The sequence below is a fragment of the Carassius carassius genome, chromosome 46, assembly GCF_963082965.1.
Source record: "Carassius carassius chromosome 46, fCarCar2.1, whole genome shotgun sequence".
NCBI classification, from domain to species: Eukaryota; Metazoa; Chordata; class Actinopteri; order Cypriniformes; family Cyprinidae; genus Carassius; species Carassius carassius.
Genome location: NC_081800.1, coordinates 19,204,083 through 19,265,030, shown reverse-complemented (window position 1 = coordinate 19,265,030; position 60,948 = coordinate 19,204,083). Strand labels below are relative to the sequence as shown.

The window sequence follows — 60,948 nt, the reverse complement described above, 5'->3', positions numbered from 1 at the left end:
AACATGGCATGTGATTGTGGAACAGCATCTGAACTACAGAAAAACACAGAGGAGTGAAGAATGGATATTCTTTTTCTTGACAGGAGAGACAAACACCAACAGCCAAAGAAGAACCAATGAGACCTGCCTCCATCACACATGCCCTTCCTCTCCTGCCAACCTGTCTTCCTCCATCCTCTACCTGTCCGCTCGGTGTCATACTGTGGATCTGCTAGCAGACGTGCATTACTGGCATCATGCCAGCTGCGTTGAAGTCATCTCAGGATGGGAGCATGACAGATTCAGGCGAGCTGGAGCAGGCGGCAACCCCCTGCTTTGGAAAAGTGCCCCGTGACCTGCTCCAAAACTTTCCTCACACTAAGCGTGTGGGCAGCTACCTGGTGGGCAAAATGATCAACAAGGGCTCATTCGCCAAGGTTATGCTAGGCATGCACATCAGCACAGGAGAGAAGGTAACAGGCACACACCCAGTCTCTTACACACAGACGCCTGTCAATCAAAGGCGCACTAAGGGTGTCAGTCATCGGTGCGCTGAAGGGTTGTCATCCATTTTTCATGTTGTCTTGCTCTCTCAGCTTTCATAGCAATTCCGTCTTGGCTAATCTCTGACTTGCACTGCAGTAATAATCCATCCACGCTAACACACTCAAACTGTTAGAGACATTTATTAATACAAAAGGCACTTTATTTTGGGGGAGGAGGGGTGATCATGAATTGTGCGTTATGTGGCTGTGGATGTTTTGATGTTGACTCAGTAGTGTTTCATTACTCATTTTGTTTGTCTTTAGACTTCACTGGTGAGTTAATGTTCTTAATGTTTATAATAGACAATGATTTGTAATGGTGCTTTAGATTGCCATTATTTCAGTGATTTGCTTTTAGGGCCTGCAGAAATAGTACTTTACAGTTATTTGCTGTACAATGTTTCATATGCGCTTACATCAGCATTATTAGAAGATGAGTGAAGAGCATTTTGTCATGGTATTTTAGTTAAATCAGGTAAATGTAATTTCATATGACTATATTTTGTGTATGAATTACTTTTTATTTTATTTTTTACATATACATTTAATAATTTATTTATAAATGTTTTAGTGTTTATTTATGAATACATTATATTGCCAGTATCAATCAAGAGTATCTGTTATGAAATGCCCCCCAAAATCATGTATATGTGTGGGATGACTTAGCTATAGTTTGGGGATACATTTTGGATTTAATATAATATAATTTATATTGGATTTAATACATAATGTATATAAATTAATACAATTAATATTATTATTAAATAAAATAAATATAATTTTCACTTCTTGTTTTTTTTTTTTTTCCAGTATCTCTTATGTCAGTATCAATATAGAATATCTAATAGATGCCTAAAAATATTTTGGGGAAACTGGAAAACTTCTGGGTTCCTCATGATGCAGACAAACAGAGAGAGAAAGAGAGAGAGAGAGAGAGAGAGAGAGAGAGAGAGAGAGAGAGAGAGAGAGAGTTTTAGCTCAACCTGTCCTCCTCTTCTCACTAAGGTGACCTGAGCTTTCATGGGTCAGTAATTGTGGCCGCTGTGTGTGTGTGTGTGTGTGTGTTACCAGCTCTTATACACATCACTGAACCCTTCCTGACCACTCTGTTTTCCTGGTTTCCATGGGTTGCTATGATGACACATAAGCACACATCACCCCAACTCTATCCTAGAATTTGAGTTGGAGAGATGGACTTTGAGCTATAGTTTTGTGCCATGCTACTGCTCTGCCATTAAACACAGCAAACTAAACAACATCAGTTTTAATATAATGCATAAATACTATGGATGTTTTCTTTGGACAAAAATGTCCCATAGAAAAAAAAAATAAAATGTAAAAAAAATCTCCTAGACAGCAGTGACATTAATATAGATTGATTAAATAGAGAAAATGGAGTCATGAACTAGGACTCCAGTAATCTCATGTGCCACCTTTTGTCAAAAATCATCTTGTTTGTCTCTGTATTTATTTTTCCCCAGGAAAGTTTAGGAGAAACAGCTGTGGAAAAGTTAAAGGAAACATAACAGAAATTAACAGAAACATATGAGACAAAGTTGATACTTCAATGAAGCATAATGACTCTCTGTTTCTGTCATTGTCAGGTGGCGATCAAGGTGATAGATAAGAAAAAGGCTCGTCAGGATTCATACATTTTAAAAAACATGAAGCGCGAACCCCGGATTCACCAGTTGATCCACCACCCGAACATCGTCTTGCTGCTGGAGACGCTGGAGACGGAGAACTGCTACTACATGGCCATGGAGCTTTGTGGAGGAGGAGACCTTATGGATCGAATCTGTGAACGCAAACGGTTGGAGGAGAGAGAGGTTCGCAGATACACCCGTCAGATACTGTCTGCAGTGGAACACCTGCATCGACACGGGATAGTTCACAGGTAATGAATGGAAATTCTTGCATAGTGACATGATTGGACCCACAAAAATTAAGTTTTGAGATCATATGGTTTGGTAAGGGATGTAGGGATAGTGGGGTTGAATGAGAATAAAAAGAGAAAGGAAAACACTGAGAGTGCTAAGCTGTATAGATTAGTTATAAGAGCCTTAAAATAATGAAGTGCATTGTCATAGAATGTATAAATAAATTTATATAAATTTATTTGTAGGCTGTCAACCTTTGCTAGTGTTCTGGAAGAATGAGTTGATTTGAGACCTGAATGAAGTGTTTTGGTAGTTGTAGTGCATTTTGAATGTGAAATGAACTGCTTTGCCAAGCTGAAAGTTGGTTAGGAGAACTGTGTAAAGAGTTTTGCAAAATTGACCTAAGTATTGAGAAATGTGTCCTAGCGTCTGTAAAAAACTGTAATACAATTAATTGTTAATAATAAAGATGATAATAAACATTATTTGTCCAGTTCAAATTAAATGTGATTAATTTGTTAAAATTTTTAATTTTGGAATTTTAGATTATTATAATTCTACATGATTTATATATATACATATAACATCACATTTTGTTTTTTAGGGGGTAGGTTTAGAGTTTGTCCGTAGTAGTATAATTAGATTAATGTATGAATATAAAAAAATGATATAATATAAAAATGATAGAAGTTTAAGGTGTGTTCTCATTTATTCAAGTAAATATGTGTGTGTGTGTGTGTGTGTGTGTGTGTGTGTGTGTGTGTAGTACTTTAGTCTGACAGTGAAGCCTAATTGAGGCAACAGTGGGAATGTCATTAGCTTCTGATGACATCATCAGCCAGAGCCACTATGGATAACACATCATTCACTGACTTCTTTACTAATGGAGTCCCAGGATAAAGCTTCATAATGCTGAGGTCTGTCACACACAATCCACTCAGTAAAGGGCCTTTATTCGAGTATGTCAAGGATCAAAAGATGTTCATCAGCCTACACATACATACACACACACTTGACTACCCGCGGGGTTAGTCAGCATATACAGTCCCTATGGTAATGAAGGGAGTGTGTGGGTTCATGTCCATTTCAGTTCAAAAGTTCACCCACTTCAAATGACATTAATCAACCCAAATCAAACTATTTTATCAATTGGCTCCTCAAACACTCACTTTATGCCTTTGAGTCTGTCTCTGCTGACCTCTCTCTACAATACACATTAATAATACCCCAAAAACCCAGTCAAGCTGCTGGACAGCAGTCCAGTTTTCCCCTTAAACACGTCATGTCTGTCAGAGAACTTTAATATGGTCATATTTGAAGTAGTTTTTCAACTTTTCTTTGTACTTTGGACATTTTAGGGACAGCGTCTGTGTGTTTGAGTTGAGGAACATTAGGACGCCCATTGGGCATTGAGATGTCAGCCTTGTCAGTAAAAATGGAGAGAAATGAAAATAACTTTGATGGCTATGATATTTTTATAGGCTTTTCATACAATTTCATATTAAATGTGAGGTGCTTGCGGTCGTCAAAGTGAGTGTGAGTGTTTATTATGAAGTGGAAAGAAAGGGAGAAGGCGGGAGTAAGATAAAAGGAAAAAGAGCGGGGAGAGTGTAAAAGTAAAACTTTGCAGAGTGACTGAACTTCCAGGACCACCAAGCAGTGATATCACCAACAATAACTCTCGAAGCTCTGTTCTTTAATACAAATCCCCTTTTAATTCACATTTTTCATTACATTTTGTGTGCTGCTAGAGGTTGTTGGCTGGTCATGATTTCCCTGCACAGGGAGGGAGGTGATCTGAGTTGGACCCATACAGGTGTTTGTATATACAGTATGTATAGTATATATGAACAGTGGGGTCCCAAAGTCTGAGACCACTAGTAAAAATGCTTTTTTTTTTTTTTGCATTATTTTCTAGTTTAATACGTTATATTACCATAATTAAAAGTTGGTGTGAAAGTTGGTGCAAAGAGCATCTTGTGCTTCTGTGGAAAGCAGCGTTGTTATTGTTAAGTAAAGCAACTAAAGACTGTTTTCAGTAATCTAAATACAGATTAAATAAAATATAAATATTAGATGAAAAATGTAAAACACCTAATTGAAAATTAAAAATGTTGCCTTTGCAACTAACTGCAATAACTTTAAGTACTAAAATTACTAAAACTGAAATTTAAACAAAAATAAAGCTATAAGCTATATAGCACATATAAGCACATAATCTAAAATTAAAATGAAAACTAAAAATTAACATTTATGCATTTAGCAGACATTTCTATCCAAAGCTAATTACCTTGGAGGAGCATGAGCAGATTTTGAAGGTGGTATCAGAATTTTGGTCCCCAATGTGCGTTTTTTTTTTTAAACTAACCTCTTTCACTTTTTTTTCTTTTTTCTAGGGACTTGAAGATTGAGAACTTACTACTGGATGAGCTCAACAACATAAAGATAGTAGGTGAGTGTGTCTCGCCATTTGACCCTTTTTACATAGTGTAAATGTACATAATTTATTCTGAGGAAAGTTTTTGTCAGAGCTCTCCTACTGTGATACATGAATAGTTTGACCTTTGAGAATAACCAACTTTTATGGTTGCAGTAGTGTACACAAATGCAAGCACACAAGGAAGCACATCTCATTCACAGTTGGTCATCTTGCAAATGCTTTTATCCAAAGAAATGCTCATAATTGCTGTAATGAGATGGAATGAGTCAGTTCCATAGCTCTCTGTCTCCTTCATCCTTGTATTCATGTATTTCATGTGGGACTTCTGAAATCTGTATGATTTATATATTATTCTTAAATGCCTAATTTCCAAAATGTCTAAGGAATAAAAAATAACCTGATATAAAGTAAATTAAGTAATCTGCATGTAGTCTACTAGTTAAAGTTTCTGCATCAGAAACTAAAGACATTTGTATGTGCTTGTATGTTCATGCAAGTATTATACACTAACGTATGAGTGTGTTTGTGTGCAGACTTTGGACTGAGTAACACTCTGAAGGCAGACTCTCTCTCTCTGGAGCTGCTGAACACTCAATGTGGCAGTCCTGCTTACGCGGCTCCTGAACTGCTGGCCCACAAGAAGTACGGCCCTAAAGTGGATGTGTGGTCAGTGTGAGTACATAAAGTACATTTATATGTATGTAGTTTACATCAACTTGTGGAAGAGGTTTTTATTGAACATGGGTGTAATGCTTTTTAATGCTGGCTATTGACAGTTTGTGTGTGTTTTTCTGTGTGTATGTGTAGGGGTGTGAGTATGTTTGCCATGTTGACTGGCAATCTACCGTTTACAGTGGAGCCCTTCAATATCAAGCAGCTTCATCAGAAAATGGTGAATGGAGAAATCAGTCCGATACCATCGGACATCAGCAAAGGTAAAGTATGCACACACTTTCCATTATTGATATATATATAAATATAATTTTTTTTAAAGAATTTTAGACTTTTATAAGACTTTTACAAGAATGCAATAAATGGATCAATATTCACAGGAAAGACTAGAATTGTATTTTATATATAATTCTAAATACAATATAAAATATTTAAAATATATTATATGTTTTATATAATAATCTATTTATATATATTATATAATATATAATTAGATATTTTAAATAAATAGTTTTTACTGTATTTTTGATTAAATAAATGCCACCTTGTTGAGTAGTGAGGATAAGAAGCTTAAAACATTAAAAACATTACAAAATCTTACTGACCCAACACATATTCATTCAACTGATTCTGAAGATTTATTCCTAAAGGGTTCTACATCGAGATGAGATACAGAGAGAGAGAATGAGAAAAGAGAACAAGAGATAAAAGGTGTTGAGTGCAGCTGGATCTGATCCAGCACATTAATATTAATTATCATAAATATTAATAAAAGACTATATTCACCAGTTGCAAAAATAGATGCACTACAAACTTGATGATGCAAAATGTCTGCTAGTGGAACAGAACCTGGCCAGGTTTTCCCGATTCAGTTTCAGATTACCTTAGATCATTGCGTAGTTTGTACATTACGTATTGTGAATTACTGCCAGTTTCAATGAACCAGTGCATACATTGTTTATTAAAAAGAAGTGAAGGAAGTATTCAATGGAGCAGATGCAAGTGCATACAGCTACAGTATAGTAGCTGAACAGTAAATAGACATTTACTAATGTCACTCTGGATAATATCTGGTAAATCAACACCAATGCAAAAATGTGTTCCATATTATAGTGAATTAAATTGAAATATCATTGAGCATAATAATTCATATAATAAATAAACTAATATTATTAATAGACATAAGTAAACATACATTTTAACAGCTACATTAACTGGTGCTATTCAAGTCAAATAATATAATTTAACATCACCGAATCGACATAAAAATATTAATCTATACCAAAAATTGAGGAGTCTTCCCCAGGTTGAGAAGGTAAACAGGGGAGCAAAGTGCTTCTTAAATCTGATCTGTCCTTCTGTAAGAGAAACCTGGAGAAGTTCAGTCTGGGTCGGAAACACACATACACTCACTCTTCTAACAAATCAGTGTTGAGATCTTGTGTAAGGTTAAAACAGAGTTTTGAGACTCATTTAGCAGTGTCAAGATGTCAATGTTCTCATTCTTCATTTCTCTCTAGCGGCTGTACAGTTTGTCTTGTCTCTGCTGGAGCCAGAACCAGCAAAAAGGCCAACAGTAAAAACAGCAATGCAGGATAAATGGTTGAATGAGGGATATGCCAAGAGACCCCTCCATACTGTCACTCATAAAAACAGGTACATGTAAAATGAAATCTAATGGTAAAGCTACCCAAAGGAATAGACATAGAGATGGACAAAAATACACAAACATCTTGAAAAATCAATTCAGCATTTTCTGATATCTGTATTTGTGTGTTTTTGTTGCATTTTAGGCTGCGTCCTGAGGATCTGAATTCTGCTGTGTTAAAATACATGACTGAATCTCTAGGTTACGGTCTTTCTGATATCATCCACACGGTCACCAGTAACAAGCCATCAACCACTTTGGCTTGCTACCATCTCCTGCTGAAAAAACTCACCAGGCATCAGAAAGTAGTGAGGACCATGAAGGTAAAATCATACATGCTTTGATATATGTCTACATTTTTTATGTTTTTGAAAGAATACTCTTATGCTCACCAAGGTTGCATTTTTTTTAATCAAAATTACAGTGAAAACTGTTATACTGTCAAATATTATTACAATTGGAAATAATTGTTTTGTGTTTTAAAATATTTTAAAATGTTATTTATTTCTGTAATGGCAAAGCTGTTTTTTTATGAATCCAGTCTTCAGTGGAAACTGATACATTCTTTTATTCAGGATTTTTTGATGAATAGAAAATTTAAAAAACATTATAAATGTTTTTCCTGTCACTTTTGATCAATTTAATGTATCTGCTGAATATAAGGATTAATAAAAACATTAAAAATAACTTTTACTGACCCCAAACTTTAAAACAGCAGTGTATAGCAGTATAACATTGGATATAGGTCAGTATTACAGTTTCGTTTTTTATACCTCTTTTTACATTCACATTTCATTAGATGTGATTTAACAGTAATTTTAATCTTTAAAATAGTAATAATTAATATTAATAATGTTAAATGTAATCTTTATCAAATCTCAAAATACATACAATATAATGTTGTGTTGCCTTAATTTACTTGTAGCATTTAAAATGCTAAATTTTAGTTTTAGCGTTTATTTTTACTTTATTGAATTTATTGGTTTATTGACCATAACATGAAAAGTGTATTTATCAGTATTTCTTTTGTCCTAATCAGGAGAAAACTGATCCCAATTCATGCTATGATGCAATGTTCGGCTAATTGTTAGGTTTTGGATCACAGCTAACATGTTAATGACTGTCCTCAGAGAGAAGAGAACAGCGAATGGAATCTTCTGAATAAGGGCTTGTTGAGAAGGACATGCAATGCAAGTGCAAAGAGTCAGCAGCAGGTGAACCGTCCAGCTATACTTCTATATCCAAGAATCCCATCTTGTGTCTAAAACGATCATAGTCACACAAAACATTTAACAACCTATTCCTTCGCTAGTCTCCTCAGAGTGACACAGCCAATGAGAGGAGCACAAGGCAGTCCAGTAAGACCCAGCAGAGCCAATCACAGGACAGAGACACCCAGAGTGCCACAAAAAGGACAGCAGAGAGCATAAGACCAAAGCAGTCAAGCCTAGTGGACAGAGAAGATTCTCCTTCACTTCTGCCTGTGGATACAGCTAATGAGATCACCATGCTGGTCAAGACACATGATGGGCTGATTCCTAAGGGTAATATTAATTTCTTATCACTAATAGAGTGCTTCAAGGATGGCGTATTTTGTAGGCCAACCGGATAACAATTAACATACTTTTATCTGAATTTTGAAGCCTAAATATAATCATTAGAAGTAAAAAGCTAAAGTTAGGCTATAAACGTCAACATCTAGAAGTTGGAAAGTTTTGTTTGCATCGTTTGAAACAGTGTGATTATAATGACAGCAAGGCTGTGAAAGTGGAGTATTGAGTAGATGAGTTTACCTGTTCTGCATGATGCCAATGTCCCCAACAACCTCTGTAGTACCATTTAGCAACCTTTTTTAAGACATATAAAAACTTAGTAATAAATTATGAGTGGGGTTGACATTGATGTATTTTATAGAATAAAAAATAGATAAAATCCTTTCTTGCAGCTATCATGTTCTTGCTAGAGCAGGGAAAATAACCAACCAGCACATTCATAGAGAGGTTTTTTTTTTCCTCCACTGATGTTGACTGGACAGAGCAAAGGAATCATTGTGAAGCTCATTCGGAATTGTTAAGTGCAGCTACCCCAGCCAGAACTTCTAAACACATACTGGATAAGAATGTCCTGCTCAAAGCTGCAAGATCCAACAAAAAATAGTTCAAGTTCAAGATGCACTGAATCCAGTAAAACATTATTAATGCTTGCATAGTGTAATAAAGGAACAGAGTATTTCCTGTTTAAGGAAATTCTTTTTCGGAATAAAATGTGATTTTTACCTACTAGCCTGTTGCTCAGTTCATTGTAATTCATAGATCGAATAGGTCCCATGGAGTATATTACATTGTGCCTTGTCACTTGAACCTGGGCAAAGTGAGTGCCAGTCACAGAGCCAGTCACAATTAACAAAGCTTTTTGATGGTTTAAAGCATGTTATCATCCAATCATCATCAACATTTAAACAGTCTAATAGTAGTACATTAATCTCTAACATGTCCCACACTGTCCTGCAAAATCACATCTACAGTCTTGTAACAGAGCAATAACCAAGTGGTCACCCTATTTTAGACCCACTTAATTTAGAAATTCATACAATGCATAATCAGCTGACAGAATTTGTATTTGTGTATATTTCAGTCTTAACTTTTGGTGAGAAGGAGAAGCTTTGTGTTTCACCGCCTAAGTGTTCCTGCAGAGAGGGAAGTGGCACCAAACTCTGTGATTCCGCCACTTTTGATGCCACTGTAACCATAGAAACTTCCAGAGACTCCCAGACAATGAAAACATCAATCAAACCACATGATCTGAGACCGGCTTACTCTGACAAATATCAAGTGCTAGAATACGAACATCAGCCTGATGACAAGTTAGAAAAGTTGCAGACATTCTACTCCGAGAGAGGGGCATCTCCCAGAATGGGACAGCGCTTTAAGGATTTATTACTAGCCATTGAGGAGAAAACCTACAATGCTCGCCACCTCAGCGCCATGGAAACCACAACACAAACCTCCCCTTTACCTCGACTGCGTCACACTAGAACGCTGAAGGAAGCCACACCTAGAAAAGTCACCTGGGTCGGTCTTAGGCACCACACAACACCTGGCACTGGCTCCTCGCCTTTCTTAGTAAATGGGTCCAAACCTCCATTGTTTCCATCTCAGAGACAACAAGCTCTCGTCATTAAAAACCTGAGACATGCAAAGGAGAAGAGGAACACAGGAACGGGAGGAGGAGGAGGGATTGGTGTCCCCAGTAATACCTCGAAAAGAAACTCTGTTCAGTTGCGAACAGCTATACAGCGCAGAGTCACGGACCTCAGCTTACCAATGCTTCCGTCTGCTTTACAAAACAAATCTGACATAAAGACAAAAATACTCAGAATGGATTTCAGGTGACATTTCAGGGATTTGAGGCCTTCTCAAAGGGAATATGCTGGGTTCAGTACAAGTCATGCTCAGTCGACAGCATTTGTGGCATACTGTTGTTTACTACAAAACAAATCATTTTGATCCATGCATCCCTTGTTTAAGGCAAGACACTACAGGAAAAACCATTGTTTTTTTCATGCACATATATTCTAAAGATTTTTACAGAGGAGTTTTGTTCATATATCATCCATCTGGTTTATATACATTTTTATTCCTTAAAATATGGTAAAAATATTTTTTGTTTTATAGAGTCATAAAGGTTTTTACAAAGGGGATTTTGGATATCTTAACTCTAATATATCAATAAAGTGGAATTTTGAACTTGACTTTATCTAATGTTCAGATTTGACATGTATGCAAATTTGGGCATATTTGACTAGACAGTGTTTCATTTGCATATTTTAAAAACATAAAATTTCAGAAAACTTATAATACAAAACAGTTGTCTTAATGTACTGTGATTAATCAACTGGTGAATGGTGGGGCACCATTGAGTCGGATTTGTAAGCCAAGGGTCACTGGTTTGATTTCTCAGTACCAGCAGAAATTGTTGGTGGGGGAGTGAAAAGACAGTGCTCTCTTCATCCCTCAATACCCACAACTGAGTTGCCCTGGAGCAAGGCACCAAAACCCCATTTGCTGCCAAGGTGCCGCGGCAAAATGGCTGTGATCGCGGTGTGTGTACGCGCTTACTTGGATGGGTTAAATGCAGAGCACAAATTCTGAGTATGGTTTACCATACTTGGCAATCACATCACTCACTTTCACTTTCAGTCTTCGCCTTATTCACCTTTAGTGCTTTACCTTGAATTCACTTCCACTTTATGTGCCTCACTTTCATATTTTTTGCGAGATAATCAGTATTATGCCAGTTGCTGAAAATAAGCTATCTGCTTCAGGAAGAATGAGATACGTTATCTTATTAAAATCAACATATTGTCTTACCATTACCTCCCCTCTTGCCCCCCATCCTCCCTTTTTCTAGCATAATCCCCTGGTCCCAGGACAATTTGACTACTCTTGAGTTTCTTAATTGTCTGGTTGGGATTTGACTGATGTCCATTGTAGGTTTTAAGCTGCTATCATGTTTCTCGCTTTATGAATGAACGCATCTGAATAGCATCACTCAGCTATGCCAGTCGGTGCCAAAGGATGAGGATCCAGCTTATGAGGAAAATGGCTAATATAACTGAACTATTATATTGGCTTTTTGTTTGAAGCTTACAATACAATAAACTATTGTTCAGGAATGAGGAAATGTAGTTTTGGTACAAACTTTGTTTTCTTTTTTTAACAACTTATCTTAAAAATAACTTGACAGGCTACTCAATACTGGACTGCTCACATAATTGTAGACATCTAATTAGGCTTATTTAAGGGTGTGTGTGTGTATGTTAAATGAGCAACTGTGATGTGGCTGCTCCCCAATGGCCAGAAGGGTTTTGAATAATGGACATGTAAAGGAATCTTTCCCTCTTTTCAAATGGCGAGGAGCTCATGAATTATGAACACTTTGTTTTGGTACATGATGGTGCTGAGGGGGGTTTGGACTGTGTGTGTGCGTGCAGATATGTTTGCTGGAGAGAGATTGGTCTGTGAGTGTGGCATGTCTGCACCTCAACTCAGATTTGCAACCACATAGTTTCCGAAGACACTTAAATATCCTCAGATTACATAATCAGTCTTTTTTCAACAGTTATTATGAATTTTATTGCATTAGATATAACAACATAAAAGAACCAAGTGGCATCTGCAAACAATTGCAGTTCTGTACATTTTCAGCAGCCATTACTCCATTCTTCAGTAGCACATGATCCTTCAGAAATCAATCTAATATGCTGATTTTCTGCTCAAGATCCTTCTAATTTCTGATCATCAATGTTGAAAATGCTTGCACTCTTTTGTGACATTACAATTGTCATTACTGTCACTTTTGACCTCAAATACACCATTGACATCATGTCTGGACATTACCAGGGTGCTATCATTACCTCCAATATAATCCCATCTGTCTCTGCTTCAATTAAACACACCATAGAGAAAAATAACTAATATTTACCACCTCAGTGACTTAATTTGACGCTACAGGGGTATGTTACTCTACCGAGCAACCCAGTGATGAAGAGGCACGTCACCTCAGTTCCATGGGAATGAATATGTTATACATTTAGACCAAGATCACATCAATGTTTGCTTTTGTCCAGGAAAAAAGTAGTTGGACAGAAAATACTATGTCTCACTTTATATCCTTGAATAGATTTATGAATCTCTAAACTCTTTTTATGTTATGACTTTAAATCTGTGATATTTTAATAAGAAATGCCTATGTATTACACCCTTGAAAACAACCATGACAGCCAAGAATAGAATATAGACCCTTCCCAAATTGCAGTTTAGTTTAAAACGGTCTCTAGTCTTGCTCACCCTGCAAACTGAATTTGAGCACCAAACATTCTACGGAGAGAGTTACATTTGCATTTTATTTATTTATCATATGATTTTATCCAAAGTGACTTGCATTGCATTCAAAGTATAAATATTTTTTAATTAGTTCATGCATTTTCTGGGAATCGAACTACGAGTGCCATGCTGTACAATTTGAGCTTCAAGAATGTTAACAATTTGTTTAATGGCCTGTGTCAGGGTGACCAGGCACCTGTGAAGCCCAGTCTTTCCAGAAAACAAGCCCAAACTTGCCTAACACCAAATATAATAAATCATTAGTTAGTCCTTAATGAATTATAGACTCTATTTATGTTTGTGCTTAGTGGTCTGACTAGTGATTTCTATCGTGTGTGTGTGTGTATATGATGATAAATAATTATATTCACCATATCCACTTGACTTTTCAGGCTTGCATATCAAGATTTAAATAATTATGTGAGACAAAATATTTCATAATGTAGATTTAAATGCCTCAATGAATGTCTACCCTGTGGGGGAAAAAAACAGCATTTGCTGGTTAGATATATTCTGAAGCACGGCTGCTGGTTTGAGCTGGTTTAAGAAGGCCCTTAGCTGGTTTAAGATGGTCATGTGCTGGTGCTAAGCTACACCTGCTCAGCACCAGCAACTCAAACCAGCTAAAGACCATTTTAAACAGGCTCTAATCACAGCACACTGTCGCGACCAAATGGTACGAGAATTTTGAAGCCCCACGTGTTTTGGTGAACTGAAGGGTCGCGTATGCGGCGTTTGTGTAGGCCTAGTTATTAGCCTCGAGTTTATCGTTAGGCTACTGCTGTACTCGTTGTTAATCCCGTTTTGAATGAAACATGCGTGCTTCAGTATGGAATTACTGAATTTTTTTTGTATGCAATACATCCCTTGTATTACTAAATATGTAAATAATATTTTACCTTCGATTCTCAGTCTGTAAAGATGAGCTCTCAGGATATGGAAGCATATGGGTAGCAATATTCAATTTGGAATGTAATATGCAAAATGACAATGCAATATGTAAAATGGCAATGCATTTCTGTATTTACATTTACATTTTCCAATACATTTGTGCAACGTTTGGTGCAAAATGAAAATGAAAATTAAATTACATATTTTTCATTTGCCATTACATACACCAGTTTTAATATGTAAAATGAATACTAATTTTCAGCTCCGCCCACAAGTGTGAATGAAATATTGAAGCCATAAGCCAAAAGCCATGAATTTTGAAGCCCCACGTGTTTTGGTGAACTGAAGGGTCGCGTATGCGGCGTTTGTGTAGGCCTAGTTATTAGCCTCGAGTTTATCGTTAGGCTACTGCTGTACTCGTTGTTAATCCCGTTTTGAATGAAACATGCGTGCTTCAGTATGGAATTACATTTGGTTCAATAAAAATGAATGTAACTTTATAAAACTGAACGTAACTTTTTCAGAAACTATCAAAAATATGCCATTACAAAAGAAGAAAAACAATGAAAATGAAAAAAATGAACTCAGTCGCACAAATTTAACAGGCTCTTCAAATATGCTTCATTCTTTGTTAATTTTCTTCAAAGATTCGTTTTCACTAATCGTGGATTCTGAATGCATCGCCACAGATTTCATCTATGCTTCGTAGTTTTTCGTTTGGTGTTTTGGCACAAGCCTCTCGTGGGGGCGGGCTTAACAGTGAACTAATCTGATTGATAGTGAGCTTTTGATGGACAGGTGCTCTCTGACCGGGAAGTACAGACGTCACTCAGTGGCGCGCATATTGGAAAGCTCTCGCGGTGATTAAATCTGGTCTCTACCGCAAAATTTATTTTTCACAGACAAAGTGAAAGGAATTTCTTTTAAAGAATATACAAAGATTTAAATCTGACATTGATCTTACAAGCTCTTTTTGTTCGAGTTCTGAAGAAACTGGACACTTATTTTGGTCATGTCACTACACTCAGAAACTTTGGGATGATATTGGTGTGTTTGTCAAGTGTAAGATTTTGCCAGGCTTCTCAGTACATATGAAAAACATTCTATTTGGGTATTATGATATCAGTTTTGTTATTAATTAAAAAAAAAATCTTAAATTTCAAATGCAAATCCTCCAACTGTAAACCTGTCTTCTCTATTTTCCTAAAAGAAATGGAAAACAATTTGAATGCAATCTCAGTATCTACTAATATAAGGACTGTTAGAATTTGCTCTGCCTTTGATCTCCTTGTGTAATTTTGTTTAGATTTTGGCCCTCTTTAGTTCTATTTTATTCTTTATTTATTTATTTTTTGTGGTTGATATTATGTGATGTATGTTTTTTTTGTATGCAATACATCCCTTGTATTACTAAATATGTAAATAATATTTGACCTTCGATTCTCAGTCTGTAAAGATGAGCTCTCAGGATATGGAAGCATATGGGTAGCAATATTCAATTTGGAATGTAATATGCAAAATGACAATGCAATATGTAAAATGGCAATGCATTTCTGTATTTACATTTACATTTTCCAATACATTTGTGCAACGTTTGGTGCAAAATGAAAATGAAAATTAAATTACATATTTTTCATTTGCCATTACATACACCAGTTTTAATATGTAAAATGAATACTAATTTTCAGCTCCGCCCACAAGTGTGAATGAAATATTGAAGCCATAAACCGAAATGATCAAAACGTACACGGACCAACTGTCTTGTCCATGTTCTCTCACTTGAATCCTCTTCTTGAGATTTGAGTCTCAAGCCCCGCCTTGTTCACGCAGTGATTGACATGGCGGGAGGGGGCGGACACGTGATCGGCTCGGAATGCATTTTCAATGTGCACATTGAATTTTGCTACATTCATTGTGGGACATTGAATGAAAATGCAATCGTAAGTGTCTTGACTGTGAGTGTTAATGCATTTAAGAAAAATAGCATTTAAATGATAATTTTGCAACAGTTCTGTAATACATTTTCATTTTAATTTTGCAACTTATAAAGCATTAAAATTAGTTTTCATTTTACATATTAAAACTGGTGTATGAAATGGCAAATGAAATTTATGTAATTTAATTTTCATTTTCATTTTGCACCAAACGTTGCACAAATGTATTGGAAAATGTAAATGTAAATACAGAAATGCATTGTAATTTTACATATTGCATTGTCATTTTGCATATTACATCCCAAATTGAATATTGCTACCCATATGCTTCCATATCAGGAGAGACGAAGCGGCGTCATCTTCCTCCTCCGCTTGTCTTTCAAGGCAGCTTGAAGTAAGCTTTTGTTACTGAACTAATCAATAAAAGTTTTTCATGTTACAGTGTGCTACAGTTTGTTGCGGGTTATTATTGTCATTCAGTAATACAAGCATACTTCAAGCTGCCTTGAAGGACAAGAGCTCATCTTTACAGACTGAGACGATCGAAGGTCAAATATTATTTACATATTTAGTAATACAAATCACCGCAGAGCTTTCCAATATGCGCGCCACTGAGTTTTTTTTTTCAACAAACTCATATACAAACAATATGGCTTACATTCTTTTCAACATTCCACAGGAGCAGGTGCAACAACAACAAAAAAACAAAACACACAAAAAAAAAAAAAAAAAAAAAAAAAAACTAAAATAAATAAAATGAATTAAAATAAATAATAAAATAAAATTACAGCTAGGGCTTTGATCGCAAAGTATATTTTTCAATTAAATTAAGAAGTTTCATTGCTTGTTTACTTTTCATTATGTTAAGGGCTTTGGTGAAAGAAAGAAACTCGTTATGAAATACATAAAACCTAGGTTTCACCTTCATATATTTACATTTGTGAATGTAAAATTTTGCAAGAATAATTATATTATTTACCAGGAAGTCCCATTCATTATTGTCCAATACAACTCCATAAACAATGTCATTCTGAGAAAAAGGTTCAGTACGGATCTTTGTGTGCAGCCAGTCATGGATATCAGTCCAGAGACCTTCAGAGTGCATACATTGAAAAAATAAATGAACAGAAGTTTCAATATCATCACAGAATACACAATTGTTCGTTTCAAAACCACACCTCTGTCGTAATAATTCACCAGATGGATACACACCATTTAAAATCTTGAAATGGATTTCTTTCGCTTTTGGATTTATGGGAAATTTTAAGTATTTAGAGCGTAATGAATATATAGTATCTTTGGTGAAGATGTGTTTAATTGAGTTTCGAAAAGACAATAAAGGGTGTGTAATATCATCAAGCATCTTTCTAATCATTTTATTCGGAATTTTCATACTCTTGAAATCACAATTTCCAACTAATAGATGTGGAAGATTAGGGGAAATTTGAGTTGAGTTCAAAACAATCTCTTGAATAAAATTTAATGTAGGAATGGGAATGGCTCTCATTATGGAAGCGAAGGAATTGCGATCAACTAAAAAATCATATTTAAGACAAAAATTTTCGTATGTCATCACACTCCCATTTCCATCAGTCAAATGAATCAAGGACCAAATACCTTTATCCATCCAGTCCTTTTTATATAATGATTTGTTTTTAACTGTAATGTATCTGTTGTTCCAAATCGGCGTGTTATGCGGGGTGAAATTATGGTTGTACAAAAGTTTCCAATATAAAAGGACTTGCTGATAAAATAGGGATAATTTGAACATTAATAAAACATTAATAAAAATGAAGCATATTTGAAGAGCCTGTTAAATTTGTGCGACTGAGTTCATTTTTTTCATTTCCATTGTGTTTTTCTTCTTTTGTAATGGCATATTTTGATAGTTTCTGAAAAAGTTTCGTTCATTTTTATTGAACCAAATGTAATTCCATACTTCTGGGTCAAACAGGAGTGACACCACACGGGGCTGTCAGTAACTCTCATAAAACTTAGAGCTGCATAAAAATCTGCAAGCATATTGCACTTGGGGGTAAATATGTTTTCAAGATTTCTGTGTAACCTGAAGTGCTTCAGAGGATGGACTATCAGCACCTCGCCCTGACTCGCCTTTCCCAGGAAATAACGGCTATACACCGGCCTTCTCCGGTTTCTAATGACGTGCATGCATTATTGAGCGCGCTCTCCCGGTTCCTCACGCACAAAACGGACTACGCTCACGGACGCGGCAATTGTTTAATCCACGCAACCTCCGATTAACTGTTAGTTTAGGACCAGGACCATCCCTCCAAAGTGTCCTAACCCTTAAAAAAAAAACGATTGTAACAACACTGCAGCATGGGTGTTAAAGCAATTAAATAATACAATATCGTAGACTAATAATAACTGACACTCTCAGTCTGAACTGCATCACATTAATTTTGACCGAAATAGCTTATTGAATGTCACAACTCACTTAAATAAGATCAGTGCTTTCTGCTAACACTTTTGTAACAAATATACAATTATGCATATAGCTCCTCCTAAAAGCATAAATGTAAATAACCCAGGTTCATGAAACTTAAAAAAAAAAAATCAAAGAGCTGCTCTGATTGAAGCGTCTCTCAGAGTGGCTGAGTTCACTGTAAATGAAGCAAACTCCATCTCTGTGTGCGCTAATAGTTTAACGTGCATTTGGAAGCACTATGCAGGCTAGGTTCCTTTTATTTACTCATTCACATAATTTCCAACATTTCTGTGAACAGGTTTACAGCATTTCATAATTCTGCCAAAATAAAAAACTTGAATTTGAAATGTTAAAAGATCAATGGTTTGAATGTTTGAAAGAATTTACATACAAACGTGTATCATTATATAGTATGCCATAGTTTTATTTACAGTAGCCTTTTGTGATTTAAACTTATTTATAAAAAAGACAAACACTTTATGTTTTAAGGCAATAAAAAATAACAATAAATAAATAATAACTATTATTTTGTTTCATTTGATTGGGTTCCTAAAAACATTGAATAATGTGAATAATGTGGACTGAGAGAAAAGTAAATTGCGGCTTTAAATTCCAGCTACAAAAGTTAATCATATCGCAGTCCAAACAACAACATAACAAAAGTTGTACAGCCCTAAATAAAACTCCCCAAATTTTCAAAAATAAAAAAGCTTTAAAAAGACTAAATATTTTATGTTAACTTGCATGAAAAAATATATATATATAAAAAAAAAAATTGGGGAACCCCTGAATGAGGCAAAAGCGTGCAATATCCAGAGTTCTCTCAAAACTCAATTTCACGTCACCCACCGAGATACAACTTTTTATATTCAGAGAAACATGTGCGTTAACTAAACAAAAATAACCAAAATATGCAATGCCAATACCATGATATTACCTTCCACAATAAGGGATAAGTCCACGAAAACAAAACATTGGTGGTGCACTATTCAGTACCTGAGACACAGATGATGCACTGTGCCTCTGAGTGAAATCCAGCCTGTCCTGAGACTGGGGTGTCAAAATCTGCAATAGGACAAAATTATACTGTGGATACACTTACATTTAATGGGGCAGCACAAGAAGATAATGTTACAACATGGCTCGATTTTGTTTTACAATATGCAGAGGTTGAGTGTTTTTATCTCACTTTAGATTAATAAAAGTTATATTTGCTTGTTCTCTAACGCATCACACAAATGCAGTTACACAGTGATAAGAGTCCTTCTGCAACCAAAAATGTCACATTTAAGAGGGATGTCTAGTTTAAAAACAATAACCGGAACAAAATAAGTCAAGTAGCCTCCTCGGATATTCTGTGCACTAATAACTTAAAATGTGCAGATTTGAGTATGCGTCTTGAGTTTGACCCTCAGAGGAACTACCATCAGACTCTATGCAAAAAAATATGATTAAAAAATTACAAAGTTCTACGGCATACAAAGAAAAAAGCGCCACCTGCTGACTAAAATCTTTTTAATCAAATCTTCCAGGAGTTACCTCAGGAATGAGTGTCATTACCATTCTTTAACAAAGAAAATATTGCAAAAGTGTACTGGACAGTAATTAGATATTGACATAATAACAAATAAAGAATTTACTTGAGATATAACAGTTGTAATTTGTAGTAGGCGATGTAAATTCTTTATCCGTGTTATTTTTCTCGATTCATGTAAAACGGGTATTTGAAGGTTAAGAAACATGTATCATCATATTATGGAGATTTATAAAAAAGCAAGATGAACAACAATACAATGTTATAGCCTAACAACATCGCTAAGCTGTACAAGTTTAAACATCAATCGATTGTTTTCACTGACCGACTCTTCTCAGAGAAACAGAATCTATGGAGGCATGAGGTTTCCAGAATGAGTGTGTAAGTGTAAAACACATACACGGTTATTTACATACAGTACATATGCACATACACATACACTCATCCATATATTCACACATACATTCAACTCACACACTTTGGACAACCAGGGAAAAAAAATGTAAAATCCTCTTTCCTCAGTCCACCACACAGAAATGAAGATATGTACAAAGGAAAAAGAGAGAAGAAAAAAAAGACTAAATGATGGAATGAGCTTTACGTAGGCCAAGACATCTGCGGTTCACAGGTTTAACAGACATGTTGGTGACACACAGACTAGTGCTTTTATCGTGTTTATAGAACGGAGCGAGGTTTGACTCGCTCACTCTAAGTGCACCCTCTCCTGGACAGGGCTTGAAGCGCACTCTTCATTCAAGCACAAACTCAATAAAAGCCGACTGACTGGTGAAGCAAACAAAAAGAAAACTGAAAATAAAATAAAAAACACTGAAAATCGGCACGAAGACACACCATCACCAATGTAAAAAGGAAACAAAAACAAATATCCCAGTTGCAGTAGTAATACAAATTTTGTTGTTTAAATGAGGTTTTAGTTTGAGCTGTGTGTTATAGATCACTAGTTGTGGTTGTTTAAATTTGTCTCATGTCATTTTTAAAATGTGTATAGCTGTAGAGGTCAGTAAAAACATCATAGATTTAAATAAGCATCTAACATCCCTGTCCCCTCATGCATATGTTTCATATTAACTAAAAACTAGACGTTTCCCACAGTCCGCTTATATTGTCCATCATAGAAACATAATTAAATTAATGCTTCTAATTAAAAAAAAGAAAGAAAGAATTGTTTTTTCCCCAAATTGAGCAATTGAGGCCAAAATTAAATGTTAATAAAATCTTCAAATCAAATAAGATTAAGACATTCATCACATCCTATGTGTTCATTATGTGGTTTGTGTGTGACTCATCTGAGAGAGCATGTAAGTGAGATTAACCGTTCAAGGCTCCTAGTATCTTGGCTGGAAAGCATATTTCCTTAGGAAACAAGCAAAATCCCCAACTTCACGGATACCAGGCAACCAAACAGCCTCAGCTTGGCACGAGCAACACAATATAGCTCTTTCTAGGAGGAACGGGCTATGTTACACAGCTGCAAGTTGAGGCACTGTAGGTCCTGGACTCAGTGGGCCCTGTTTTTCTGAGCTATTGAGTCACATAGTGTAAATACGTGTCCAAGCTCAATATGTCCTATGGCATAGCTCCACCTCTGGGCACAGTGGGCCCTGTGTTGCAGCTCTGCCTCAGGGCTCTGTGAGCCCCATGGCACAGCTCCACCTCAGGGATCAGTGGGCATTGGGCTGAAGCTCCATTCATTTGTTGATTGAGCAGCATCCTCAGAATAAGGCGGCGCATTTGGTCAGTACAATTTGGTTTCCTGTTGTTAGTTGTGTCTCCTTGGTGATTGGTAAGAGTCGACTAGCTGAAGAACATGCAGAGATAGCTTAAACCTCAGCAGCCTTCAGGCCGATTTTCTCCTCGTCCTGTCAGTCCGAATTGGGCTTCTTTAGTGAGAAAGCGTATATGTTAAAATGATCACTCAGCTGCTTCACCTGCACAGGGAGACAGAAGAAAAAAATGACTATAATGAGAAATATTTTAATGTAGCTGTGCATAAAAACATAACAGTTACAAAAGATAATTCCATAAAATGTATTATATATTATAATGTTTAATAAAGTTTCATAAGTTGTTAATAATACTCATATTTACTATTATAATAATTTATAATCAATGAATTGTATAAGTTGTTATAATATTGATATAATTTTAATAAATTATATTAAATGGTTACAGGACATGGTTACAGTTGATTATAGAAATTATAAAAAAAGTGTTTGTGTGTGTGTGTTTGTATATGTATGTATATATATATATATATATATATATATATATATATATATATATATATATATATATATAGATATAGATGTATATATATATATATAGATAGATATAGATAGATATATACACATACACACACACATTTATACACAAGTACTTTTTCATTATTATTATTATAACAAGTAATTTAATATAAAACCATTTTATTTAATATTATTACTACAATAATTATTACTACTACTCAATTATATTGTATAATAATATATAGTTATTATTATAATTATAACAATTAAATATTTAACATTTGCCATAATAAGTCATTTCTAAAAGTTCAAATAATAAAATATTCTTTATGACTAATTAAGTAATAAGCAGTGTGTGTGTCTTTACTCACAACTGATACTCCATAGTGTATGTGAGTGAGGATGACTATGGCAGTCCATATGTAAAGGACAGTAATTTCAGCGTGCTGTACAACCCCAGATATCACTAGCAACACCACAGCTGTCATCGGCAACAACAACAGACTCAGTGGCTTACATCGAGTATTACTCATCTGGCATACAATGAGCTTGCACTGAGACAGAGAGAGAGAGAGAGAGAGAGAGAGAGAGAGAGAGAGAGAGAGAAAGAGAGCATGTCAGGATCAGAAATGTGACAAGATGTTTCAAATGGAACTGAAAGGCATCCATTGTCACAGCTGCTCAACTTGTTTATCTATAGCAGAGAGAGAGGACTGAGTACACTCACAGTAACATTGGAGAAGGCTGTTCCCACCATGAGATAAAAGATTCTGGGTTGCTTCTCGATGATGTCTGTAGGAGAGAGACTGATCCACAGTGTAGACAACACAAACAGGAAGACGGGAGAGAAAAACGGCAACAAGGCCTCATACACCGAACTGTGCTTCAGGGTGCTTTTACGGTATGCCCTAAAAAAACATACAGACAGAAAACGTGAGAACAAATATCCCTGTTCCAAAGCATACATTATTCAATAGAACATCAGTAAGCTACAAAGTATGAGCCATTTTTATGTAGTACAAGAAACAAGAGGCCTGAAATGAAACTTACTTAAAGACATTGTAGAGGCTCATTGGCAATGTTACAACAAATAAACAACCTGTAAAAAAACAAGTAACGAATGAGGATATCAGATCATCCTTTAATTAGTAAGTTTAGCCTAATAGCAAATGAAAACAGCATTTGAAGTATAAACTGTAAGAGAGTTCACTCACCAACTATCATAACAGTGAAGAGATCTCTGTACTGAACAATCCCAATAACAGGTTTGTACCATGTTTCCACACCAACCACCGCTGTTATTATGTACACCACAGAGATAGTCTGGTATGGAGAAAGTAAAAAGACTTTCATACAAACTGTAATATTTATTTCCATCCAAGAATCACTGAAGTTTCAATGTACTGTGTGTGATGTGTACAAAAAGCGAAATTATACCTTCAAGATGTATTAATTTCACATGTTTTATATACACTACAGCTCAAACACTGGGTACTTATACTTAATACTTATAACTAATAATATTATTCTGCTAGGAATAATTGTTTACAAAATGACAGTAAAATAATGATACAAAAAATTGGCTACTGAAATTCAGCTTTACCATGACATGAATAACTTAATAAATAAATAAATTAATAATAATAATAAAAATAATATTATATATATATATATACACACACACACACACTTCTCTCTCTCTCTCTCTCTCTCTCATAAGCCTAAGAGACTTTTTCAAAAACATATGATCTTACTGACCACAAACTTCTGAAAAGTATATATTTTAATTTAATTTTAATTTTTTAATTTTTAATTTTAATTGTATATTTTAAGTCCTTATATATATATATATATATATATATATATATATATATATATATATATATATATATATATATATATATATATATAGTTTATGCTTCATTTTAATATTTTGTAAAAAACATTTTCTTTTCACAAATTTTTCTTTAGCTCATTGTCATAAATTACCACTTGACTGATGTCGTAGCCCCAGGGTAGGAACAAAACCCCAGTGTTGTACTTCTCCCAGTGAGACAGTATGAAGGAAAACAGGACAACCCATAACAGATAATACAGCGTCACCACTCCGACCCCTGTCTCACCCCGTCCGAAGACAGAGTACACTGTAGCAACGAAGAACACACATGCCCAGCTGTCCAGGCCGTGGTCGAACAGCTCACCCAGTGGAGTGCTGGAGTTTGTTCTCCGAGCCTGTTTGCCATCCACACCATCTGTATGTACACACACAATATATTTGAAACCTATATGTACTAGGCATTACACCATTTCCAATTTTGCTACCACATACACAATGTTTCAGATGTCCTATGGATCCTAGACCTAATATTCACAGCTCTTCCTTTACTAAACTATAGTGTTAAGAAGCAAGCATCTGCAAATTCGATGCATGTTCATATTTTCATGTACAAATTTGTATTTTTTTGGCTGTATTACTGTCAAATGTCCCTATTGGTCAAAGTGCTCATCAGCAGAGTTATTAATGTATACGGCACACATCAGGTGGTTTATAAATGTACACAGATGGGACCAAAAATATGATTTGTGCCAAAATATAAGATTGTGTATTAGGCATCAGAATTTATATTCAGGGGTGCACATAATTTTTTCAGCCTGGTTCTCATAAGAGAACCTGGAGATTTGGTTTGGTCCTCACACTGCATATAGTGTGATCCATTAAATATAACTATAAAAAATGAATTAATAATAGGTATAATATTATTGCACTTTATTTAGTTTTTTTTTTACATAAAATAATAGTAAATAAACTAAATAATAGTGTGTGATAATATTATTAAAAATAAAAGGCAGTCCTAGTATTAAATATAGTAAACTTAAAAATAAAATGCTAATATTTACTACTACTTTCTTTGTTTGCCTCTTTAAGAAGAATTGCTTTATGTAATCTACAATTCTAAGTCGCTTTGGATAAAAGAGTCTAAAAATAAATAAATTAAAAGCATTTTCATCATCATATTCAAACTTAAAATTAGAAGGCTTTTATCTTGGCGGGTTGCCGGCAAGTAAGTATACGCGCTTCCAGATTTAGCACTGCTGCTGATTAAAGAGCCTCAGTGGATGAATGTCACAGTTTTGCATTGTACTTTGAAAACGGCATGGCATAGCCAAGATTTATGCTTTCAGGTTGAAAATAAAAACTTATATAGTACAGTTTGTGATCTAAAATGGTAATTGTGTATTAACAGCTGTCAACCATGTCGGTACGCAAATGTGCTGTCAGAACATATTTATATAACGCATTTTTTATTTTGGTCGAGCATGCGGACCTGCGGACCACTTATGTGCACCCATGTTTATATTAAACAATATTACTGAAATGCATTAATATTTAGCTTTTTTTTTTATTAAAGGTGTTCGATAGCATATTGGTGTTTGCTGTGTTCATGAGATTTGTAAATGTTCTGAACAACAACAAGCAAAAATGTTCCTTAAACACAAATAAATTGATTCAGAAACATTAGCCACTAGCTGACAGAAGACTGATCAAAAAGACACACTTACCTAAGGTATAGGCCAGAAAGTTGAACAGACCAGCAGCTATCCACACCCAACTTGGCACATGTGTACGGCCTTCCCCTGTGCCACACAACACCCACGAAACAATCAATCCCATTTGTAAACAGATACAAGTCCAAAAAAACAAAAACCGCATTAAAACAACAAATTGCTATGAATTATACCCTTAAAAATACCGAACTTCTTTAGTTAATTTATAAAGAATGAATTTAACTTTCAATAAAACGTATCAGTGGAAAACACTGATTTTAAAAATGTTTTTGTTTTCCATTACTAAATGAAACCAACACTTTTTGAAAGCAAAACATATTTGTTTTGTGACTTCTTTTAATTATTCACTCTACCACTGAATGTACAGTGTGTTATGCATATGTGAGAGAGCTGGCAATGTGCACAGGTGTGGCTGTGTATTAACAGATGGCTAGTTGATAATTGAGGGAATGATGAGCTGGAAGTGAGACCTTGATCTTTGTCATATGAAAAAAAGAAAACATACAACCTTTTCCTTATCTTTGCACATAATCAATAATTGGTTATAGTTGCTATTCCAAACGAATTAAGGTCCCTAAGCTTTGAGAAAGCGAGCATTACCCACAATACCCTCTCACTAGCATATCAAATCCATACCAATCATACACACATACCACAGTTTATTGACCTCACCTGAGGCATAAAAGTCAAAGTCGAAAAAGGACAACAAGATGAAGGTGAGTACCAGGAACATGAACCCTGTAAATGTGATGAGGTTTGGGGCAAGCCATGTGGGCAAGATCTGAAAAACAGTGAGAAAGAGGGGAATTAGCAAGTTGCAAATGGTCTGATCTCCCTCGCAGGTAATCAGATCCAGACAGAACATTAATTACTGTTGTATATATGTGATTCAATGAAAGCCAAACAAAGCATTATGGTAATCTATTTATGTGAAATACCACCATACATTCATGGATTCAAAATATTTTCATATAGATTGACAGACAAGAAACAAATCTTCATAAACGCGTCTTTATAACACAAAATAATAAGCAATAAACTATTTAATAGTGTATTTTAATATACAATATAAACAAAAATAAAATGCTGTACTAAAATGTATAACTACAAGATAATTGTAAATAGAAATATATTACAATTTGATAAAACTGTATAATTAATCTAATATATAATTTTTTTAATAATAAAACACTTTCGTTTTCCATATTTGAAAGGAACTTTTCAATTTGCTTGTCTTAATGTCAGTCTTGAGTTTAAATGCATCAAATAGTACATTTAAATAACACAAATGAATATTCATCTATAATAAAAGTGTCGTTATTATTATTAAATCTCATATGAGAGACTGAATGCCCTTGTGTATTCTGGGTAACATTACGATTCTGAACGTTCTCACCTTCACCAATGAGTTCCAGAAGGGGTGCATGACGTAGATTGAGAGGGGGTTGGAGTCAACCGCACTGTACTATAAAGAAGAGATGACGAGAAATGCAGAATAAGACAACACATACTAATAACACTCAGTTCCAGAAGTGTGAATGTCGAATAAAGAGTTGACAAAAGAGTGTTTCTGCGGTGTCAAATAATATGGCACACTGTGTCTACAAACTTCAATGTAATGTAACTCAATGTAATAATGTCCATCGAAAATGAAACGGTACACGACTACAGCACACAATAGTAGGATTCAGGGGTGAAGGTCACTTTTCAACTGCTCCCACAGCATGTGTTTATTGTTTGGGCTCACATTTGAATCTTAGGAAGAAGTCAGCAATGTCAGCAAATGAACATACACAAAACCACAAATTAATATACACAAAATGCTGAAATGAAATAGTTATTTTATAAGTATAACTAAGTTAAATTTATAAGTTAACTTTTTTTTTATGGTTTTGGTAAACTATAAACACACTGCGGGTCATCATGAGGGGGTAGTCATGTATGTTCAATGCCCCCTAAAATATGTGCAAATATGGAGAGCAAGAATAGCAAATACAAACTCAGCAGCCTTTATAACAGTCCAAAACACTGGGAGTAAATAAATACACCTTATCAGGCCAACAGGACATTCAACCAGGAGGCACACAGGGTCAGAGCAACATTCATTCACAAGTTCTGTCAAATAACCACTGAGACATACACACAACTCTGCGTCACACCCAGGAATTCAACCTCTCGAGCCCTCTAGTCCCACACCCTTTTAAGCAAACTATCCTCTTCAGAGATGCTTAACATGAATGCTTTGTGACAAATACTAATAGAGACTGATTGATTTAATTGGTATTTTATGTGAAGGAGTGGATGCCGCATTGCCATTTCCTTCATATTGATATTAATTATATTATTACATTATATCTTGTTTGACTATTAATCAAGTTATGGCAAGAGTGAAATGTGTAACCTTATGTGCGCTTATAAGATTTTAAAGAATCCTGCTTTATGCTGTACTTCTACTCTCTAAGATGATGACTTCATAGTGTATGTGTGTAACGAACCTTACTGATAAAATTCTAGCTAGGGCTAGGCGGCCTTGAAGTTCTGATATGTTTTCTGTGTATGTGTGTTACTATCTGTCTGTACAGGGAGAAGCTCAGACAGTCCCAGGACAAACGTTCAACTGCCAATGTCCAGCGTCTCAGATATACGTCTTTGGAGAGATGTATTGTGTCTGACCTCGGATCACTTGTCACCAAAATAGTTGTGAGAAGATATGTTTGAATCGTTTATGTTCATATGTGGAAACTGTCTAAGTTTATCTAATATAATATGCATTAAGAATATGCAAACCTAAAAATAAAAAATGACATTATATATATATATATATTTCAATTACAATTTAAACAACTGTTCACAATTTTTTTTTCCAAAATGTTATTTATTCATGTGATTGTAAAGCTGGATTTTCAACATCATTACTGCAGTCTTCAGTGCCTCATCATCACATGATAATATGTGGATTTGGTGCTCAAGGAATATTTCTTCTTTTTATGCATTATCATCATTGAAAACAGTTGTGCTGCCTAATATATTTTTGTGGAAACCATGATACATTTTTTTCAGGATTGGGTTAGAACAGTAATTTTAGAGAACAACCTTCTTTGCATTTCAATCTTCAATCAGGTGTTTCTTCTTCTATAAACTATATCAGAGGTCTCTGACACTACACCACTATGTACAGTAACACATGAATATTAAATGAACACAGCGAAAAATTAAAGTGAAAGCGCGGTGAGTGAGGGACTCACATGCAAATTATGTCCGAACCACAGATCCTTGTTAGACGCGGAACCAGGAGCCCATGCCTTTAATTCAAACCGATTTACAAGCTAACCGACAACATAAAGCATGTAGATCAGCTAAACAAAGCTGGATAATGTATTTGTGTTGTGTTTGCTGGTAGAACAACATAATGTTGTCACATAATGTTTAGAACTGAAGATCTACTTTCACTGGCGGTTTCAAGTCACTGTGGCACACCAGTTTCACCGGTTAATACCACTAATATGTCTTTAAAAATCTTCGAATTGGATGTATATGCACAAATAACTAAACTGTGTATTAATTCATCCCGAAATTTCGAGGGAAGAATAGACTATTTCTCTTTAAAAGGTCACAATAAACAGCCGTTGTCCTTTCTAGAGAGCGGCACACACCGGCAGACCTCATGCTTCATGATAGCATTAACAGCACGACTCAACTAACCAACACCCTAAAGTCCTACACATTGTGCAGAATAACAGCGGTCTCACCTTATATTTATCAAAACCTGAGAGTTGCTCTTGGGTGACATAGTGGTAGAGAGCCATGATGACCGCAGCACGGCTCTGAGACGAACCGAAATTCACCCGTGTCGGCTCACAGTTTCCGCAGTGCCGCGCGTGTGCGGTGGCGTTGCAGTGGCGTGACGCTTGAAACTCCGCCCACAATCCAACGTCATGTTTCATAATAAAAGCCGACGTGGAACTTGCATCAAAACGTCAGAAACACTCTAGTCTAAGTCTATATTTAGTTTTATTCAGTTATGCTACGTTTTTTCTACTCAGTATAGTGTTTTACTATATATATTTACACAGCTCAGTAAACGTGTATTTATGTATGAATGCATGCATTTATGTATGTATGTATTCATTTACATTTTAAACTCTTCTACAGACCACCTTCTCTTTCCTAAGTATAAAAACCTCGGGACTAGTCTACATAAAACGGGAACAAATGTTGCACTATATAGACTAAATTTTCTCAGTATTACATAAACGATTATATTATATTATATACGTGAGCTATTTCTCATTGTAGGTAATTTAAAATTATTTTTCCTTAAAGCATATACATTAATGGTATGGATAAATACCTTTTTAATTGTTTTATATTAGGCTCGCTCATGTTCACTATGCTGTTATGTCACTATCTATCCAAAAGGGGGCACTACAAATACACGAATCTAAAAAAAAAAAAAAAAAAAAATCATTAACACCTCTGTACAGTAGAAAGGTTACGACTAACATACACATAACTCATGTAGGCTATGTTTCTATGTAAAACTAAATAAACGTATCGTATATTTATACGATGTCCCGGTATACACCCAACAGCGAAGATAAGGTATCTTTCCTGGTGCTGCATTACAGTAGATAAGTACATCTCATATCCATACTTTGCTTTGTTTGGTTTGGCCCTACCTCGTCATAATATGTAAGAGTGATCATATAAGCAGCTATCACAAAGGCTTAACCTAAAATTAAAATTTAGATAAATAAAAGAAGCAGAGAATAACCGACATTTCCTTCTGACAAAATATTTTTTTATTTTATAATTTTTTTTAGCACATACCTTTATATCTTGTTTCATGGAATTATAGGTAATTAAAGTCACGGGACTCAAAACTACTAATTTTCCTTACAACTGTTTATTCTTTACTTTTCTGGTTACGGGCAGCTCAGAAATGAAACCTGAAACATCATTTTTGGAAAACATATCTTCAAATCACAGCAATAGGGGACTACAATGACATGGATTTGCATTTATTAACATGCCAAAAAACAATTCACAAACCTAATCTCTGATTAAGGTGCTTGGCCCCCACAACTGTTGTATGCAGATATTAAACACAGATCATGTTACATTTAAGACAGCTATGAGAAACAGGTCACATTCATTAGGTGTCTAACAAAAAAAAAAAAAATTCTGCACACATTCTATTATACATGAAATATGATAAAAAATAATAATAAATCATAAAATGTTTACGATATGTTGCAGAAATATATATATTTAAAATGTAACAATGTAAAGTTAATCAAGGATCTAAAACGTAAAAACTGGATCTTGCTGGAATTGTATCTCCTGCACTATACATCATTAATTCTGTAAAATATAAAAGTCTTTAACTAATAGTGGAGACTTTTTATGTTTGTTTGTTTTTTTACACTGATTTTGAGGAAAATTTTGTAGAATGGATTTTTACATGGTAAAATGTTCTGAAGGCAAAATCAATTTAGCTAAATTATTTAATAAACAACCACAAAATGGACAGGGAATACTTAGCAATGTGTGTATGATGGGCATTCCAATTCTGAAGAAATCTGTCCATGCAGCCCTGAAGTGTCATGGTTTCAGTGAATAAATTGAATCTGTTTCCCTTTAAGCAAGAGAATCACCTTTACCACGTGATGGGGGGTGTTCATGTGGACGGGGCTTGTTTTGACCGTGAATGTGCCGGAGGTTTTTCTGTGAGGGTCGAGCAAAGCAGGATGTCAAAGACCGTGAGCTGCAGTCACAGGCTCCATCCTGGCAAAGAGATGGGAAAGAGTCAGGAGATATGCTCAGCTCAGCGTCATAACAAATCATATGGCATTAAGACAAAGATTCTGCAAAATAGTAAAAATGTAGATTTTGACTTTTTCTAGTTGCATTTAGTAAAAATGAGTTCCAATTGTTTGTATGTGATTTGTACTGTTCGTATATCTGATTGTATGTGTGCCATATATTATGTATTATGTATATGTATCTTTGTAAATTACAAATAGTCATGTGAACAACCAGTCTGACTCTATATGAATCTATACATAACATACCCACAAAATAACTTTATTGAAGGAATCAGATGTGAACATAATAACAGCTCTGAATGATTTACTGACCGAGCAAATCCGATTCAGACAGCAAACTCACAAGTGAGTTTGAGGCTATTTTGTGAATGTTTTTGACTGACTTACTAAAAGAGAAGACTGAATCATAAGAATCGTTTTTTTTACCAGAGTGACTAGATTTCAAATTATTGTCTCACATTTTTATTTTTGCATTTGCAACCAGTCACAGTTTGGAACCTTAATACAGTATATTACTCTCATAACACCAAACCTTCAATTTAGTTTCTTCATATTTTTGAATGGATTCAACTTTGCTACTAACCTCCAAGCCCTTGTTCTTGCTGATTGAACCTCTGTTGATTTGGCGCTGAGTTTGGGTCTGGCTCTGGCTCTCCTCTTTTGGGCTTTGTTTCATAAATCTACGGTTCACAATCTTGTTGATGCTGTCATTTCTGACTAGCGGCACCGCTGGTATACGAGACGGGGGGTGCTCAGATTTCTTTGAACCTATCAGACCGATGTGATCTTTACGAGCTGCTGGTGCTTTCTCCATCTCCGGGTTGGTCTTCTCTCCTCGACCACACACATTGCGCAGAAACTCATGGACCAGACCGTACTTGTGAACGCCTGCATTTTTACGACCGCCAGGTTTTACACTGGCCTGCACTGATACTGAACTCGGCCTGCTAGATGTCGAAGCACGTTGCGGCAGAACCCACAAACCACTTTCCTTCGCTCCATAATCCAGCCTGGGGGAGGCGCTCAGAGATGAGGAGGATGTAGTGAAAGAGGAAGAGGGGGATGTGGAAGAGGAAGACTTTGTAGAAAACGGAGAAGATGCGGAATGTCTGCGTTGTATTTTCGGTGAGTTGGTGTGAGGCTGAATCCGATCTGCTTGACCAGGTACCCTTTCCAGTGACACTGACATCTGCGGGGTTCTTGCAGATACAAATGAGGTCACTCGGGGCGACCAGTGCTTTGCAGCATAAAGACTTCGAGGACCATTGGTTTGTAGCCCAACTGTGCTTGCCTGTGGTTGGGATTGAGTTTGCGTTCCTATACTCACAACACTCACCATATTGCTCCCAAAATCCTTTGCTCTTTTCCTCTCCAGAGGGCTGGATTGGGAGGTCTGCAGCACACTGGCTGTAATTTCCTTCATGTCATCACTCAGGTTGGCTGAGACGTCCAAGTTATTGAAAGCCAAGCATGAAGGCGACGCCATACTGGAGGTCTGAAGACCAGAAGAGGATATGGAACTGGTGACCACCATCGAATCTCTCTCCAACAAACTCTGGCAGTCAAATGGCAGGCTACCCAGCCAGTTTTCATAAGCAGTGACCCAGTCTTGGTTTACAAGGCCACAGGCAATGGCATTGAAATGTTGTTGCTGGCTCTCCTCATGCTCTTCCTCTTCAGCTGCTATCAGAGAGCTCATTTGGATCCTTTTTGCTGATGGTGGGCTGTAATATATACGAATGCTGGATCTCTCTGGAGCAGTGTGGCTTCTCTGGGTCAGCTCCTGGTTTAGGTTCAGACCGGGGAGATTGGGAGGCATGATAGGAGAGTCCCAAGTCTTGCAGGGGTCTTCTCTGTCCAGAAGGGCAGCTTCTCGACTGAGATACTTCCAGTTCTTGTTGGGTTTTGCAATGCCAGTTTTAAAAGGCATCCTGTTGAAAAAGCAAACTCTGTTAAGGAATTCAGTCAGATAGCTTGAGTTCAAACTACGTGCAAACAAATGTATCAAGCTGACCTCTCTATTTTTCCATCTTTTTTCATCATCTTGCATCTGGGGGACTGAAAATGCACGAGAAAGATTAATGTTTGTGCATGAATAAGTAAATGTGTAATATTAAATAACATATATTAAATAACAACACATACTTCAAAACATGTTTACATCAAGAATGAAATGAAACAACGTAGGAATTTAGGATAAAAAGAAATAAGAAAAGAAATAAGACTGAATCTTAGACTGAACGGTATTGAGACAGGGAATCCTTCCATATTAGTTACGGATGAGCAATTTAAGATACACTGTAATCAAATGTAAAAGCCTGTCTTATTTAGAAAGTGTGTCAGAGAGATAGGTAGGGATTACAAAAAAGAAAACAGCAAGAAAACCCTTGGACCGAAAAAGAATAAAAAAAAAACTTAGCATCTATGAAAATGAACAGGACTTTTTGTTTAAATGGAAAAACGAAACTGCTGTCAACCTGGAAGACAACAATACCATTTAAAGATTCATTATGCATTAGTTCCTCTGAATATTGCTTCTTTATTCCTCTCTCGCCTCCTTTCCCTCGACACTGCACAATGTTACCCCCCATTAACTGTAAAGGAAAATAAATTCCTTATTTGAACTTCAACTGAGACTCGATAAGTCTTTCTGTGGTCACTGTGGTTTGGCTAAGACCTTTTTATAGTCAGAAGCTGTGATTGAAGCTGATGTCTTGCACTCCGCCTGCTGTCCTGCAATCCCAAAAAGGGATTAGCCTCAATTCAGTTGCCACGCACAGGACTTTCTCATATCTCTAGTAGGAATGTAAAACAAAATTATTTTAATAATGATAGCTCAGATTTCAGATAGCAGAGAGCATGAACTACTTTTCAAAAGTATGGAGTCTGTAAGATATTTAAATGTTTTTGAAAGAGGTCTTTTATGTTCACCAACACTGTATTTATTTGATTATTTACAATAATAATAAAAAAAAGTTTTCTATCTGAATATTTTTTTGAATGTAATTTATTCCTGTGATGGCAAAGCTGAATTTTCAGCAGCCATTACGCCAGTCTTCAGTCACATGATCCTTCAGAAATCATTTGAATACGCTGATTTGAACTTTTTATTATTATTATTATTATTATTATTATTATTATCACAGTTGAAAATGGTTGTGCTGCATAATATTTGTTTGTGGAAAAATGCTGAATACATTTTTTCATTTATTTTAAATAAATTTACTGACAACAAACTTTTGAGCGGTCACACAAAACTGCCAAAAAAAACCCTAAAAAGGGGAAATAGGTAAATATAAAAATGAACATAATTAAAAATAATAATAATACGGTCCAATTCAAACACTAGTTACCACGTTAGATATCATGAACTAACTTCTATATAGACTAAATAGCAACTCTGAATAGACCTGCAGTTTTCTGTTTTGCTTAGCTGTCTTCGACTCTTCGCACTCTAGACGTGCGTGGTTGAGGTGTTCTAGCAGTTCCTGCCACTCAGAGCTCCAATTGCTTTCACAGACCTTCAGCTGTCTTGTCAGGTCCATCACTGCAGTGTAGGACTCTGCTAACAGGTGCTGAAGCTTCACAATGTGGTCCTTCTGTAAAGCCACATTCAGGTCTGATGGACCCTTTGCTCCTGCCATCCCAGGTGAACTGTCCAGCTATAAACAAACACAAACAGCTTTGGATGACATTTCTGCTTCATAAAGCTTTTTTAATTTCCTCCATAAGTCCCTACAGGCACAAGAATGAAGAAAGAAGAGGAGATGACATGAGAACCAGGCAACAGGTTCACTGATACTCTCTGAAGGGAATTTAAACTGATCTACTGTTCTCACCCTGCTTATGAGGCCCTTGAGCTCTGCACACTCCGCAGCCCATGCTGCTTTGGCGTTTGCAAACTGCTGGTTGACAAACTGGGCTGCACTGTGCTGCTCCCATAGTTCAGAGAACAGATCTGACAGTGCAGTCCTGAGGTCTGAAAGCAGGGCACTGCTCACCTGAGAGAGGAGCACACATTGATGAATGTACACTTGGCAATAGGAACTGAACCATCCTAACTTCAAATAAGCAACAGGTCAAGGAACAATGCTATTGGTCAACTATGCTCAAAGAGCAGGCATGTTCAGCTATAGTATATAATGAAAAAGGCATATTTTTGAGTTACATTCTTTCAAGCTGAATTTATTGCAGAATGAAAACTTTTTGGTAGTCATGTTGAAACACTTATTTTTACCACAGTAATCATCATTCTTTTTCATACCTGACTGTTGCACTTCTCTTGAAGATTATACTTGCATGCTTTTGACTTTGTGTCCTTTAGTAGGTGAAGATCATTCTGACAATACATCTGGAATAAAAAAAAAAAAAAAAACAAGCATATTTTATTTAAGTATATTAGTTAAATAAACTTTAAACCATTTTAACATTTATTGTGTGAAATTATTTATATTATTATTTCAACAAAACATGTCATACTGAAGAATTTTGCCACTAATAAAGTTTGTTTTAAATTAAGTGAAATAAGCAATCACTTAAACAAGCAATCTGTTAAAAAATATAGAATAAGAGAAAAAGCATTTAAGAATGATATAAATACAGAATATTTCATTGTGCATCATTTTCAAGCTTACTCTCATTTTCTTAGATTATCTCTCTCTCTATGAATATAATAGCTCAAATTATGCAAGGTTTGAAAGATATTATGTAACTGTGCCTATTTTCCACTACCGAACATTATTTACACAATATATGATAGGAAAGATTGGAAAGATGCATGTATACATATCATTTAACATTGTTAGTGGGCAAATTAAATAAAATTAAAAGTGTGTTTTAGGAATTCAAAGGGCTCAAAAAGGGCACAAAGTTGACAAAACACCCAACTACACTATATATACGTACATATATGCTTTTGCAGTCATTCTTATTTTGCATTCAATGTACTCATTTACATTAATTTATTTATAGGTTCTTGCTTTCTCCGAGAATAGAATTCATGACCTTGCCGTTGCTAGTGCTATGTTTGAACAACAGGAAAGCATAGAGTATACAGTATATAAAAATTATTATTTAGAAAATTGCCACCATCTTCATTGATAAAGATGTGTGACAGCAGTAGCAAATGTTGTTGCCCAATTTACCTCAAACAGGTTCTTTCCATCAGCTGTGGGTCTCTCTCCCTGCCTCCACTGCTGGATAAACCATTGGAGCTGCAGAGTGAGCAGCACTAAGCTGTCCTGGTTACACCCATTTCCAACATTTCCTTCACATGGACATTCTTGTCTTGCTTGATTCTTTGCGTCCTCTTTTATTTCACATAAATCTTTGTCAGAATGTAGCATATTCTTCTCAGTAAAAGGCCCACGGCACTCTGAAGTGGAGTTTGAGAGCACCTCCAACTTTTCTACAAGAGCACGCAGTTGGGCTTGTAACACCTCTAGTCCATTGGTCAAGGGACTCAACATTGGGTCCAAAAGCCATTGATGTGTTTTGCACTGAGGATCTACTGCAGTTTTGCTTAGGCAAGGTGCACCAGTATGAGTCTTATGTGTACATGTAGGTGAGAGGCCATTTTTTGCTGGGGTTGTTAGGAGCTGGATAGTCGATCTGACAAGCAGTGCCTGGTCATGGATGGCAAGAAGACTGTCTAGATCTTTCACAGCAAATGTGCAGTCTGACGTACTTTGAGCTTGTCTGTCTTCCTCTTTAGTCTCTTCAGAAAGCTCCTGTTCTCCACCAATTGGCCCTTCTCTGTGCATATGACTGATAGGAGAGTTCTCCACATGATCTTCCTCTACATGCATCTGGTTCTCCTGCATATTATTGTGGGTAGTCACTGCATCTGCATTATCTGTCCCATCCAGCCCTCTATGCATTTCCACCTGTTCTCTAGTTTGGAGAGGCAATGCCAACCCTTCACTGCCCCCCTTCATCATCTCCTCTTCTTCCAGGCTTCCTCCTCCTCTTTCACGTTGTTCACTCATCTCTGCCCGCAACCCACGGTTCTCCACCTCTAGTTCCACTATTCGACGACTCAGCAACATGGCTTCCTCCTCCACCAGCCGCAAGTGAACTTTGACCTCTGCTTCTCGGGTGTGGGCAGAGTTAGTGGCGCCCGCTGCAGCCTGGGTTTCATCCACCTCACCATAAAGCAGACGGTATTTGGCGAGCTCCTCCCGCATCGCCTCGCTCTCCAGGGCCATCTTTGTTAGCTTCTTGCACATGAGCGCAGACTCCTCTTTGGCAAAGTGGAGCTGGCATTTCAAATCAGCGCTATCATCCTGCAGAGGTGTGTTAAAATAGTTGGCATATATCAAAAACTTAAACTTAAACCACAGCAAGGCTACTATGGCTTTGATCACCATGGCTAACAGGGTCACATGCCACTAAAAAGTGAATTGGGAATGCATTTTAAAATTCAGAATTTGAACTGAGGTAGCAAACAGGATGCAGAATTGTAATGTGACTGTAGGGAAGTTCACTGAAATTCAGAGAAATTCATTCAAGTGTAATTTTAACTAGAAAAGATTGTTTAGACAAACTTTGGACTATGTATGACAAACCATCGTTTAAAAGTTTTTAATAAAAACAAATGATAGAATGTTTTATTTAATGTTTTTTTATATCACTCCATTTCCCAGTGTTGAATTTCTTTGAATTACAATTTTGTATATTCCACTTTCTGTCATTCCATATCAACTTTCCATGGTGTGGACAATTCAACTGAAATTCTAAAGCATGAATTGAAAATACATATTCGTAATTCTGAGTTTTGCACAACTTTGAAGGCTAATATTGGATCTCTTGAAGGACTAGCACCAGAACAGCACTAACCTTCACAAATTAATTAGACTATTGTAACTCCCAACTCACCTGTGGTGAGAGCTTCTTTTCGTTCTTGTTGGATGTTGATCTCGAACTTCGTCTCTTTAGAGAATTCTGTGGATGCACCATCTCCATAATTAGTCTAAAGACATTTCAGCAGCTTATACAACACAGCGTACTATGTATAGGTTTGTTGATGCAATTTGTCCCCTAAGATAATGTCCTCCTATGGGCATAAATGTTCATTTGAGTTATATTAATCAGAGTTGCTATTTTCCATCATACCGCTGTCCAATGCATTCCAATACCCAATGAAATGTGTGACTGTAAGGAAAGCATGCACCTAATAAACACACTCAATCATGTTTGTGTAGTGAGATGGCAAGAACTCCAAGTCCATTTCTACACCAAACATCCATACTGCTCCAAGTATGTCAAAAATGCCGGCTAGAGTCAGTCTATCTGTCTGCTGCTTTGTCTGGGAGGCTCAATTCCTTAAAAGTACAAAGAGCACATGAGGAGCATGTAGACTTCACATTATCTTCTTTAAATGTACAAAAAACAACAACTCATAGAGTCAATCCAAACCGAGACTGAAGTGTCATAACTTAAGCATAAAACCAAAAAAATGCCTTTAACAGTGCTCTTCATAATATATCTTGATGTTTTGAAATTATAAATCAGTCATTTTTCTTGTGGATCAAGACTGCAAAAAGTCTTTTGATTCTAATAGTTGACTAAAAAGTCTTTGTATGGAGATCATCATGTTTCAGGTAGTGTCAGGCTCACATGAGGCCTTGATAATCTGGTTGTAGCTGATTTGTTCTGCTGGTCAGGATCAGGAATTGGCAGCAGCTGTCTGAGCTGAGCTGCTGGGATCCACTTCTAAGCACTGAATCCTGGATTAAACTGTATGCGTGCCGTTATTAAAGGCCTACAGGCTTTCATTGCCAATAAAATGTGTTTTTGGTGCATTATGTTGTTATAATGGTGACGGCCTATATTTTTTTTATATTGTGAGAAGATGAAAGCAAAAAGCATGCCTTCTTGTTAGTATTTTTAGCATGTATGTAGTTATTGAACATCATAAGACTCAAGATTTGGACAAGGATCTCCCTCTCAGGTGTATTTTCTAAATGGTTTCTTTCTCACTCGCTCTTCAACCTTTCAGTTGCCCCATTTTTCTCTCTTCTCCCCCTCACTGCATCCACGAGTGAGAATGACAGCAGCTGCAGTTTGAATTCAGACTGTTAGTTCATTCTATGCCCTACCCAAGCAGTCAGTTGTCGATTACAACAACTACATACGGTTGGGGTAAAGGTCAGATTGTAATCCTAACGGCATCATGAAACTAAGGAGTCTAAGCAACAAACTAGTACTGCTTTAAAGTGATATAGGGCATTAAGGATATATATATGCATATATTACCGTTTAAAAGTTTAGGGTTAAAAATATTAATAAAAAATATTAGATCAACTATTGTTGACTTTATTTTTAAATTACATTTTAATATATATTAAAATAGAACAGTTATTTGAAATTGTAATAATATTTCACAATACTACTGTTTTATGATTCAGTAAATGCAGCCTTGGTGAGCAAATGAGACTTCGATCAAAAACATTACAATAGTTAAACTTTTGTTTAGTTTATGTGTGTGTGTGTGTGTATATATATATATATATATATATATATATATATATATATATATATATATATATATATATATATGCTTTGTGGTCATACAACCTGTGATTTGTCCATTTCAGCCTGCAGGACCTGCTTTGCCACTTCCAGATCCTGCAGCCGTTCACGTAACTCCTCATTTTCCCATTCCAGCCGTGAATTTTTCTTTTGAATGGCCTCAAGTTCACTGTGTAGGCGAAGGGACACGCTTTTTGCCACCTAGGAACAAAATATTCATTTAGAGTCAAGTAAATAAACTGCAAACCATTTGTCCATTGGAACTATCCACAAAAAATGTTGATGTTAATAAGATAATTATCTCATGTTATTTCATTCTGATGGGAAATACTATTAAAAACAAGAAGCTCTATTTAAAGAAAATAATGTTATACGTAGCATTGCAAAATGAGGATTAAATTACCATGTTTCAGCTGTGGTTTGTGACATTGAGAATGTAAGGAAGTAAGGTGGTTAGTTAATTGTATGGGTTTCAATATGGGTCAACTCTCCTATGATCTCCCTCCTTTGCAATCCTTTGCAAAGCACTCATCCTCTTGTTGCTCAAGGGGTTGCTAACAATTGTGGACAATGTCAAGGGAAAACGGTTAGAAAGCATGTGATTATACCACAGCATTCAGCGCATGACTCTGTGCTTTTCTTTTTTTATAGCACAGGGCGATTATTATCAGTGAGTTCCAGGAGCAACGCCACAAACTCATATTTCTCTGTGAAAAAAATTAATGATGGAAATCTGGAGTAGAGCGGAGATTGAAAAGGATGCTTTTAGATATCAGATTGCAGGACACTCCCATGGGGGTTGTTGAAGACTGAATAACTTGACAGAGTGCTAGTGAGGACTCTGAGCAGCGATGGACACACACTGGCCTAGTTTGTGAAAGGAGGGTATCTATTTCTCTCACATGCCTTTAAAATAGACTGGTCATGGACATGCCCACAACACACACCAGCAGCTGTGCTTGGACACTTCCCCTCTCGGATACTGTGGCTATATAGTCCTTGACATATATAACATACACATGCAAATGCACAAAGACTTTCATGCTACCTTGACTTCACACTGTGTTTCTACGAAATAAATTTTCACACTTAATTCAGCAAAGACAAAACGTTCAGAAGAAACCTGAGGAATTTACTTTGCATAGTCTGGAAGCAGATTTCAAAACCCATTTTATATGGGTTACCCTGCTGTGTAGATTTTTAATTCGTAACATTCCTACAGAAAGCTCTGTCACTGATTGGCTGAGAAGTTCAAACCAAAAAATGCTTATGCTGTGAGTGGCCCACCATAAACTGAGCTACACCAATTATCTGCCAAAGAGAAAACTGAGGGTTTTCCTCCTCATTTTACTATTGGGTCATTACCAAAAATAAAACCACTCCCTATGTCAAACTATAAAACAAAATGTTATTTCAAGCTCTCACTAAACCCTTAGTACCATGATTTGGGTCACAAACCACAGTGGAAGGATTACACAATCCATCTGAGTGCATGCTGATTCATAAAAACAGAGTTTTGACTCATTTAGTGACTTACTATTCAACAATTGATTGGCACTAAGCACAAGCCTAGGCAATTTAGATAAACATCCTGTCCTGATGAATGCCATGGATGGCATCCAAAACACTAACAGTGGTTTTCCTGTACACACACCACTGTAGCTTAACTGAACCCAAATCATGAGGGAAACATCAATTTAATTACACCCTGAATGTCAGTGATTGCTCTTTATGCATGTGACCTGATACAAGGACTTTCTCACAGAAACACACTCAACACCAGCAAATTATGACTGTTAGCAGCTCATCCTCACCCTAATATCATGCTCAAGTGTCCTGATAAGCTCCCCGTCCACTTGTCCCGTCTGGGCTACACGCAGGCTGCGTCTCTCTGCTTTCCTAAGTCGGTACTGCAGGATGCGACAGGCCTTGTTGGCCTGTTCCAGCTGCTGTCGGAGTTCCTGCAGCTGGTAAACATCCTCCTCCATGTACATGTCCCTCATCTCCAGCATCTCTGAGCGGAGCTCCTCCATTTCATCCTAAGAATGCAGTCAAAGATGGTGTACGTAAACATCAACTTCATAGAACTTCACTGTAACTGTCTAAAAAAGAAACGTTTTGGACGTTTTTGATTGGAAAACATGAGATATATGAATGCATTATAGTTAAGTTGAAAGCATTTGTGTGTTAGTGTGTACAAAGGGTGTTTCCTACTGTATATCACCAACAATGATAGTCTTCAACCAGCTTGTCCATGACAGCACTGCACTGGCCTTACGTGTCGAGTGCCAGCATGGTGTGCGAATTAACCCACAGAACTAGTGGCACATGCCAAGAATGAAGCACTGCCCTTTCACTTAATCACAGTAAAGCTTGTCTCGTTCTCACTGTGAACCCCTCCTTCTATTGCATGTCAGAGACAATGAGGGATGACGCGAGCCAATTAGCGAAAGTATAATCTTCTAAGAAGAGAGTAAATCTTACCGTATAAGGCACATCACGTGCAATTTATTTTGACTGTTAAAATATGTATTATACATGTAGCAGACAATGTGGGATTGTTTTATTTAATTTTACATTAAGTACATTGTCCATCACATCATATGACATGGTTTATGTCTGATCTGATGCTTTATAATCATAATCCATCAAACCAGGTTGCATTTAGTACTACTTTATCTAACATTATACTTAAAATATTAAAATATACTTATATTTTGGTAATTGAATTAATCTTTTAAAAACTACAATGCTTGTTTCAGAAGAGCGTTTTCATTGGTGGATTTTCCATATGCACTCATTGAGATCAGTCAGATGCTTCATAATGCCCACATGATGGTGTCAAGACAAAATAAAACATGTTCATAATGACAAAATTATAAATGATATATTTAAAGAGCAAATGTGAAATGGGTCCCACTTTATCTGAACACTCCCAAATTTCCACCATGCAAGAAATTATTATTTGCATTTAATTAAAAATCAAATAAATTACTAATAGATTAATCAACAAATATCACCTTCAAATATTCATTTTCCGATTTTAGGTCGTCAATCTCTCTCAGCAGATCCTCATGCACCCCATCAGCAAAGTCTCCAGTCAGATCCGAAAATGCCACAGACGCGCTCAAGTTCAAGCGACTGTCCAGAGAAATGTAGGACCTCTGGTCGCCAGGAGAGATGCTCCCCTCACCGAAGCCAAACCCTGGAGACAGGGTGGCATTAATCAGACCATCTTCTTCTCTGTGTTCTGATATTTGCTCCGCTGAATCGTCCATCATCTCTTCGTTGGGACCTCTGGGACAGACTTCACCACACTGGGCATCAGTGGACTGCTTATGCTCCTCTGATGCGTCCGAGATCTCAGAGCTGCTGTCCGTGGAAGACAGTTTCCCGGTAGCGCAGCCAGAGTCCTTACTCAGGTCATCAGACGTGATGCTTCCATCAGACAGCTTTCTCCTCCCGAAAGATTTACTGCGATTGCTATCAGAGCGTTTTCTCGACTCTGGTTTCATCTCTCTTTTCCCTGTGTGGATGTTTGGCGTGACAGATGCTCCACGCTTTGGTTTCTTCGAGTGAATCTCTTTGGCTTTGCTCTGTGAGGCTGCTGGGATGATTTTAGACCAAGCGTCCGCCTGAGCTTGTTTTGACGTCATGTGTTGCACATGATGCCGGTGGATTTGTCTTGTCGGCTGCTGGCTGCTCGCGTCTCCACAGGCTTTTTCCTGCCCGTCCCGTCCGTGATGGGATGAGCGTGCATTATTAGACTCAGGATTTGCCTCTACTTTTGTCTTTGTCATTGTTGGCGTTCAAAGATGATAATTTTATCTCAATTCACCCTACATTGTTTTTACAAACAAAGACTACTACAGTAATGAGATGAATGATACCAGAAGAATCCTCTCAAGAGTTTGAGTGAGATGAGATAAAGTTGAGGTAAATCCGGGTAAAGCCGTTAGTCTAGTGTTTGAGTGAAGAACTGTAGGCTACAGTGTGTGGCCATGTGCTTTAAAAACTCGGAAATCTCCGCCCCAAAAACAGGAGCTTTACTCTCTCTCTCTCTTTCACTCACTCTGAGTCACAGATAACTCAGCTTTACAGGAATTATAACGAACAGCTATAATAGTGCCAAACCAATGTTTTAATAGCATAAAATTGTAGCCCCCACCACCAATCCCCCCCAAACACCCATGCATATTTTTTAAATGTTAATTTAGCAATCAGGTATTTTTTCTTATTCAGTAATTTATGTGATGGCCTTTAATTAACACACTTATGAATTAATTCGGTGACAGTGCCTTTATTATTCAACTCATAAAATCGAATAAGTTATTTAATTCATAGCTAAGTCTCTTCTAAATAAAGGTCTGCACTGGTTTCAAAAAGAAGAAAGTTTATCAAAACTCACCCTTCTTCTCAAATGACACGGAGCTGAATTAGGCTATTATAACATTGCTCCGATGACATCTAGTGGCTTCAAATGAAACTAAAGGAAATATCAGGAAATAGCTCAACAATAGCTAAACTAAACGTAGAAACTAGTTAAACGCACAGTAATTGGCATCATTTAGCCTGTTCATGCCGCGGTGCATTGCTGAGAACCTGAGAACTTCGGATATATGCAAATTCCCAGGCTTGCACAAAAATTCTAACGTTAAAAACAAAGCTCTAAAAGAAAGAAAAAAATAGCCTACCGTTAAAGAAAAAGAGTGTATGAAATCAGAAGGTGAAAAAAGTCAAGAATCTGCACGCTAACCTTAATTTTCATGTGTTATTTGTTAATTATATTTGTATATTTTGATGTATTTTTGACCTATTTAAATTTATGTATTATATGTAGTAAAATGTATTATATTTTATGTTTATGTTAGATTGTCTTCATTTCCCCCAAACTGCACCTGTTTTTCACTTGCGTTGTTTCACGTCTATCTTGCACATAGTTTTTCACCAGTTTCTTGCTGCACTAAATAAAAATGTTAATATTTAAATACAGTTATGTAGTTTACATGATTTTTTTTTTACCTTATTTTAATTATTACTGCATATTTTACATTAATTGAACTGCATAATAAGCGTCTGATTAAATTCATAATGAAAGCAAATGCTTTATTTTAAAACCAAGAAACCATTTGTTACACTGATTGGGTCTAATTTATTTTCACGTTCTTGTCAAAGGACCCAGAAACCCTTGGTCCTATTTCACAGCACAAATAAGAATTCAAAATATGAAATGAAGTTGTAAAAACATATGTCTATTTGTGAATTCATAGAATATTCTCTGTAGCTTTTTACAATTTATTCATTTATTTATTTATTTTAATTCACATTGTAAATTTAAATTTAATGTGTTGTCTATATAATTTGTATATATCTATTCCTGGCCAGCAGTCATAATCAATCAAGGAGCGCCACTGCCATAGCCGAAGGCGATATTTATTGTTAGGATTATAAATAACCTACATCCCTGCCTTTTTTAGTACCGACCCCTTTATGTAACCTCAATATAACTCCACCCTTTCAAAAGGTTAATATCGTTCGTTCGCAAAGGGGTCTTCTTTCACAATAGGCTACTGCTTCTGTCAATCAAACGTCGCCCCGCCCAACTTCTTTTCCACCGCCGCCGCAACCCTCCAATCCAGTTTGTTCTCCCGTCCTGGCGAAATGTATCCGCCCCGCTGTCAGGCTTCCCGAACTGGGCGCTTGTTTTGTGTCCCACAGGAGACAGGAGCGATTCAGCTTTACATTACTGAAAGGTAACGCGACACACGCACATTATACAGCCTGCTAAGCTTGGTCGATGTTACACGTCATTTTATTTGGCATCTTGAATGTTTTGACGATATCAAACGGGTTGATGAGTAATACTCGGGTTTATTATTGGTCCGTGCTCATTGCTAGCGGCTAACGCGGGTCAAAACAGCTCAAGCCGAACGCCCAGTGCCTTCCCCGCGTAGTAGATCTAAGTAGCTACCGAGCGAGGCTGGTTATTCATAGTATCAGATATGTTTGTATATGTAACGGGACATAACTTGAATGTCAGATTGCCCTCATGCACGGATGGCTAGACGTTGCGTTTAATATGGTTCTGCGTGCGATCATATACTAAGCAGTGCTTTCTATGTCTTTTGGGGGATATACTGAATCAACTGATTGTAAGTTAGTTTTGACGGGTTTAATCTTCTCCACTGTTTTGACTGACACTCATTACAAATGTGCATGTGATGAAAGATGCTACTATGATCCATCTGTTAGTTGACAGCAGTAGGCTACTAATTCTGGGGAAGCATTTTAACTTGATTGAGAAGAGCACATACTGTTCAGGTGCATTGAAAAAAAGAAGTTTTATTTAACAAAGATGTGTCAAATTGATCAAAAGTGACAGTAGAGATTTACATGACCCCCGCCCCCACGAAGTAAACACTGTTCTTTTGAACTTTTTACTCATTAGAAATTCCTGAAATATGAATATATCAGTGTTTCCACAAAAACATTAATCAGCATAAAGCAGCATATATATTAGAATGTTTCTGAAAAATCATGTGACACTGAAGACTGGAGTGACTCCTGCTGAAAATTTAGCTTTGCCCGTCAAAGGAATAAATTACACTTTAAAACATAGTACAACAGAAAACCGTTGTCTTAAATTGTAATAATATTGCATACATTTTTTAATTAATTTTTTAACTATTTTTTATCAATCAAATGCAGCCTTGATCAGCATAAAAGACTTCTTTCAGAAATCTTACTGACCCCAAAACTATACTCACAAGTGACTCCAGTCTTCTAGACAAAGCTGATTTATTGTACTATGCTACTATTAATAAGAATATATTTAACGTAGTGCTTTTCGTCAGTTATGACTGTGAACCGGCAACTAACTGCTGTTAGTTAGTAAACTAACTTTATGTATCCAGGTCAATACAAAGTCCAAAACTATTGATACAGTAGTTTCTTCAGACACAACCACCAGGAACTATGCCACTCTTTCTGAGAACCAGACATTTATGTTGTTGTCTTAGTCACCATTGATCTTTAGCGCTGTCATTTTCCAGTCAGTTGTATGACTAGTTTTCTCTGTTTATTGTTGTTATAACAGCCCATTATAGCCAAAATACATCTATTCAACCATTTCCCTTAGCTGAGAGATTATAAGGTGTATTGTTTACATGATTATGTGGAAGAATTTTTACTACATTCATTTCAGTTGAGCAACTTTGAAACTCTGTGTTGTTGCAAAACGACCAGGACTACGTGCTGTTCATCCAGCCAAGACTTCCCCTGTTGGCACTTTACCACATGGGTGTTTGAATATGTGATAGCTGTCAGCTTGTTAAGCGGCTGCTTTGCCTTTCTGAGTTCCAAATAATTCGCATAGTGCCCACCTCTGTTATATGGCCAGTAGTTATTTAAACTGCTTTGCATTTTGGTCATCCGCAGCTGTATAATTGGCGGTCTGAGCAAGAGTTTTCCTCTATTTTTGTTTGTGTGTGTGTGTGTCAATGACATGATGCTTATTTATATGTCCGTTCTGTTCATTTATTCAATAATAATATATTAGTGTAATTCATGCAATGACTTGAATACCACTTTGTAACGAGGGGTGCATTAATATAACTTTCCTGATGATAAGGAAGAAAAAAATCCTCATTAAAATAATGAAAATCTTGAAAAGTGTTAAATAATTCGGCATAATTAATATTTAATAAAATATTTGAAAAACCTTTGTTTGTCATGTGGTCTGATTAAAATAATGTGGAAAGACAAAACCAACATGCAGAACAAAAGGAAAATATGTTTGTAATTTTTTTTTACAGTGTTACAAAAATGTAATTAAATGAAATATATATATTATTTTTTATTTTTTAATGTAATGTTTTTCTTTCGAACTGTCTAATATTCAGAAAACAATTCAGAAAAAAATGTATGTTTTCCACAAAAATATTAAGCATCACAACTGTTTTCAACATTGATACTAATAGAAATGAGCAATTTCTTCAGCACTAATTCAGCATATCAGCATGATTTCTGAAGGATGTGACTTATTACCGATCCCAAACTTTTAAACGGTAGTGGATATGTTATATATTTGATTAAACGTATTTAATGTACTTTTATTGAAAAAGGCAAAAAGGTTTTTCAAAACCGTACAATTCCATCTTGAATACAAAGAGCACATTTATGAAAATTCTAAGAACTCTAAGAAATGACTTATATGAAACTCTTAAATGTGCTACCAGGACATTTGCATCACAGTTCCTGAATGGTGTCCTTTCTTTAATTAAGCCAACATTGTGAATCGGTACAGTCAGTTGCAGTAATGACAATCAGATGCTGACACACACTCTCTCTGCTAAAGGATTAGCTTGTTCGGACACTCTCATCAGATGGTTTTGCCAAGCACAGCTGTTTAAAGACTGCAGTGAGGTGATTGGATTTGTTCTGTGTGTTCAATAAGGGAATGGACAGAGTGTATAGGCCAGCATTAGTGTCCACAGTCCAGTATGTCCCAGCTTTACAGCATAGTAGTACAGTACACTACAGTACATTTACAGACTTCCAGTTTTATATCTTTTTATTTTCAAACCTACAATATGGTTTGATCTACAGAAGAACACATTTAAGCTGTGAAACAATGCCTTCTGATTGACATCAACAGCAGTAACTGTCCATCATGAACAGCGAGGAAGAGTTCTATGATGCTGAGACAGGTACGTGATGAAGTTTAGTATTGTACATCACATTTTTATTGTTACCTAGGACTAAATCTCTCTCGTCTCAGGTTTAGAATCGGACGACTCATGTGAAGTCAGCTTTAAAGATGCCTCAGTCTATGAGAGCAAGCAGACAGTGAATGGCAAAGTGCCATCTGAAAATGGAGTATGGGAGAGAAGGTAAGGAGTCTGAATAAAGTGAAATAATATTCAGTGGCAGGAAACAAAATGTGAAGGTGTTTATATCTGTTGGACTGTGTACTGTTTTAATGTGTGTGTCTGTGTGTTCAGAACTACTCTGCCAGCACCCATGTTCTCCAGAACTGACTTTAGTGTGTGGGGCTTCCTGAAGAAATGCATTGGAATGGTGAGCACGAGTACTTTGACCAAACAACAGTTTAGTCAAAAGAGCTCCATTCAAACACTGCATGAAATATGAAATTGTAAAAGAGACATGTTGTTTAGATTGTGGTGTCATTGTCCATAAGCCAAGCCATTTCTATCTGGGAATACTTTCTCTTTACAGGAGCTGTCCAAGATAACAATGCCTATTGTTTTCAACGAACCACTGAGCTTCTTGCAGAGGATTACAGAGTACATGGAACATACATACCTCATCCATAAAGCTTGTACACTTTCTGACTCTATAGAGCGTATGCAGGTTAGTGCCTCCAGGATTTCTACAGGTCTTAAAAAATCTTAATCGGCCTTTCCGCAAACTAGTCCTAAATACATAAAGTCATGGTGTTAAATGTTGCATACGTTGCAAAAAAAATGAATACCTTCCTCAGTGTTTTGTCTTGTTTTCCGATACAAATATCTGAACATCCTGAACATTTTTTTTTAAATGCAAAATGAAAGTATGAGGTTTTCTGAGAGCAAAATTAATTTTAAAAGAGTTAATGCTTAAAACAACAACAAATATATTTCCATGGGGTATGAAAACTTGTTTTCCCTTTGGATTAAGTTCTTTTTTTTCTGAGCTCATTTGCGGATATTTGTTTTTGTGTTAAACTTCATTTCAATTGGTTTTCTCAGAAAACATGTAATTTTGCTTCACAATGCATCTATTGTGATCTTTTGCACTGGAAAATGGAGGAAGAACATCACTTTTTTTGCAGTGTGATCAGAAGCTACAGTAAAAGTTATTCGCATTATTTCTAGTTTGAGACAACTTTTATGCAAAATGTAAAAAATATTAATTAATTGGTCTTGAAAAAGTCAAAAATTGACCCTCATAAAACCTGCAGAAAACTTGCCTCCTATATATTTTACTCTCAAATGTGTGCATTCAACAAATCCTTATTTACACAATTGCATCTCATTTGTCAGCTTGTTGCTGCATTCGCCATTTCTGCTGTTGCATCGCAATGGGACAGAACTGGAAAACCTTTTAACCCATTATTAGGAGAGACTTTTGAACTTACACGGTAAATCTGCAGAACATTTGGACACAAACGCTATACATCAATCTAGTACAAAGCTGAATATGTAATTCCAAATTAGCCTGCACCAATAATTTGTAATATCTGTGCTCAGGGATGAAGAGGGTTACCGCATGATCTCAGAACAAGTGAGCCACCATCCACCAATCAGTGCCTTCTACACCGAGTCACTCAATCAGGACTTCTCGTTTCATGGCTCCATCTACCCTAAACTAAAATTCTGGGGGAAGAGTGTGGAGGCAGAGCCTAAAGGCACCATGACACTTGAGCTCTCCAAGTGAGTTTTGTTTATGTGACCTCACTAAGTATAATATGATCACTTTTTATTGGAGCTGGAGAGTCATTGAGATCCTCAAATACAATCGGACCCTTGAGCAAAGCAGTAACTTTTCCTTGCCCTTAGTTTAAGCAACATCTGCTAGATACATAACATGCTGGAATGTTCATTTATTATTTAGCATGTTTCTAATGTATATTGAAGAGATTTTGGGAATTAAAGCTATTTTTTTACTCTCTCTCTCTCTCTCTCTCTGTCTCTCTCAGGCATAGAGAAGCTTACACATGGACGAACCCTATGTGCTGTGTGCATAACGTTATTCTGGGTAAACTGTGGATTGAACAGTATGGGACAATGGAGATCGTCAACCACAGGTTTTTCATCTCTTTCCTTTCTGACCCTAAATTTTCTGCCTGCGTTTTCAACCCTTTTCAGCATTTTAATATTGTTTTTGTTAAGGCTATAGTGTGATCTTTCCATGTCACATTGTGGATTACTGTTCACTCTTTCCTTTATTTTTGACTGAGAAGTCTTTCTGTTCGTTTTAGCACTGGGGACAAGTGTGTGCTGAATTTTAAGCCATGCGGCATGTTTGGCAAAGAGCTGCATAGGGTAGAGGGACATATCCAGGACAAGAGGTGAGCAGTCATTCGTATCAAATGTCAGTGGGTATATCTGGCTCCCAGCCTGTAGAGTTCACTCTGCACATCCGTGTCTGTAGCACTGAAGGCATCAGCAGTGTCTTTTAAATCTGGATTGTGTGTGTACTTTTACTTTGGTATTTTCTTTTTATGTACTTTTTCTGGATTTGATGCTTGTGTTTCTGACTCATTTTGTTTGGGTGTATTTCAGTAAAAAGAAGCATCATGTTATCTATGGGAAGTGGACTGAGTGTGTATATAGCATTGAGCCAAGAGTCCATGAAGTCAACAAGAAAGCAGAGAAGAAAAGCGGAGGAGATTCCAAGAAACACAAGCAGGTACAAAGCGTTAGTCATTTATCTCTCACTGCAGAGCCGTGGTCTATTTTCTGTTGTGTTTTCACATGGAAGTCCAAAAGGGCTCTCACGCATCCTCATATAGAGGCTCCACCTATTATTATTACAATAGAGACTGTTTGCAAACTCTTAGAAATGAGAAATGAGAAGATCTTTACTGAAGTGTAGAAGAAATGGCTACTAGAGCAAGTTCTTTACATTCATTGGTTTTTAATGCCAATACACAAACAGACTCCTTGTTCTGATTTATTTGTGATATATTTTTTTCATTTATGTCAATAGAATACAAATTAATTTCCGGCTTTTCTTCGAACTTTTAGTGTCTGTAAGATTTTTAAATGATTTTGATTTTATATTTATTTTTTTAAATGATTTGCATTTTCACCAGTCATGACTGGTCTTCACTGTCACATGATCTTCCAGAAATCATTTTAATATGCTGATTCAGTGCTAAGAAAACATTTATTATAAATATCAATATTGAAATACAGTTATCTTTTTAGAAACTGTGATACATTGTTTTCAGGATTCTTTAATGAATGGAAAGTTAAAAGGAATAGCATTATTAGCTCTGTTGAAATATTATAAATTATACATTTACTGTCATCTTTGATCAATTTATTGCAAAATAAAAAAGTACTGACCCCAAACTTTTGAACAATAGTGTAATTGAAAAATACAGTTTAATTAAAATGATCTGTAGTGTGTTTGCTGGCAATTTCTGTTTCCCTTCTTTGTATTAACATGCAATTTCAGTAAGAAGTGAAGGTAAAGAAAGACTGTAGGTTTTTAGCAGTGTAGCTACAGTGCCTGAGCCACCATCATAGTAGAGTGTTAGTTCAATTAGTTTTCCTAGATTATTTGTTTCCTGATCTTACTTTATATGTGGTGTTTAATGGTTTTCATATGGCATTATGAGGCATAAATGGTACTACTCTATGCATTTGATTAGGAGCAGAGTACAGGGGGTGATGATGCAGATGAAATGCCAGATGTCCAGGAAACAGTTACTATGATCCCAGGCAGTACGCTGCTATGGAGAGTAGCTCCTCGACCGCCACACTCGACACAGGTAACCCCAAGCCCCCAATGATCTGTCTTGGGTGATTGCATGTTTTGCATATTCTCACTTCATCTTTTTCCTCGATTCTGTTTAGATGTATAATTTTACTAATTTTGCCATGACGCTTAATGAGCTGGAGCCTGGCATGATTGGAGTCATAGCACCAACAGACTGTCGTTTGCGGCCTGACATCAGAGCTATGGAGAATGGGGATATCGGTATGCATAATCTCTTTTTTGGCCCGTTTTGTTCCCATCTGTTCAGTAAGCTATTTTCTGGATGATGCTGTACTTATTTTACCCCTAATTTTAAAAGCTGTTCTTAACTTCCAGATACTGCAAGTCAAGAGAAGGAGAGATTGGAAGAGAAGCAGAGAGCTGCCAGAAGAGAGCGTGCTAAAGATGAGGAAGAATGGTCTACGAGGCCAGTATTTGAATTAAGAGCACAACATCCACTTTTTTCCTCATTTTGTATATTCTCATTCCTCTCACGATTAGCAATATTATATATATATATATATTTTATATATATTATTACATTTTAATAATACACATGTTCATATAAATTTCCATGTAAGATGATAACAAGAACAAAAAATCTCCAAGAGGTGGAGGAAAACAAAATTTCCAACTCCGCCATATTTCAAGATGTTAAGAAATATTTTAGATCTGTTTTGTTTTTGTTTAACAGACAAAAATAAAAGCTTCTCATTAGTATTATATCAAAACGAAGACAGACATATTCCTTATTATTGTAAAGATATTTTATTTGTGCTGGTTTAAGTTTTCTATGGGAATTAACAGTCAACCCTGAATCCATTTTAGAGTTTATTTATTTATTTATTTTAAGCATTTTAGAATGAACTAAATCAAACTTGTATAGGTTTTTACATTTTAAATTATACTATTTCAACTTTATTTACCACGAAAATAACCAAGGAAGCTGGCATGGAATTAAAACACAAACCGACCAACCACAGGCATTACATTTTTTTAATGAATCAAGTCAGTTCTGAGACTGCAGACTGCAATATTAACATTCAAAAACAAAATTTTAAATGAAAAAGAAAAAAGTGAAAAGAGGATAAAATAACTATGAGAAATCGACTATAGTAGCCAATCATAGTTAAAAAAAAAATTAATCTGAAATCGCACTGGCCTGTGCTTTCTACTGAAGCAGATACTATCATTTAAAAACCTTTTGCTATGTAAATCTTGAAAGGTTGATATATTAGTGCAAAATATTATTTTCTGTGGAGATTTTGAATATCCTTTTTATTTTTATAAACGTTTTGGCGTCCCGTCTTTCAGATGGTTCCAGCAAGGCAATAATCGGTACACTGGAGCTGCAGACTGGATCTACAAGGGAGGTTACTTTGACAGAAGGTACTCTGACCTTCCAGACATCTACTGATTCAGTTGGGAAGACTGAAAGAGTCTCGAGATTCATCCTTTGCTCTCCTTAACCCAATCCATATCGTCTCCTCTCCTTAAGCTCTTTTCATTTTTTTCATCGGAATGTGAGATTCATGTGAACAGTTTTTGGACAAAGCCTCTCCACGAGTTTCACTCTTTACTAGAATCTGAAAATGTAGTGTGAGTGGATTTATTTATTTTGAGAGGTAGGGAATGCCTTAATTATTTTTCCATGTATGTTAGATTTTGTCTGTGCAAACTTCAGTACATTTAGAAAATGCTAGTTTATGTACAGTACGTGCTAACCTACCTTTCCATGCATCTCACTAGATACACTCAGGTGTTCAGTTTATGGGTACAAGTGGTTAGTGATGGCATCACTGCGATGCAATTTTTTTGAAATATGAGGCTGCTCAGAACCTATTAGGAGAGCATAATTTTGTGTTTTTGTTCAAACTAATGCTATGTTATCATCTCAATGATATGCTTTTTTTTTTACCCCTTATCTCAGAAATATGACCTCTGTTTGTGGTATGTATGATGTGCAGGAACTTCACAGTTAAAGATTCTGCCTGATTTTGAGTACCCAAAAATGAAAAGGAGTTTATTTTTTCGAATTATCCCTCCTTTGTTCAAAAATTATTGGTTTATCTTGCTGATAAGGCTCTTGGGCCATTTCTCACCATCTCCATGGTACAGGGGAGTTTACTAAAAACTAATATTCTCATTCCTCACACGTTTAGAAATGTTTTGGATCAGTTTTGGTTTGGTTTGACAGACACAAATGAAAGCTGCTCATGAAAAATGTTTACTTGGTTTAAAAAAAAAAAAAAAAAAGGTGTTTTGTTATTGTTAAAAAGCTCTTATAACTAAAATCCTATTGCATCTTAGTGTTAATGTTTTGAGTGTTGCCAGAGCGACTTATCTCTTGTAGAAACTAAAGCCATATAACTCGTCAGGACTGCAGTGTTGAGTGATAAATCCAGATGAATGAAATGGAGGTGGGTGCTAATCTTTTTTTTTTATTTCAGCACTTAATGGCTCACGGATGTCAAGGTGCTTCACCTTAGCCCACATATATTCGTGTGTACCAAAATTGCTCAGAATGTGCTTCATTGTTCACATGCTTTTTTGCCATAAAGCAAATTTCATTCTTCAAGGACTAATTTTATTCCAGACATGCAAATCGTAGACGAGATTACCTCAGAGGATCATGAAAGACACCACTGTCTTTTATTTCGAAACTTTAATAATACTGTGATATTAACACTCACAAATCTCAGAAGCTATGCAAACATTAATGGAAATGTATGAATTGTACAATTTAATGTTTATGTAAAATACATTGGTTGGCCTAGTGCAAAGGTTTCAAGCATGCTATACTTTTGCTTTTGGTTGGACACAGTATTACTGGCTGTTTTGCACAGCATAAAGTTGGTTAGATGGAGACTGGTGTATTTAACGGCAGTAATTAATAACACTGTTATCTAATTATTAGAAATGTTTATCATTCACACTTTAATATGTCTTTAATATGTTTCATATAGTGCATACAGTTCCAAAAGCCAAGCTTCAGGCCATGGCAAAGAATTAACTACAATTGATTTCCCAATGTATTTTATACACTATACTGTGGCATGTCTAAGCATAAATTATTTAATCTCACTATATACTTACTAGCGGTTAGAGATATCAATATATTATTCCACCAGCTGCTAATGTAATGTCTTTTAGAACCCTTGAAATCATGGGACATTAAAAAATGACACCCTGAATTGTCTCATGATTTTATGCTGTTAATCAGCTATTCCTTTAACAATTACATCAAGTTAATATACAAGTAAACCTGGTCACATTGCAACTATGTAAAGCAAACATACACTCAAAAGTCATTCTGTCTGTTCTTATTAAACTGTTTTGATTGGATGTTTCTGTTGTGAAACTCACTATTTCACAGATAGAAGCCCAAATTATACCGCTGTGGTGCTATGACGGCTTTACATAACTGTACATGATGTATTGTGACTTTTTGCTAGATTTGTATAGATCATGTGAAATGCACTCATGAATCTGCTAATTTGTATACTTGCAATATTAATTATATATGTGAGACCTCACTAAGAAACATCAGTTTGCTCTTGTGTCTGGAGGGAATTGACAAGCATCAGTTCGAGATTTCTGACAAAACATTTGGGAGAAGCTTCAGCTTCAGTTTGATGGTGGGAATGTTTGTGAAATATTATCTGTTGTTTTACATTAATTTGACCTCAAATGTGAACTGATCTTTATCAAAGTCAATGTCATGGATAAAGAGGATCAAATTAAACTCATTAAAAAAAAAAAAACATGCTTTTTATGTCTTTATTGACCAAGCTGCTTCTGGTTTAGGAGTAGAATTATAAGATTATTTAATTATTTATTTGACAAAGAATTGCTAATGCTCTAGAGGTAAACCTTTTTAAAGGGCTATATTGCTCCAAGGTCAGACAAATATTGATCAAAGGGCATTAATTTAGACTGCCATGGACAGGTTGTCTATACACTCAATACAAAGGCATATAATAGTAAAAAAAGGTGACAAACAATTGCATAATAGCTGTCATGGATTTCTTCTCAGTTCAGTAGTCATAACTACAAGGGGGGGGGAAACAAGGCTTGTTTGAAACCGATGATTCAGCACTGAGTTATTGAATTGTTCATGCAAGACCTAACATGCCAGACAATTAACGTATTTGCCCAGCAAAGTGCAAGTAAATCGATCTAAAATGATTTAACAGTGGTGAAAATGTAATTTAACACCTCTTAAAGGTTACACTTATCACTCCAGTCTGTCTTTGACAAACTCATAACAGCGTTGTTTGTGTGGGCATATCGACATGTGCAACCACCAATCAGAGTAAAGGACTAAGAAACCTCCACCAATCGAACGTAAGCCCCGCCCCTTCTGCTTGTAGGGGTTGGTCGACATCAGAAAAGTGAAAGAATTCTTAGAATTTAACTAGAAAGAGAGAAATTCAAGTTTTATGTTTTTCATATAACAGTCACCACACACATTCGTCAGCACTGCATTTATAGATGTGTAATATAGAAGCCAGTGTTTTAAAGCATGGACCTTTTTTGTTTTAAATGGTTTCCTCATGTTAATCTGTTGTTTGCCAGAACCAAATTATGAACCTTTCAAATAGTATAATTAAAATTTAAACCTGTTAATAAATAAAAACAAATTCAAAACACTAATAAATACTATTAATATCATAATAAACGTAAAACATAAAAAAACAATTTGTCAATTTTTGCCTTTTTTGAATAGGACAGAAGACAATTAACAGGAAGCAATGTGTGAGAAAAAAAGCACATACCATATAGCACTGTCCATCACTGTACATTTTGAATAGATGTCAACTACCAAAAATGCATTTGCTGCTATTCGGTCTATAGAGTTTAACTTGCCCATCCTAAGAAAAATCTTGTCCCCTTGTATCTGCTGATGATCAAATTGCATCTAAAATAAGTTATGTACATAAAGTGCAGGAATCCAGATGAACATGTATAGAATTTTTACAAGGTTATCAGTGTAACATAATTATTTTTTATTTTGGTCTGCAGGTGGTCTGGGGGCTCTGGCAGGACCAGGTCTGGCCAGCCTGCTGGGAAGTGGAGTTCCAGCTACTAGCAGCTCATCTTCCAGGTAACACCCAGTAGAAGCTTGCATGTGTCTGATAGTACTAAATACAATGACAATTGAAATATTCTTCTTTCATCTTTAGCCCTTGTAGTTTTGGCCACTGCAGTCACTCCATCCTCCACCTCTTCCACCACATGGCTTGGCTCCTCCCAAGTAGGGTTGTAATGAGATTTTCACGGTACATACAGAAACGGTTATCACGGTATATATTTAATCTGCACCAACACTGTGAACTTTATAATGATAAATCTGGTAATTAACTTTTAAATGCATCATTATGCAAACATATGAGTAGAGTTCTCTGCATGATAGACCTGTGACTGGCAGATCAATGTGCCTCTTCATTTCTCCCCAATTGACAGTGCAGTTTAAATGGTGACAGGATGTACGTAACTAAGCAACAGAGCAGAGCGTCTGTTAAAGATGCAAGTCTGTTACAACAAAAAGGTTTGTTAGCATATCTGCTCTTGAAAATGAATATTTTTAGAATACATTTTCTAATATTTTATCAGCACACTTCTGGGTTGTCTAGATTATGAATATGTTCAGCAGTGCACTAGCATTGGGGCAGTTGGGGCCTTTGATGAATCAGTTTGGATTACCTACTGAAGCTGTAGAGGCAGCCAATAAAGGAGGTCAGTGTATTTCAAATGTACACAAACTAATCTGGTTCATTCCAGTTGAAACTCTTTCTAAACACCCTTGTTTATACTTTCACATGCATTTATATGCACATTCCTCTCTCCAAGACATCCTTCTGTTAAGTCTGTGGTTTATAATGACCTTTCAAGGTCAAAATTAGATGTAATCAATTGTATCTAGACAATTGTTTTTGCTTAGATTTGGAAGCCATGGAAGGTCAAGGGAAGTCGAACGAAGGAGGAGACAAGAAAGATGATGAGGAGGATATGAGTTTTGGATTAGGCAACTCTCTACATGAGCTGCCTTCATCAGTTTAACATTTTTTTACTGTAGAGCTTCCAAAGTATCATGTTGTCAAGATAAGTCATGTTAAGGGTGATTATGTATTTTTACGTTGAAAGAACAGTGCTCTCAAAAATTCTGTCATTTACTCACCCTTGAGTCGTTCTGAACCCTTAAGATTGTGATTTATTTTCAAAACACAAATTTAGATATTTCTATTGAAACCCTAGAGCAGTGGTTCCCAACCTTTTTCAACTCGCAGCCCACACAACCAAACACATATGTTTTACGTGGCTCACTGCAAAAAAAATTAACTGACCCCGCTAATGTTTGGTTAATAACTTAGTACTCAGAAGCTAGATTGTTGACTGTCTTTATTGAATGAACGGGCAATGAACAGAAAATAACTGGCACCGCTCAGCAAAACGGGAAAACCAGATCCAGACAGAGCTCGGCAGCGGAGCAAGCAGTCAGGAGGGAACATGTTGACAGCCATTTATGCATGTTTGAATTTGTTGTTCTGTAGCATATGCAGCAAAAATATCTAAGATAAATTGGCGGTTTATTCTTAAACCAATTAGCGAGCTCGAATAGTGGAAGCATAGTTGCAGTTTAATATTTTTATTTTTTGTTATTTAATTATATATATGAAATTATGTTATTATGTTATGACTTAGACATTTTTACATATATTAACATACAGGTTGAAAACCACTGCCCTAGAGGTTTGTCCCTCAGTTGAAAATCCAGGTAACCAAAAGTCTAGATAAAGCAATATCTCTTCACAAGACTGGATTAAACTGCTTGATTCATAAGCATTCGTTTTACACCCTTTCCCAGATGCTTTACTTTGTTTTTACTTCATTCATTCACCTGGTCTTCTGTTTCATAGATCAACCACAGTTTTATGGGTTTGGAATGACATGAGTGGGTGAGTAAATGATAACAGAATTTTGGGGTGAACTATCCCTTTAAACAACTCATCCTGTCCAAGTCACAACGTAACAGAATTAGCAACAGAAGTTTTTTCCATATTGTGATGTACATCAAAAAATATGTAAAAGATAGATAGGCTGAATATGCAGTTTAATGTGCAGTGTGGTACTTTCAACATTTCGCTATTTGAGCGGCCTCTTGGCATTGGGATGGGACTTTTTCTCTTTTAATCAGGTATTTTACTGTTTTTAAAACCCTTTTCCAAATAAAGAAACTTGCATTAACAGGTAAGTAGTTTTTTGGTGTGTATAACTTACAAAAACTTTACAAACAAGTGAAACAATCAAAAACATCTTTATAAATGCAAATAGAAAAAAGAAAAGAAAAAAAAGACAAATACACAGCACAAAAGATAGGACCCTGTGAACAGTTCAGTTCAAACTAAAGCCATGCTCACACCTCCCAGTAAACACCAACATACTGTGGTTTCCTGTTCGGTGTTAACTGTTGGCGTTTAATCGAGCAGTGCAATCTATTCTCACATCATTCTATGACATACTGCTAAAATAGAGATTTTGACACACTCACAAAAAACACAGTATTCTCATGCAGAAGGTCACAGGATTCCCTCACAGTGCTTGTACCCTTCTACATCCTCAAAGATTCCGCGACAGTATCACAGGAGTGAGTGTAATTCACATACAGTGAGATTTCAATAAACATGTCACACGGTTTTCCAACCGAAACACATTCATAACGTGTCAAGGTGTGTGATTACTCAGAATCAAAAAGATTAAAGATGTGTGAAAAACAGTATGGCAGCAGAACCATACTGACAAATGTAATAGAAAAGGCACTTCATTCTTCAACGCTCAGTAAAGATTTACACTTAGAAGGATGTAGTGATGTACGATTACCCACACTTCTCTCCAATTCAATTACCCTCTCATAGTTGATAATTTGTCTCAGAAATGTGACCAGTCTGAATCCCTGAGGGAAAGAAGCAAATAAACCATACAGAGCCATCATGTTAAAAAGACCACCACTAGATGGAGGCTATGTGCTTCTGTTTTTCAGTCCAAAAAAATCCAGATGTAAAAACAATGTTGCATATTTCTGGTAATGCTGCACACTGTGATACTGTCTAGGTTCTGAAAGTAAACATAGGCCACTCCTATGGTGTATAAACATTCCCAAAGAAGAATATCACAGATAAAAGATAAGATGATATTGTATGAACACTAACCAAGAAGACTCAGTAAGGTTAGGTCATATTCAACTCTGCACAACACAAAACAAAACAGACTCACCCGGTCAAAGGAGGTGGCATTTCCTCCGTGACCAAATACATAACAGTTTAATGCGCAGATGTGGAGTTATTTTTAAAAACCTACTGTACTGTTTGAAACATACTCAACGTTGCACATAAGATAAATAGGACACAGTA

The 60,948-nt window shown here is 36.1% G+C and overlaps 3 protein-coding genes and 1 pseudogene across 5 annotated transcripts; 2 read left to right on the top strand and 2 right to left on the bottom strand.

The window, feature by feature from the left end:
* The first annotated feature begins 272 nt into the window (after positions 1-272).
* Positions 273-12,099, top strand: LOC132129541 (hormonally up-regulated neu tumor-associated kinase homolog A-like). The gene is made up of 10 exons (XM_059541171.1): positions 273-452; positions 2,129-2,421; positions 4,801-4,856; positions 5,378-5,516; positions 5,652-5,779; positions 7,037-7,172; positions 7,310-7,487; positions 8,295-8,378; positions 8,477-8,708; positions 9,799-12,099. The coding sequence occupies exons 1-10, from the start codon at positions 273-275 to the stop codon at positions 10,554-10,556; spliced, it is 2,184 nt and encodes a 727-aa protein (XP_059397154.1). The 3' UTR covers positions 10,557-12,099.
* Positions 12,100-20,414: 8,315 nt separating this feature from the next.
* Positions 20,415-29,638, bottom strand: LOC132129354 (ethanolaminephosphotransferase 1-like; annotated as a pseudogene).
* A 1,094-nt stretch (positions 29,639-30,732) lies between these two features.
* Positions 30,733-44,049, bottom strand: LOC132129351 (protein SOGA1-like). 2 transcript variants are annotated; one of them, XM_059540908.1, is made up of 11 exons: positions 43,069-44,049; positions 41,863-42,087; positions 40,094-40,249; positions 38,393-38,458; positions 36,661-37,800; positions 35,781-35,867; positions 35,356-35,517; positions 34,927-35,178; positions 33,531-33,574; positions 32,100-33,447; positions 30,733-31,475 (listed from the first exon to the last, which is right to left on the bottom strand). In XM_059540908.1, the coding sequence occupies exons 1-11, from the start codon at positions 43,846-43,848 to the stop codon at positions 31,329-31,331; spliced, it is 4,407 nt and encodes a 1,468-aa protein (XP_059396891.1). In that variant the 5' UTR covers positions 43,849-44,049; the 3' UTR covers positions 30,733-31,328. The 2 variants fall into 2 exon arrangements, with proteins under 2 accessions (XP_059396891.1, XP_059396892.1); XM_059540909.1 differs by having other exon boundaries at positions 35,038-35,178.
* A 1,638-nt stretch (positions 44,050-45,687) lies between these two features.
* Positions 45,688-56,263, top strand: LOC132129352 (oxysterol-binding protein-related protein 2-like). 2 transcript variants are annotated; one of them, XM_059540911.1, is made up of 15 exons: positions 45,766-45,801; positions 48,405-48,472; positions 48,656-48,756; positions 48,828-48,939; positions 49,051-49,126; positions 49,286-49,420; positions 50,092-50,189; positions 50,299-50,481; positions 50,748-50,855; positions 51,030-51,119; positions 51,334-51,460; positions 52,431-52,550; positions 52,636-52,759; positions 52,874-52,964; positions 53,852-56,263. In XM_059540911.1, exons 3-15 carry the CDS (start codon positions 48,720-48,722, stop codon positions 53,952-53,954), a joined length of 1,404 nt encoding a protein of 467 aa, XP_059396894.1. In that variant the 5' UTR covers positions 45,766-45,801; positions 48,405-48,472; positions 48,656-48,719; the 3' UTR covers positions 53,955-56,263. The 2 variants fall into 2 exon arrangements, with proteins under 2 accessions (XP_059396893.1, XP_059396894.1); XM_059540910.1 differs by lacking the exon at positions 48,405-48,472 and having other exon boundaries at positions 45,688-45,801.
* The last annotated feature ends 4,685 nt before the right edge of the window (positions 56,264-60,948 follow it).

Coding starts and splice junctions, on each gene's coding strand:
- LOC132129541 (XM_059541171.1), top strand. CDS start 273: ATGACAGATTCAGGCGAGCTGGAGCAGGCGGCAACCCCCTGCTTTGGA. Junction 7,173..7,309: donor ACTGTCACTCATAAAAACAG/GTACATGTAAAA, acceptor GTTGCATTTTAG/GCTGCGTCCTGAGGATCTGA. Junction 8,709..9,798: donor TGATGGGCTGATTCCTAAGG/GTAATATTAATT, acceptor TGTATATTTCAG/TCTTAACTTTTGGTGAGAAG.
- LOC132129351 (XM_059540908.1), bottom strand. CDS start 43,848: ATGACAAAGACAAAAGTAGAGGCAAATCCTGAGTCTAATAATGCACGC. Junction 40,250..41,862: donor CACTTGAGCATGATATTAGG/GTGAGGATGAGC, acceptor TTTTGTTCCTAG/GTGGCAAAAAGCGTGTCCCT. Junction 35,179..35,355: donor TCAAGGGCCTCATAAGCAGG/GTGAGAACAGTA, acceptor GTTTGTTTATAG/CTGGACAGTTCACCTGGGAT.
- LOC132129352 (XM_059540910.1), top strand. CDS start 48,720: ATGAACAGCGAGGAAGAGTTCTATGATGCTGAGACAG. Junction 50,482..50,747: donor ATGACACTTGAGCTCTCCAA/GTGAGTTTTGTT, acceptor TGTCTCTCTCAG/GCATAGAGAAGCTTACACAT. Junction 50,856..51,029: donor ATGGAGATCGTCAACCACAG/GTTTTTCATCTC, acceptor TGTTCGTTTTAG/CACTGGGGACAAGTGTGTGC.